A 72,089-nucleotide genomic window follows, 5' to 3' on the forward strand; every position below is an offset into this window, starting at 1 on the left:
TTGCTGTCATTTTCAAAAGATGAACTGATCGCACAAATCGTTTTTCTCTCTGTCTCATATAAAAAACCTACGAGTGTGTGTAAGTTTACCCATGCTTTTGCCAAATCAACCACGTTGTCTTCGTACTACAAGAGCAGACAACAAGAACAAGTTATGTTCCGATTCAGACCATAATTGAATTGAATATTAAAAACAATAGTAGAGCTGTATCAGGCTATAGACCGATTCAGATCATATTTTACACGTATATTGAAAGTCATGGGAGAAGCCGTGAAACAAATTTTCAGCCAAATCGGGTAATAATTGCGCCCTCTAGAGGCTCAAGAAGTCAAGAACCCCGATCGGTTTATATGGCAGCTATAACAGGTTATGGACCGATTAGAACCATATTTGGCAAAGATGTTGGAAGTCATAACAAAACACATCGTGCAAAATTTCAGCCTAATCGGATTGGAATCGCACTCTCTAGAGGCTCAAGATGTCAAGGCCCCAGATCTGCTCATATAACAGCCATATCAGGTTATGAACCGATTTCAACCATACTTAGCAAATTTATTGGAAATTACAACAAAACACTTCATGCAAAATTTTAGCCAAATCGGATAGGAATTGCGCCCTCTAGTGACTCAAGAAGTCAAGATTCCAGATCGGTTTATATGACATCTATATCAGGTTATGGACTGATTATAACTATACTTAACACAGTTATTGGAAGTCATGCTAAATTTAACAAATCGGATGGGAATTGCGACTTCTAGAAGCTTAAGAAATCATGACCGCAGATCGGTTTATATGGCAGCTATATCAGGTTATAGACCGATTTAGTATGGTGTTCATTCATGTCAGCAGAAGCTTAGCTGCGAGCTACCGGGTGCGTCCACAAGATTGCTCCATACGGAGTAGCTGCAACGGCAGTCACAGACAATCAGCGGTATCGAGCTGAGAGTCTCAGTGAGTCCTTATGCTGAGTTGGCAGTCATTGGGAATACGTTCTTCTTGTCAGATCTCCTTCTGCCTTGTCAGAATGAGGACTAGTTTTTCAGACCGCTTTCTGTTATATACGACTAACTGAGGAATAAGGCTCATCAGTAGCTCAGTTGGTAATGCTTCAGCTCCTGTTGCCTTGTTAATATTAAGCTAGGTTATCCTCATTTTGACTAGGCGGTATACATTCTATACCGTCATCCATGTTCTGTTACTAGCAGATTTCCTTCTATGTCTCCTCAGGAGATGTGTCTGTACCTTAGCCACCGATTTGATGGAAAAGTCTTTGTTAGAATTTCCAATCTTCCTTGGGACTTCTGAACATCTTGATTCGCTTAAACTAATGTCTTCCTTTTCTCTCTGCAGAATTGGTGTTTTTCGTTTGGCTATGGACCCTAGGGTTGCTGTGTTCCGTGTTTTTGGCTTCAGTAGCATTTTGACACATCTAGTTGTAGCATGGGTTCCTTGGGAGAGGCATTTGTTACCCAATGACGGATTCCATGCAGTGGGCCATGATTTGTCGGATCGTACATCTCTCGCTACAGTTAGACGAGAACCATCTCACCAACTAGGTTATAATACAAATCACCAATTACGAATTGCCAAAGCCATCGATTTGTTGTTTAATTCTTTGGTAGAGTCTCTGGACATTATTCTGACTCATGAATATCTCAATTCGTTCAATCTCTCGAATTTCCATCTCTTCTTCTTGCGAAAAATATGTGCTTTTCTCTTTCCTTCTCTTCGCTTGGCTCGTTACTTCTGACTGCAGGGTTGCTGTGTATATTGGCTTCAGTAGCGTTTAAGTACCTCTGAAAGTAGCAAGGGTTCCACTTTTGCTACTCATACACCGATTTCCATAGGGAGGACAATGATTAGACAGATCGTTCATTCGACAATGATTAGTCGGATTGTACATTCCTCGATTGGCCTATATGGAGGCCACCGTAGCGCGGAGGTTAGCATGTCCGCCTATGACGCTGAACGACTGGGTTCGAATCCTGGCGAGACCATCAGAAATAATTTTCAGCGGTGGTTTTCCCCTCTTAATGCTGGCAACCTTTTTGAGGTACTATGCCATGTAAAACTTCTCACCAAAGAGGTGTCGCACTGCAGCACGCCGCTCGGACTCGGCTATAAAAAGGAGGCCCCTTGTCATTGAGCTTAAACTTGAATCGGACTGCACTCATTGATATGTGAGAATTTTGCCCCTGTTCCTTAGTGGAATGTTCATGGGCAAAATTTGCAATTTGCTATATGGGTGAGAACCTTCTCTGGAACAAGTTTTTGATGAGAATCATTGTTAGACCAGACGATCTTACGTTTAACACGCTGTCCATATGTAACAACGTCATGAATCTGGTTCCACTTTGTATGTTGCAATAGACAGACAAATAAGTAGCCCTGTGAATACAAAGATATTGAAATCTGGTGCTGCAGACTACCATGTTTTTCAGCGGCCAAGTATTCGCTTCAATTCACAACTGGACTTTATTTCGTGGAGACAAAATTTTCAGAGCGTTCGACCAAACATATTCTCCCTTCCTATCTTGGCCGCAAAATCTCCTAATAGAATAAAATCCTTTGATCTGCTCACAGCTATACCGTGCTGTCTGTCTGTCTTTTAAACAGACTCCTTTAGACTACTTAAGTCCATTGTGGTACCACTGTAGCGATAGACCAGGCCCCTGATGGGAATCGAACCCCCAAACTCCGCACTGGTAATCCGGGCACGCTACCAACTCGGCTACCAGGGCGACCATCCAACGAAGAAGATCTAGCCAAAGTCATAACCCTTATCATGAAATCTATAGCACAATACATCTCCATTCGGTGTTGCTGTACCGCCTCTCCCAATCATCACAAGGTGGGCCTTATACTTTTCCTATCAATCTGCCAGTAGTTATAGCGCAATTTGCCTGTACAGAGTTTGAATATTCTAGGTGCGGATGTGTAAATCATGGTCCATAATTTGCGCGGTCGTCAATATTAAGGGAGTCCCTTTTTTAGTAGCGGGATGCATACTGTGTCCATTAAAATAAATATAACCCCCATATAAACCGATTCCACGGATTCTACGGATTAAATAGATGAACCCTTAGAATCTTAAATTTGTCCCACGCACACCGTCCATACGGGTCGGGATGGAGGTCTCTACATTTTCTGAATATTTATATGATGATAACCCCCTGCAAACACCCCTTTTTGTCAATGTTGTCTTAAAGTCTAAATATTCCAAAAATCTGCTGCAATACCGTATTATGCAGTTAAGTAGTTACCCAAAAAGCCGCTGCAGTCTGACAAAAGTCAGCATATTGCCCTTGATCGCATTGTTTTTATTCAAAAACAAAAACCTTGTTAAACTTGATATCAATTTAACAATTTTGAAGTTAAGGTTAAAATGTTGCGCTGAGCATTTTGCAGATGATGATGCAAGCTAAACTTCATTTTTGCAAACAACAAAAAAAGGATAAAGGAAACAAAACGAAATGCAACACATATGTTCATTGGTCAATTTCAACGAAATATTTCCATTTAAACCTAATTTTTGTTGAGGCGTAATAATGATTACCCAGTGCTGGCTGAGAGTTTTTCGCAGGCACCTGAGTTGATGTGCGAATTAGTGTTGGACTACGTGTATTTCGTTGCAGCAAGCTTGGCTGGTTTTCTTGTTTAGGTTTCTTTTTTTCTGCGATTTATTTCCTTTGCATTGACTTGAAATGCCAGGAAACCCTTGTCCACCATGGTCATGTGAGCTTATACACACTTCGACATATCTATATGATGAGGGCAATTTTTCTTTGACTCAATGGTGGTACTGTAATATGGCTGTATATTATCCAAAATGGATTATTAAGTGATTAATCAGCGCCAACAGTAATTTGGATCTTCAGACATACATTTCCACATATTTAGTAGAGGTTCATGTATGCGAGCAGGAAATTTAAGTTATTTTTTTAGCGATTAAGCCAAGGTTAACAAACTTTAATTTTTCCAAAAAACGACACAAAATAACAGAGAGATGTGATAAGTAAGCCAGAGTTATAAATTTTGATGTTGTTTAATATGGGAAGCAACTACGTGAAAACTTTCGCACTGTGATTCTCCGTGACCGGAGGCATTACCTACCCATTATGTAACTGACTTTTCCGAGGTTGTATATCGACCATGATAGTAACAGGTATAGTTTTAATAAATGACCTTCAGAAAGGTCAGGTACCAAGCTAGAGCCCGTCGTGTCGTTGTTTTCCAGTGTACTTTGGTAAGCCGTAGTCACTTTGAGAGAAAATTAAGTTAATTAAGGATTTCTTGACAATTTGCCATCAGAATCACTTAGAAAATTTAGTCGATTAAGGTGCCACAGAAACAGGAAGATGCCTTCCATTCGTTACCGCTGAATGAGCCAATTCACTTTTAAAAGTCCAATAACTTTCGATTTTTCGCATCCGATAATTTATACATGTACTCACAAAATTAAGAACTTCTTCTTGCCCGAGCTGGAAAGCCACACCTCAAACGTGCTACTGTTTAGTCTTCCTTGACTTCCACACAGTATATACGGAAATGAAACCGTTACTTGTAATCTTTATTCTATCGGCATGTTGTCCAATCAGACAACCGAACACAATAGGAGAGAATTAATGGCTATGCCACTATAGGTGAGAATGATGTTCAAGCTAACGAAAGCAAATTGTTAGACCTCTTCGAATTTTCAATAGGGTCATATATTCTTTGAGCGTTCACTGCCATACTATATTTGGATATAGCTGTCATATAGACCGATCTCCGGATAAAGGGTCCGAAGCCCATAAAAGCTTTACTTATTACCCGATTTCGCCGATATTTAAAAAAATTAGTTATTTTAAGCCTCCCGACATCTGACGTAAATATGGTTCAGATCGGACTATATTTAGATATAGCTGTCTAGACCGATCTCCCGATAAAAGGTCCGAAGCCCATAAAAGCTGGGTTATTTAAGCTTCCCGACATCTGATGTAAATATGGTTCAGATCGGACTATATTTAGATATAGCTGTCATATAGACCGATCTCCCGATAAAGGGTCCGAAGCCCATAAAAGCTGGGTTATTTAAGCCTCCCGACATCTGACGTAAATATGGTTCAGATCGGACTATATTTAGATATAGCTGCCATATAGACCGATCTCCCGATAAAGGGTCTGAAGGCCATTAAAGTTTTTTTTTGCCAAATTAGCTGAAATTTTAAACACTGGGTTATTTTAAGACTCCCAACATCTGACGCAAATGTGGTTTAGATCGGATTATATTTAGATATAGCTGTCCTAAAGACCGATCTCCCGATAAAGGGTCTTAAGGCCATAAAAGCTTTATTTCTTATCCGAATACGCTGAAATTTGGAATAGTGCGCAGTTTTAAGCCTCCCAACATCCGACCCAACCATGTTACAGATCGGACTATTTTAAGATATAGCTGCAGACCGATCTGCCGATGAGGGGACTGAAGCCCATAAAAGCTTTATTTATTACCTGATTTCGCTTAAATTTGAAACAGTGCGTTATTTTTAGCCTCCTGACACCCGACCTAAATATGGTTCAGATCGGACTATAGTTAGATATAGCTACCATATAGACCGATCTTCCGTTAAGGGGTCTGAAGCCAATAAAAGCTTAATTTATTACCAGATTTCGCTGAAATTTGAAGCAGTGAGTAGGTTAAGACCTCATAAAATCAGACCCAATTATGTTACAGATCGGACTATATTTAGATATAGCTGCGGACCGATCTGCCGATAACGGTACTGAACCCCATAAAGCTTTATTTCTTATTCGAATTCGCTGAAATTTGGAATAGTGTGCAGTTTTAAGACTCCCAACATCCGACTTAAATATGTTACAGATCGGACTATATTTAGATATTGCTGCCATATAGACCGATCTGCCGATAAGGGGACTGAATCCCATAAAGTTTTATTTATTACCTGATTTCGCTAAAATTTTAAACAGTGAAACACGATATCCGACCTTAATATGGTGCAGATCGGTTTATATTATACATATCTGCCAAAAAGACCAATATTTTGTTCTACAAAATTAAATAGTGACATATTAGACCACTCAAGGTCCGTCCCGAATTTGGGCGCTTAAGTTATCCAATTTTCACCCAATTGAGACGAAATGGGGTTTACATATATAGTCGATGTCGTGGGTATCAAAAGTTCAGCCCGGCCGAACTTAATGCCTTTTTTACTTGTTTTCCCTTATTCACGACCTGAGATGCCATCCACGACCTGAGATGCCAGTATCCTGCGAAATGCTTTTTTGCCATGAACATTACACTAAGGAACTGTTGAAAACTTCTAACACATCAATTTTAAGCTCAATGATATAAGTTCTCCTTTTTATACCCTCCACCATAAGATGGGGGGTATACTAATTTCGTCATTCTGTTTGTAACTACTCGAAATATTCGTCTGAGACCCCATAAAGTATATATATTCTTGATCGTCGTGACATTTTATGTCGATCTAGCCATGTCCGTCCGTCTGTCCGTCCGTCCATCCGTCCGTCCGTCTGTCTGTCGAAAGCACGCTAACTTCCGAAGGAGTAAAGCTAGCCGCTTGAAATTTTGCACAAATACTTCTTATTAGTGTAGGTCGGTTGGTATTGTAAATGGGCCATATCGGTCCATGTTTTGATATAGCTGCCATATAAACCGATCTTGGGTCTTGACTTCTTGAGCCTGTAGAGTGCGCAATTCTTATCCGATTGGAACGATTGGAATTTTGCATGACGTGTTTTGCTATGATATCCAACAACTGTGCCAAGTATGGTTCAAATCGGTCCATAACCTGATATAGCTGCCATATAAACCGATCTTGGGTCTTGACTTCTTGAGCCTCTAGCGTGCGCAATTCTTATCCGATCAGAATGAAATTTTGCACAACGTGTTTTGTTATGATATCCAACAACTGTGCCAAGTATGGTTCGAATCGGTCCATAACCTGATATAGCTGCCATATAAACCGATCTTGGGTCTTGACTTCTTGAGCCTCTAGAGTGCGCAATTCTTATCCGATTGAAATGAAATTTTGCACGACGTGTTTTCTTATTATATCCAACAACTGTGCCAAGTATGGTTCAAATCGGTCCATAACCTGATATAGCTACCATATAAACCGATCTTGGGTCTTGACTTCTTGAGCCTCTAGAGTGCGCAATTCTTATCCGATTGGAATGGAATTTCGCACGACGTGTTTTGTTATGATACCCAACAACTGTGCCAAGTATGGTTCTAATCGGTCCATAACCTGATATAGCTACCATATAAACCGATCTTGGGTCTTGACTTCTTGACCCTCTAGAGGGCACAATTCTTATCCGATTTGAATGAATTTTTGCACGAAGTATTTCGTTATGATATCCAACAACTGTGCCAAGTATGGTTCACATCGGTTCATAAACTGATATAGCTGTCATATAAACAGATCTGGGGATTTGATTTCTTGAGCTTCTAGAGGGCGCAATTTCTATCCGATTTGGCTGAAATTTTGCATGACGTATTTTATTTTTACTTTCAACAACTGGATCAAATAAGGTTCAAATCGGTTCATAACCTGATATAGCTGCCATATAAACCGATCTGGGATCTTGACTTCTTGACCCCTAGAGGTCGCAATTATTATCCGATATGCCTGAAATTTTGTACGATGGATCCTCTCATGACCATCAACAAACGTGTTTATTATGGTCTGAATCGGTCTATAGCCCGATACAGATCCCATATAAATCGTTCTCTCTATTTTACTTCGGGAGCCCCAATGGGCGCAATTCGTAACGCAACATATAATTTAATTTTGGTCCGAACCGGACCATATCTTGATATCGTTTTAATAGCAGAGTAACTCTTTTCTTATATCCTTTTTTGCCTAGAAGAGATGCCGGGAAAAGAACTTGACAAATGCGATCCATGGTGGAGGGTATATAAGATTCGGCCCGGCCGAACTTAGCACGCTTTTACTTGTTATAGCTGAGAAGTTTTTACTTTAGGATTTGAACCAAGGCTTTCAGCGTCATAGGCGGAAATTCTAACCACTGTGGTACGGTGGTTGTTATGACTACCTAATTTACATTGACAATCTTTGAAATTAAAATATTTATCACGTATATAATAATAATGTTACAGTGAAATTTCCTAGGGTCATTAATGCCATAATATGCTTTAACTTAACCTACTTAATAAAACTGTATATGTACATCCCTAGAATGAATCATGGGTAGAAAGTTCATGCATCTATGGTACTTAACCACTTCAGATCTATGACAAAGTCAATAAACTCGATAATTGACATCATCAATAATGCGATTAACCACAATATACGTGTAATATCCCCAACATTCAAGCCAAACTGCCAACCTACTTACATATATACAATAGAACTCTCACATTAATACATATCCAGTTTTAAACCGATTGCCTAGCAAGTCAACATTGCATTTAAGTAAAACTTTAAATTCTAAGTTTTAAATAAGACTGAGAATGGAAGAATGGTCGGATTAAAACGATTTAACATTTACCGGGGATCTAGAGTATATAAATATACTTTATAGGATATTGTACCTACATTTCAAGGAGTAGAATTACATACGGACAAACAAAATTGGTGTGCCCCCATCTTATGGCAGTGGGTGCTAAATCCAAAATAATTTCGCCAAAGTAATTACATTAGTCTGTTACCTAAACAGTTGCCACATCCATGTGAAATGCAATTAAAACTTTTTATATTGTAGTATGACATTTAATCTTGTTATGTAACCAAAACAAATGGAACTTTTTTAAACGTTTTTCTTTGCCTGAAGAGAGTCTTTGTTAAGGGCTTTAATTAAAGTTTAAAATAAATATATGACCTATTAAAGCGATTTTCTCTTTGATTGCATTCGCTAAGGACCATTGTTCTCACTATTTATAAAACTAGGTCAGATGCTTGACTACAACCATGTTCGTTGGTAAAGCAAAGCCTTTAGAGCCAGCATCAGCTAACTATCAGCAAAAGTTCTGCCGCAAACATTTTATATGCATACGAGTATATGCTTTTACATAAGCCCTCAAACATGCATATGAATTTAATACATGCAAATACAAGGATACCTTTTGGTAACTGTGTGTGTGCGTGTGTGTGAGTAAATATGCATATGTGAGCGTGGTTACAGGATTTTATTGCAATTATTATTGAATATGGCTTCAGTCTTGGCAGTTGCTATGACAGCATCATCCATAGCTCCGTTGCCGTTGTTTCTGTATATGTGGTTATTACATATTGAAACATCGGATGCATGTGTAGCCTTCGTTGCAAGTTACATCCGCTTTGCGTCAGCTTTAGCTCACAAAAAGTGCCAGAGCCACACAAAAATGAAAAAAAAAATCAGATTTTTGTTGCTTTACTTGCGTCGTTTCCAAATCAAAAGAAATAAGTAAAAAGGAATTATGTTCGGCCGGGTCGAACTTTGGATACCCACCACCTAGTATATATACTTTTACCATATTTCGTTAAAATTTCATTAGAAACGCAAGATTTATGAACCCACGAAGTGCGAGAAATGGAAGCATTTCATTTACACACATTTTGTTCCTTTTGCTGAAAATTGGATACGAACGAGTTGTTAAAAAACAGACACAGGTCAACAATGAGTCGCCACCATACCACACAGCCTTCAAGGGGTGATTAAGATTATATTCTGTGAGCCCCACACATTGAGCTTCGACTTGTGTGGTGTTCATCATTATCGCGTGAAACCTAGCTGAAAGTTACAAGGCGCGTCTACAGGTTGCGGATAGAGGAAAGCTTCGTATTTATGTGGAGTAGCTGTAATGAGAGGAGAGAATTTTCCATTTACAGAAAGGGGAAAATACCTGGGTATTTTGCTGGACAGGAAATTAAGCTTAAAATCCAACATTTTGGAAAGGCCAAGAAAGGCAACTCTTGCCCTATACACCTACAAGAGAGCCATTGGCAAAAGTTGGGGGTTCAGCCCGCGCGTCATGCATTGGGTATATACTGCAGTTGTCAGACCTATAATACTATATGGTGTTTTGGATTGGTGGACAGCGCTTCAATAGTCCACCTACTATTAAATAGTCAACCGGATCTAAAAATTGGCTTGTTTGTGCATCACAGCCGCACTGAGGACGACACCATCTAATGCACTGAATTTAATGCTACATCCAAAGCCTCTGGATATCGTTACTAGACAAATTGCTGCTACCACTGCCGTGAGGCTAAGGGAGCTTTGTCTTTGGTCATGTGATGGCTACAGACGCTGTGTTATCCTTGATACAATATCCGATGTTCCAGGCAGTATGGATTGCAGCCTACACGAGCCGCTTTTTGATAAAAAGTACTGTACCACTATTCCTGATAGAACCGAGTGGAACTAAGATATCCCTGGTAATAGAAGTTACATGTATGGTTCCAAACTAGATGACCAGGTGTGCTTTGGGGTGTGCTCTAGAGATCTAGAACTGGTCATATCGATATGGTAACCCGACCACTGCAGTGTGTATCAGACGGATATCTTTGCAATTAAGGAAGTGGTGGAATGGCAAATATATAATTTCATAACGACGGTTGGCATAAATATCTTTTCAGACAACCGAGCAGCCATTAAATCCCTGGAAAACGTATTTCGGAACACAAAAACCGCCCTCGACTGTCTTAGATCTCTCAACGAGATGGACGAACAGTTCAAAATTCATCTGTTCTGGATGCCGGGCCACAGAGATATCCCAGGGAGTTGTAAAGCGGACGAGCTTGCGAGACTAGGAGTTATACACATCCACGGAAACTGGAATCTGTGGGTATGCCTCTGGCGACATGTAAGCTAAGTTTTCAGGACCAGGCCCGAAGGACAACGAATGATATATGGTCACAAAGAGGGGGCTGTGAGCATTCCAAAACTATGTGGCCTAATCTAGGCTCGAAGAGGTCTACCGCTTTGCTGTCATTGGCTAGAACAGATGTCTCAGTCATTGTACCCGTCATGACAGGTCACTGTCTAATCGAAAAATATGCTGACAGACTGAAGGCTGCCAGCAACAACTTTTGCAGAAGCTGTGAGGACATCGAAGAAGAAAAGACTATAAAACACCTTGTGTGTGGAATTTCACTTTAGGTTCTCATTTCTTTAAGAATCTATCTGAATTAGCGGATGTGAACGTTCGCAAGATATTTGGCTTTTTAAAGCGATCTGGATGGTTCAACGGTAGGATCTAGAAGGCATATTCCTTCTCTTGTTCCTGTGGTATCAAAATGGACGAAAACGTCTAAGTGAATCTGATGGCAGACTGCCACTTAAACCGCGAGCAGTCAGTTTTAAGAGGAGACTCGCTGAGAGGGGTCATATGGCTATGACTCTTGCTTAAACTCTAAGTGCCAATGATACTCAAAATGACAATGCGAGTTATTGATGCCTTCAAATAACCAATGGCCAACATCAGCGCTTGATGTCTGGTTTGGGGCGGCCGGAGACGAGCGTCGGATCTTGAAGCCAGCGGTTCCCAACATCGAAAGATACATTTTCGATCTCACATAACCCAGGCGACTGGAGCGCTGAAGCAGCAACCCGCGCCAGAAAAACTATCAGGATTATTCTGAGAAACAAAAGAATAGTAAAAACAGACCCCTCCCCAAAACAGTATCGACCCACGCAAACTAAAAAGGTCCAAGAATGTCCGGACTCTTTATAGAGAAGGTGCAGTATACGCACGCATACGCATGGAGATCACCGTAGCGCAGAGGTTAGAATGCCTGCCTATGACGCTCAAAGCCTGAGTTCGAATTCTGGCGAGAACATCTGGAAAATTTTTCAGCGGTGATTATCCCCTCCTAAAGCTGGCGATATTTGGGAGGTTTTGCAACCTTGTAAAAACTTCTCCACAGAAAATTGACGAACAGCTGCACGCCGTTCGGCTATAAAACAGAGACCCTTTGTCATTGAGCTTAAACTTGAATCGGACGGCTCTCACTAATATGTAAAAAGTTTGGTCCTATTTCTAAATGTAATGTGCATGGGTAAATTTGCAATGTTGCAGTATACGCACTGGCGCTTTTACAGGAAAAGTACGAGACAGATTTATGCGCCTTACAGAAAGTGCGATGGTTCGGGAAAAGCGTCACAGCAACACCAAATGGTGATAGACTATACATAACTGCCATGACAGGAGGCATGAATTTAGCTGTGGAATTAAGGTTAGTCGGAGAATGAAACACCATGTCTCCAGGCTTTAGTAGATGACAATCCGCCTAAAGGCCAAATTCTTGAACATCTCCTTATTTAAGTCCCTGCCCCGACGGAAGACAAGGATGAACAAACCAAATATATTTTCTACGAGCGTATAGAGATGAATACGACCACTGGCCCGCCCATGATATTAAAATCTTTCTGGGAGATTTTAATACGAAGAGAGAGAGAGAGAGGAAGCAAAATATCTTTGGTCCAAATGTCGGAAAATTTAGCCTCCACAAGATAACGTCCGATAATGGATTGAGGCCAATAGTTTTCGTCGCGACAAAAAACATGGAACCAAATTGATGACATTGTAATAGATGAATGGCATTCATCCAGCGTGTTAGATATACCATCGATACCAGAACCGAACATAGATTCGGATCACTGCGAAAGCTGGGCAATGGCATAGGACAACTTCCAATGTGTCATCATCTTCCCCACATGCCACGCTTGCCGCACCGATTTTGCATAAGTGAGCTCGCAGTCCTATATGTTCTGTTATGATACCGAAAGCTATAATGACCTCCTTCTTCGTTTGAAAGCTGAGCCCAAACGGCGTACCATAGTGCGACATCTCTTTGGGGAGAAGTATTTACATGACATAGTTCCTCACAAGTGCCGACAGCATCAGGAGGGGATAAACACCGCTGAACATTTTTCTTAATGCTAATCTCTGCGCTATGGTAGCCTCTGCGAGCCGAGTTGAGAAACCCCCCGACACTTAGGGTGTAATTTTTATGCCAAGTTCGTACTCTACTCTTAAGTACCTTTTATTTAATACCCATATTGTGTCAATCGATAAACATGTCCGTTCGGGTGGGTTTTGGCATTGGGCGTCCCCCCAAGTTATTTGACCCCAAATTGTTATACCGATTTCGTGTTTTTGGGGTACCATAAGGCGCCATAAAAAAGTTTGCTTTAATCGGAGCACCCATGTTCGAGATCTGGCGTATTTGAAAATGGGGGCAAGGGGGAGGGTCCGACCCCCGTTCGGATATCAAAAAAAGTATTACCCTATTATCACCGGGGACTCAAACTCTACCATCTGTGAAAATTTCATGAAAATCGGTTCAGCCATTTGCGAGTCTATACGGAGCAGACAAACAAACTAACAAACAAACAAAACGCAACAACTTCATTTTTATACCCTCTACCATAAGATGTGGATATACTTATTTCGAAATATGCGTTTAAGACCCCATGATCGTCATGACATTTTGAGTCGATCTAGCCAAGTCCACCAGTCTGTCTGTGGAAAGCACGCTAACATTCAAAGGAATAAAGCTAGGCGCTTGAAGTTTTACACAAATACTTCTTATTAGTGTTGCTCATTTGGGATTGTAAATCGGCCAAATTGGCAGTCCTCTGGCCTTCACCGCCAAATCGTCTGCCCTTTCATTTCCTCTTATTTCTGTATGGTCCGGCACCCAAACGATGCGGATTTTGCCATCCTCAGAAAAGGCACTAATCTCCTTCTTACACTGCAAGACTGTTCGTGATTTTACCGTCCTGGTTGTTATTGCCTTTATGGCAATTTTACTGTCGGTAAAGAAGTTCACACTTGACGTCCTCGCGTTGGCACCACACCACTTCACGCATTCCGTGATCGCCCGGATCTCCGCCTGCGGGACCGTATTATGGTCAGGCAGTCGAAAACAGATGTCAGTCCCTGGGTTCTCAATGTAAACCCCCAGACCCACTCTATCCCCTAGCTTTGCCATCTTCCAGATGGCAATACTAGGGTTTCGCCAATCCAAGACTGTGTCGATGGCAGCAATGCCTCGCACTGGACTTCAAGGTTCATCTCAGGTATCCGATCGGAAACCTCTCCCCTTCCTTCTAGGCTTGCTATCGTCGCCTCGATTATACCGCGATGGTATGAGCTGCTCCCATCCTCAATCCATTCTCCCATCGCCTTAAGTCTCATAGTCGCAGTGGCTGCCTCACACTTAATCTGTATGTAAATGGGTCGGATATCTAGAATAGTCCCCAATTTCCGCCTATGCCAAGACAATATGTTTTCTGTACCTGTTGTATGGTCCTTATGTTGCACTTTTTCTCCATAGCAGTCCACCAAACTACTGAGGCGTAAGTAAGTATTGGTCTAATCACGCTACTGTAGAGCCAGTAGACTATCCTAGGATTTAGGCTCCATTTCGAGCCTACGGCCCGCCTTCTTAGTGCCCAACATCTGTGAGCCTTCTCAGATGTTGGGCACTAAGAAGGCGCTCCTGAATGTGACACTTCCAATTCAGTTTCCTGTTCAAGATCACACCTAAGTATTTGACCTTGTCAGATATCGAAATCGTCTTATTGAGGAATCGTTAAATTAAGCGTTAAATTCGCCCACCTTCGTCTTCCTCGTGAACAGGCATATTTCAGTCTTCTCGGGGTTAACATTGAGACCTCTGCATATGGCATATAGCCCAGTCATATGCCATATGCAAGACCCTTTCGGCCCTTCTGCATAGCTCGTTCGGATCCTTACCCCAATGAAGTATTATAACATCGCCTGAGTAGCAGACGGGTTCAAATCCCTCCTCAGTCAGCATCCGTAATAGGTCATTTATGGTGGTCAGCCATGGGAGTGGCAACAAAGTGGCCCTCCTGTGGCGTGCCCAGTGCCACTTTCTCCCTTATATTTATGCCATTGGACACACAATTTATCCACCTGTTTCGTTAGCATATGGTTTATCCAGTCTCTAAGGACCGGGTCCACCCGGTACTGGTCTAAGGATTGGATCTATGTGTCGGTCCGCACATTGTTAAAGCCCCCTCGATGTCAATGCACACCGCCAGTGTGTACGTTTTGGCATTGAAGGATTCTTCTATTTTATGCACAACCTCGCAGGACAGTCTCCACCGACCTTCCCTTAACATAGGCATGCTGTTTGTATTTGAGCAGTTCGCTGGATGTCATACTCTTTATCATGATGTCCACAGTACGTTACATGGTTTTGAGTAGAAAGGACGTAAGGTTTATGGGTCTGTAGGGTCCGATATGCCAATTTGACATCCATATCCACTGGAGGGCGCAATTTTTATTTGATTTGCTTGAAATTTTAAAGGTGGTATTTTTCTTTGACTTCTAACAGCCACGACAAGTACGATCCATATCGGTCAATAACTTAATGAAGCTCATATACATATTGAAAAAGTCATTCAAAGAACTTGACAAATGCAATCCATGGAGGATGGATTTAAGCCTCGGCCCGGCCGTACTTAGCACGCTTTATATAATACAAAAAGTAAGCTAAGTCTTTATATTGCGAAGTTTAACAAATTATTTCAACAATAATTTGTTAGCTTGTAACAAACCCGCTAACAATTTCATAATGCTGCCCATTCTATATGGTATGGCTTCAAACATAAATACAGTGAATGTAACAACATGTAAACATTGTTCGTTTTGAAAAAAAAGGACGAATATTGATAGGATTCAGATCGAATGAAAATGAACCGCTTTCAAGCGGGCCATTGGACTAGCAGCGAAAATTCAAACCTATAAAAATTGTAATTTAATTTCGCTTAATATCATCCTGAATGAGTTTGATTCACACAGATTTCCGTTGCTATTAAGGCCTGTTGGCAATTCCAATCCATGGCGTTTTTTGTTTTTCATACCACATCGATATCACAGTTTGCATTTATGCAGATGTGGAATTTGCATGTGTCCCCCATGCTCCAACGCGTTTCGAACTGCGAATGTGTAAACCATGTTTTTTATTGCGGGTTTACAAATTAAATTGGCTCTTAGAGTTGACACCTTTTTTTGGTTCGACACTTTGCAGCTCGGCCCGCGCAATCTGTTTCACTTTGGCATAGTGTGAAATTTTTGCCGCTTTGTTGTTAATGAAGGCGATACAGTATTGCCAGTGCCACAAAAAGGACATTGCTTGCCATCTCACCGAAGGTTTATTGAAGGCTATGCTTTCAGGAATAAAAAAAAGAAATATTGACCATTTAGATTTAACAAAAGGAGAGCAGATGTGTTTACATTGAATGGACATGTTATTATAGTTTTCACACATTGCCACTTACAAACGGAAGTTTAATTAACGAAGTTATATATTTTTACGCCATTTTGCCCGAGGTACAACAGCATTAAATGTCACCTGTTAACTTTTTATTTGCAAATATGTTGCTCATAATAGCGAAGGTTGTTAAAAGGATTGGTGGCAATTTATAAAGATTTTTGACAAAGGTGTAGATATAAAAATGAGGATTACAATAAGAAATATAATCGTTGCGAAAAACATATTCAATATTTTTTTAAGAAGCAAATAATTGGGCCTATATTTCCAAAGACTCGAGTGTTATCAAAATGTTCCAATATGGATCAATTCGGAGATATCCTAGCATATGGAGAATGATATTTGAATTATGTTACTTTACATTCGATAGAACTTTTAATAAAGTATGTGTTATCGAATACAGGTAAAATGGAATATAACTTTGGAAACCTACTACCATAAATTTATTTTATTCAATTTCATGGAATTATTTCAATGAAAACAAATAAAATGGTAGCATTTCTTGACATTGAAGGTGCTTTCAATAATGTAAAACCGACGTGAATCATGAAGGAGTTGGAGTTTCTAGGCATCAACTCTACCGTAAGAAAGTTTATTAATAACTTACTTACTAAAAGATGCATTACGGCAGGCTTGGGATCTGTGGATCTAAAAAGTTGGGTCAGCAGAGGAACACCTCATGGAGGTGTACTGTCTCCTCTACTTTGGAATATAGCCATTAACAATATATTATTGTCTCTGGAAGAAAAAGTCTTAAAAGTTGTCGCGTATGCTGATGACGTGGCAATTGCGGTTAGGGGAAAGTTTCCCAGCACTTTAAGAGATATACTTCAGGAAGCTCTACGTGCAACAGCAAAGGGGGCTACCGAAAGTGGTCTGGGTATAAATCCGTGCAAGACAGAAGTAGTTCTTTTCAGCAGGAGACACAACAGATGCCTACAGTGGAACCTGTCTCCTTGGGTGAAGAGAATGTTCCAATTACAGAAGGCGCAAAATACCTGGGTGTTTTGCTGGACAAGAAACTGTACTTCAAATCTAACATTTTGGAAAGGCTACTCTGCCCTAAACACCTGAAAGGCAGCCATTGGCAAAAGTTGGGGATTTAGACCGCGTGTCATGCATTGGGTCATGCAGGAGGCCACCGTAGCGCAGAGGTTAGCATATCCGCCTATGACGCTGAACGCCTGGGTCGAATCTTGGCGAGACCATCAGAAAAAATTTTCAACGGTGGTTTTCCCCTCCTAATGCTGGCAACATTTGTGAGGTACTATGCCATGTGAAACTTCTCTCCAAAGAGGTGTCGCACTGCGGCATGCCGTTCGGACTCGGCTGTAAAAAGGAGGCCCCTTATCATTGAGCTTAAAACTTGAATCGGACTGCACTCATTGATATGAGAGAAGTTTGCCCCTGTTCCTTAGTGGAATGTTCATGGGCAAAATTTCATTATCAATATCCCGCACAACATTTTAAGGACAAGGATCTGCGAATCTGCATTTTATAACTAACTTGTTGGTTCGGCCCGCATATTTTATTTCTGCGGTACCCGTCACATCTGATGAGCTTTCCCCAATCCACCGCCGGGGGAGGCGTCAGATGGGAGAAGCATCAGGGAGCTAAAATGGTGTACTCTTCACTATTGAAATGTTGTTGCAATAAACTGCGTTTCAGCACATTAACACCAAATTTTTTCTTTATCTATTAAAATAAATTAAAGTCATTATCCCTAATTAAAGTTAATTTGACAAGGCCATCTTTTTTAACCTGCGGCATATCTTATAATTTTGCCCTACTTTTGCCAATACCAAGGATATGCATTGGTGGAACAAATTCTTGCCAAACAATTCCTAGAAAACTTTTAGCATTGTTGTAATTTTCCGTGTCATTGTTCATGCCCGATATAATCCATTAGTCTTTTCTAGTATGCACTCTCCACCATGCACTTCCATTTTCAACGAAACCCATAAAGGAATAAAGAAGGAATTCATTTTTTAATTAGTTCTATTGTCTTGTACGGCATTTCAAAGACACGAAGAAGTTTTATATGGCTGTGTTTTGCCTCAAATGCAAATTATGTGGGAAAGTAGGAGAGACGACAGACTAACATGCAAAATTAAAATGTTAAGACAACGAATGAAGGATATACTTTTAAGGAACAAGTAATGGCTTAAATATGACAACTAATTAAAACTGAATGAGGTTGGTTTTTCAAAGGCAACGAGTTGGGATATTGAGTTTAATGCAGAAAGTAAAATTGCCTGCAACTATTATAGAACAAAAACAAGTACAAAACTTATTAAGTTTGGAATAGGAATTCTCCCAAAATACAGCCATAACACGGAGTTTCATATAAAGGATGTATATGGGAGCTATATCTAAATCCGATTCAATTTCGATGAAATATTGCACAGCCTTTGCGATATCCAAAGTAACGTTACATGCCTACTTTTGTGAAGATTGGAGAACAAGTGTGGCTGTAGTGCATGACAGATGAAAGATATGTATATGTAAATATACTTTAATTGGCTATGACAGAATATTTGACCCATTAGCTGAGCCCGATTTTCTCGCTCCTTGTAAAACCTCTGACACCGAGTTTCGAGATGTCTTTCACCACTTGATCTTTCCATCGGGTTTTGGTCGTCCCGGTTTGAGTGGACCATCGTGATCGCCCTCAAAAGGCTTCTACGCCAGAGATTCTTCCTTCATTCTGGCAAAATGACCTAGCCAATGCAACCGTTGCATTTTGAAACGTTTAACTATGCTCTAACCTCTACATGCTACTCATCAGTTCTTGGTTCATACGACTTCGTTGCTCTCCATCAATGCAATCTGGATCAAAAATGTACGAAGAATCCTTCTCTCAAACACTCCAAGCATTGCCTTGTCTGCTTTCACAAGTATCCATGCCTCGGAACCATATAACAGAACAGAGATAGCCTCAGTGCCTTGTATAGTGTAATCTTCGTCTGTCAAAATGTGGTTATTTTTTCTAAATTAGTTGCTTAATCCAAAGTAGCAATTGTGTGCCAGTATTATTCTTAGCTTTATTTCAAACTAGTGTAATTCGTTTCGCTTAAGGTGATGGCGAGGTAAGTAAAGTTGATGACTATCTTAAAGTTGGGTTTTCAACATTTTATTTATCTGCTCGGATGTACAAGACGTTGTGGGTTGACACCATCCATCTGATCTTATATCCATTTACTGCCGGACCCACTTTCACTGCTCTTCTTGCGATTCTGGCAAAGGCTGCCTTTATTACTACCGGTGACCGACCCATGATATCCATGTCGCCGGCAGATCGCTTTAAAAAGTCACATCTTGCTTATGTTCATAACCGCTAAATCAGACAGGTTCTTAAAGAAATGAGAACCTAAAGTGGAACTCCTTTTGACTGCTAGTGCGGGATATACACGCAGAAAGTGTTCTAAAGACTCTTCTTCTTCAATGTCCTCACAGCTTCTGCAAAAGTCGTTACTTGCAACCTTCAGCATGTTTTTCGGTTAGACAGTGACCTGGCATGACTGACACAACGACTGAGACGTCTTTTCTAGCCAGTGACACCAAAGCGGTAGACCTCTTCAAGTCTAAATTAGACCACATAGTTTTAGAATGCCCACAGCCCCTCTTTGTGACCAACTATCATTCGTTGTCCTTCGGGCCTGGTTCTGAAAATATAGCTTACATATCGCTAGAAGCATACCCACAGATTCCAGTATTCCTGGAATGTGTAGGGTAGTTCCTAGTCTCGCAAACTCGTCCGCTTTACAATCCCCTGGGATATCTCTGTGGCCCGGCACTCAGAACAGTTGAATTTTAAACTGTTCTGCCATTTCGTTGAGAGAACTGCGACAGTCGAGGGCGGTGATTGTTTTGGGAAATATGTTCTCCAGGGATTTAATGGCTGCCTGGCTGTCAGAAATAATATTTATGCCAACGTCGTAATGACATTATATCTTAGCCATTCCACCACTTTCCTAATTGCAAGGATCTCCGCTTGATACACACTACAGTGATCTGGCAACCTCTTCGATATGACCAGTTCTGGATCTTTAGAGTACAACCCAAAGCCCACCTGGTCGTTTATTTCGGATACATCCGTATAGAAGTCTATTTAACTTCTTTTACCAGGTATATCGTTGTTCCAATCGGTTCTGTCAGGAATAGTGGTACAGTACTTTTTATCAAAAAGCGGCTCAGGTAGGGTGTAATCCACATTGCCTGGAACATCGGATATTGTATCAAGCATAACACAGTGTCCATAGCCGCCATCTGACCTATGAGAAAGTTCCCTTAACCTCACGGCAGTGGTCGCTGCAATTTATCTATCCACAATGTCCAGTGGCATTAGATATAGCATTAAATTCAGTGCATTAGATGGTGTCATCCTCAGCGCGGCTGTGATGCACAAACAAGTAATCCTTTGGATCCGGTTGACTATTGAACAGTAGGAGGACTTTTGAAGCGCCGTCCACCAGACTACAACACCATATAGCATTATAGGTCTGACAACTGCAGTATATTCCCAATGTATGACACGCGGTCTAACTTTAGGTAACCACCTGCTGAAAAGAACTACTTCTGTCTTGCACGGATTTACGCCAAGACCACTTTCGGTAGCCCATACTTTTAAAATTTTTGGAAGTGAGATTTCTGGAACCCATTTAAGTGACTTGTTGCATTTAATGGTTTCTATAAAAATATATAAACTTATGGCGAAAAGCCTACTTCTTAAGTGCGTCAAAGTCACTAAATTCCTTTTTTTCTAAATGGTTATAAAATATTAAGAAAATAATTAGTTTTCTTTTGTTGTAAAGACATAGTGGCTTCGGAAATGGATTTTTTATACCCTCCACCATAGGATGGGGATATACTAATATCGTCATTCTGTTTGTAACACCTCGAAATATGCGTCTAAGACCCCATTAAGTATATATATTCTTGATCGTCATGTCATTTTAAGTCGATCTAGCCATGTCCGTCCGTCTGTCTGTCGAAAGCACACTAACTTTCGAAGGAGTAAAGCTAGCCGCATGAAATTTTGCACAAATCTTGGGTCTTGATTTCTTGAGCCAATAGAGCGCCCAATTCTCATCCGATTTGGCTGAAATTTTGCATGAGGTGTTTTGTTAAGACTGTGCAAAGTATGGCGTAGATAGGAACATAACCTAATATAGCTGCCATATAAACCGATCTGGGATCTTGACTTCTTGAACCTCTAGAGGGCGCAATTCTCATCCGATTCGGCAGAAATTTTGTACAACGGCTTCTCTCATGAACTTCAACATATGTGTCTAATATGGTCTGAATCGATCAATACAGCTACCATATAAACCTATCTCCCGATTTTGCTTCTTGAGCTCCTACAAGGCGCAATTCTTATCCGAATGAACTGAGATATTACACAATGACTTATACAATGTTCAGCATACATTTATGGTCGGAATTGGACTATGGTCGGAATCGGACTATAGCTTGATATAGCTCCAATAGCATAACAGTTCTTATTTAATATTCAATGCATAAAACTCGACAAATGCGATCAATGGTGGAGGGTATATAAGATTCGGCCCGGCCGAACTTAGCACGCTTTTACTTGTTTTTTTCAAAAATATTTAAAAATTAAAAAACTACCACGTCAATATTAATGCTCTATATAAGGAATATATGAAATCGGACAAGGCAATAGATGGTCAAGCCTTTATGAACTAGTGGCGTCACAATTTTTCCTAAAAATAAATATCCTTTATCCAGAATTTCACTCATTTCAAACAGTTAACCAGTGGATTGAACACGTGCCAACTTACAAAACAACATTATATCTCATCACAAATTGCCGTAAAAATCTATTGCTTTTTTGGCATTTAACACATGTCTTTCACACATATCTCTTTCCTATGTGACAAATTTCTGTTCCCATATTTTTTCAAATTCCACAACTAATTTTTTCCCCACAAAAATCGGTACAATTCAAAATGTTGTCTCTTTTGTTTTTCCATAAGGATAGAAAAATCCTTTGGGAAATATGTATAAAAATTTATGAATGGGCCGAGTGACATTGTCTCATTGGGAAAATAGTTAAGCCATTTTAAGGGCACATGATTTGGCTATGTCCTCCCACTTATGGGCTCACAAAGGCAATGCCCTGTTATTGACTATCGACTATTGTGCAGGCACTCGTGCCCTAGTTGCTCAACATGCCGCATACTGAATTCAGTGCAAATGTGCAGCATAGAAATCCTTTGGCTTGATTTAGAGCTATTGGCAAACATTTTTTTCATATTTTTTTGGCATTGTTCCTGAATGTTTGATTCTGGCTTTAGTGGGCGTTATTTTTTCCCAAACTAGCAAAAGAGAATAAACATAAAACCATTTTAGCAATATGTAGGTGTGACTAATTCAATTACGCCCAACTCAATGTATGTTCATTATTTTATATACCCATGCAGCCATGTACACACACACACACACATTGCCATGCACAAATCCCTGATTTGAACCATTGTTGTATAAGTTGGAGGAAAACCAAAAAACATGAAATGGTAATTTTACAATATGTTCTGCCAAGTCGATTGGCATATACCCTACGCAATTGATCTCTGAGGGTGGGTGACGATGGATGTCCCGAGGATTGGCTTTTATAGAGGTAATTCTTTTAGACGAGCCCTCAAAAACAGAAAGAATCTAAAGCGGAAGTTATTTTGTTTCGCAGTGCGAAACACACACAATAGATGATTGTTATTTGCAATGTTTGTCTACCAGCACCCAAAGAAGCGGAGACAGTATACCTGCCCTGTTAGACACTGTGGACGAATCTTCCTGAGATGCTTCCCCTGCTACTGCAGTCGAAGTAGTTTCAAAAACAGCTTCCTTTTCCGTTTGCGCAGACCTTGAGCCTATTTTAACCGAATGACGTATTCAGACAATGCTCGTTGGGTCCAGTTTCGGATCTCGAGGACCTCAAAAAGTCCTCAAGCCGGGGTTTAGTACAAACACACATGTCTCCGATTGCCCTCAGCCTCGTCCAATCTTCAAATTAACAGATTTGGGTTGTAGCACCTAAGTATGAATTCGCGATTTCAAAATGTAAATTTGTCCATGAACATTCCGTTCAAGAACAGGGCAAACTTCTCACACATCGATTGGTACTGTCCGATTCAAGTTTTAAGCTGAATTGTAAGGCTTCCTTTTTATAGCCGAGTTCGGACGGCGTGCCGCAGTGCAACACTTCTTCGGGCAGAAGTTTTTACATGGTATAGTACCTAAAAAATGTCGCCAGCATTAGGAGTGGATAAAAAACGCTGAATATATTTCTGATGTTATCGTCAGGATTTGAACCCAGGCGCTCATCGTCATAGTCGGACATGCTAATCTCTGCGCTACAGTGGACTCGTGATTTCACCAAACTTTTTTGGGACGCAACTTTAAGTGTTGGTTAAACGCTGATCCCTACAAGCTGTTAGTTTCGATCGGCACCCATATACACCCTAAATTTTAATCTGGACAAGATAGTGGGACCTCCGTAAAAACGTCGGATTATACCGTTGACAGTTCATCGACTACAACACTCCAAATATTCATAGGAATGCAGCCTTTCTCTCTCTTGTTAATTACCACCCGCTAAGGAGGCATATGCTGAGGTTCTTGGTCACCAATACACACTTTAAGTTAAAAATGCGTGGCCAAAAGTTCTCGTCGCCAGAAAATGCTGTTGAAGCGTTCAATAACCGTGTGTTGAAAGTGTCTCAAAGTAAGCGAAAGCAAAAGTAAGCGAAAGCAGGGAGTGTCCCACTTGTACGCATACGAATATGAACTCGATGGGTCCGTGCAATAGGGTCGGCATCGGATGAGCCAAAAGAAATGAGCAACGGCGGCGATCACAGATTTTCAGAAGATTTACCATCAAGAATGTCTGGCCTAGAGGGTCGCTGGCAGCCCCAGAACCAGGTACCGCTGCAGTGACCCCATCATCCATCAAAAAAAAAATTACGATTACTGAAAAATCAACCAAAAATAATGGAACTGACAACCCCCCGATGACGACCTACGGATTCAGAACACATGGAATGTCAGAACTCTCTCACATTCATCGAAACTTTAACAATTCTAGAACGAGATGTCAAACTACAACCTAGACATGCTCGGTTTAAGTGAAGTACGGTGGCCGAAATCCGGAACCATGGATTTTCAAGGTAGCTACCATTTAATTTTTTTTTAGGCAATGAAACCCTTGGTGGGTTTTATAAACGGGGTGGATATTTTGCTGTCGTCGAAAGCAAAGCGAGCTCTTCTATCATACAATGTCATATCCGAACGCATCATGACGGCAAGATTTAATTCAAAATACAGCAAAATATCTTTGGGACGACGAAAGAAAGGGTCAATTATATTACCAACTCGACTCAGTTTCATGCCCTCTACAAAAATGGGACATTAATCTTGTTATGGGGGATTTCGATATCCAAGTAGGCAATAACAACAATAATCTACAATCGATCATGGGAATACAAGGACTTGGCGATACCAGGAATGACAATGGAGACAGTTTTGTTGACTTCTGCACAAGAAACCGTTTCTTTATTTGTAACTGAGAAGCTACAAAATATCACCCAGACTTGGGCCGCCATAACAACAGGATGTACGGAAACGGCCGCATCTATCATAGGCACTGTGTGATGTTCGCACTGGTCTATCTAGTTTTCTGATTCACCTGATCTAAACAAACTTCGAAACAAGGCACCTTTTACTCTTTTCTATAAAATCTTATAAAAACAATTTGTATTTGTTTGTTTGTTTGGTTGTCTGTTCCGTATAGACTCGCCATCTGTGAAATTTTCACAAATGGTGCATAATGATCCCGTGGTGAAAATAGGGTACTAAATTTTTTGATATCTGAAGGGTGGCGGAACCTCCCCCTTACCATATACCATAATTTTCAGAAACGCCAGATCTCGGAGATTAGTGATGCGATTTAAGCGAAATTTTATGTGGTTTCTTATAGCAACCTAAAACCAAGTAAAGGCGTCTAAGTTCAGCCGGGCCGAATCTTGGGAACCCACCACCATAGATTTTGCTAAAATATGGGAGCTATATCTGGTTATAGACCAATTTGGAACGAACTTGGAACAGTTGTTGAGACGCATAACATAAAATTTCAGCCGAATGGGATAAAAAAGAAAAAAAGATCTGGGCTTGTAGGGCTTAAGAAGTCAAATCGGGCGATCGGTTTATATGGGAGCTTTGTCAGGTTATAGACCGATTTGGACTGCACTTAACACAGCCATTGAAAATCATAACAGAACACTATGTGCAAAATTTCAGCCAAATCGGATGAAAATTGAGGCTCCTAGGGACTCAAGAAGTCTAATCGGGAGATCGGTTTATATGGGAGCTGTATCAGGCTATAGACCGATTTAAACTCTACTTGCCACAGTAGTTGGAAGTTATAACAGAAGACTATGAGCAAAATTTTAGCCAAATCGGACAAAAATTGCGGCTTCCAAGGGCTCAAGCAGTCAAATCGTGCGATCAGTTTATATGGAAGCTATATCCAAATCTGAACCGATATGACTCATTTGCAATCCCCAACGACCTACATCGATATTAAGTATCTGTGCAAAATGTCAAGCGGCTAGCTTTACGCTTTCGACCGTTATCGTGATTTCGACAGACGGACATGGCTAGTTCGACTCAGAATGTCGAGACGATCAAGAATATATATACTCTATGGGGTCCTATATCAATATATCGAGGTGTTACCCATGGAATGACCGGGTTAGTATACCCCCATCCTATGGTAATGGGTATAACAAAAATTTTTTATCCAAATTTCGGATGGGATAGCTATGGGGACCGCCCTACCTCAAAACCTACCAAATCTTTATGTAGACCAATTACGATAATATGGGACTTAAATGAAAGGTATTTAAGATTAGAAAACGTACCTGATATCCAATTGTCGGACTAAGTGTTTGGGGGACCACCCCAACCCACAAAACAACCGGACATATTTACCGACCATGGCAATATGGAACGCAAGTGAGTAGAATATGAATTTCCAATTTCGAGGCCAATGCCAATGTGGGATTTAAATAAATGATATTTGAGAGTAGAGCACGATGCCGATATTTTTTCTGGACTAAGTGTTTGGGGGACCACCCCTATGGTGTAGCTAGGGGGACCGCCCTACTCCCAAAACCTACCAAATCTACATATAGACCAAACACGATAATATGGGACTCAAATGAAAGGTATTTTAGATTAGAAAACGTATCTGATATCCAAGTGGGAGCAAGTGTTTGGGAGACCACCCCAACCCACAAAACACTCCTAAATCGGACATATTTACCGACCATGGCAATATGGGACTCAAATGAACTTATTTGTGAGTAGAATATGAATCTGATGTCCAATTTCGAGGCCAATGGCAATATGGGGTTCAAATAAATGATATTTGGAAGTAGAGCACGATGCCGATTATTTTTCAGGGCTAAGTGTTTGGTAGACCTAGGATGGGGTAGCTAGGAGGACCGCCCTACTCCCAAAGCCTACCAAATCTATATATAGACTAATCACGATAATATGGGACTCAAATAAAAGATATTTAAGATTAGAAAACGTATCTGATATCCAAGTGGGACCAAGTGTTTGGGGGACCACCCCAATCCACAAAACCACCCGTAAATCGGACATATTTACCGACCATGGCAATATGGGACTTAAATGAAAGGTATTTGCGAGTAGAATATGAAACTGATATCGCATTTCGAGGCCAATTACAATATGGGGTTCAAATAAATGATATTTGAGAGTAGAGTACGATATTTTTCAGGGCTAAGTGTTTGGGGGACCACCCCTATGGGGTAGCTAGGGGGACCGCCCTACTCCCAAAACCTACCAAGGCTATATATAGACCAAACACGATAATATGAGACTCAAATGAAAGGTATTTAAGACTAGAAAACGTATCTGATATCCAAGTGGGACCAAGTGTTTGGGGGACCACCCCAACCTACAAAACACCCCTAAATAGGACATATTTACCGACCATGGCAATATGGGACTCAAATGAAAGGTATTTTCGAGTAGAATATGAAACTGATAACCAATTTCGAGGCCAATGGCAATATTGGGGTCAAATAATATTTGAAAGTAGAGCACGATGCCGATATTTTTTCAGGGCTAAGTGTTTGGGCGACCACCCCTCTCCCAAAAACACCCCTAAATCGGGCATATTTACCGACCATGTCAATGTGGGGCTCAACTAATAGATATTGGTGAGTAGAGCACAAAATTGATACCCATTCTCGGGACCAATTTTCTGGAGGTCCACCTCTTTTCCAAAATACCTCGTTCGAAGATAAAAATTTTTATGCATATTTCTGTAAAGACAAAATTTCTATGGACATATGTCAAAAGAAATATTTTTTCTGCAGACAAAGTTCTATGCAATTTTCTCTAAAGAAACATTTTCTTTAAAACACAATATTATGACAATTCCTCAAAAGAGAGAATTTCTATGCAGTTTGCTCAATGATCGGAGATGCAAATGGAAAATGAAAGCCAAGATAGCAGCAAATACCAACCACTAAGGGACGCGTTTCGTCTTTGGTTAGAAGACTTTTCAACCATATTAGGTGTGATGGCTTCAAGGGCCGCGCGTTGGTATGTTGTATTTGAATTGTATTAATAGGGAAAACGCATCTATGATACAATTACCACATTAACCACACTCGACAACTCTGTCTATAAGCTGCACTTTTTCTAATGCATGTATTTTTGTGTAATGACAGACATTGTTTCTGTGACAAATTACACTTCATCCGTACTACATATGATTTTGTGCATCTGTTGGAAGTTGTATTGATGGTTTCGAACGCTAAGACAACGGTAATGGCTCTCGCTGTTGCTCCGTGTGCCCTGGTTCGAATCCTGGCAGGGTTCTGCCGAATTTTTTATTTTTCAAGTTTTTTGCCTGTTAGGGCGAGTTCAATAAATTTTGCAATTTTTGTTTGTTTCTCTTTCGAGACAAGCTCAATGATCGGAGATGCAATTGGAAATGGAAAGCCAAAGATAGCAACATACACCAACCACTATTGGACCCGTTTCGTCTTTGGTTAGTTTTGCTTTAATGCTAAATTTATTTAAAATTTTCTGTAAAAGCTAAATTTTTTTTAATTTTTCTCCAAAAACAAAATTCTACTAAACTTTCTCTATAGACACAAACTTTTCTCAAAAGGAGTTGTTTTGCTATATTTTCCAACTTTTCACATCATCTTTGCTACGTGTAACAAACGAGTTGCCGAAGTTAGTATACCCTCTCCATTATATTTTGGCCACTGTTAAAAAGCCAAATCGTTGTATGAGTTATGTAAACAGGCATATCGAATTCTTAACAATCCATACCATTCCCCACTCGCCATTGCTCTCTCTCTCTATGTTGATCGTCCTTTGTGTGTAGATAGAATCTGTAGTCAGCGTTTGACAATTTTCACGGTTACTACAAAGCGAAAACAGAATATAGAACATCCATCCAGTTAGCGTACACTATGTTCTTTGTTGTGGCAGTAAATTAAATAATTGTCATGTTTTACATGATGCTCGGATTTAGATAGAGTGCTTTGAGTGGTTGTTAGCCAAAAGCTATTTTGTTACTGGGCTTGAGTTAGTTGTTCGATTAAAATCCCTGTGAAATTTAAATTCCACTATGGGTGAATGTAAGTAAAGCCCACCAAAGGGACAAAGGATATTTAAACCAAAAAGTCCTTTAAGTAGTAGGACATTGAGGTTCGGAATTAAATTTGGGGAAAGACAGCATAAAAACAGTGGTTTTAGTAGATTGCATCGTTATTGCAGCGCAAGTGTGGGGAATCAATTTTTATTAGGGGTTGCTTTGGTCAATTTGTCATCCGTCTGTTAAAAGGTTAAATTTGTATCCCATTTTACAGACCAGTAGTATTTGCCTTCAGATTTTGGCAAAGTACCTATATATGGTTTCAAATTATAGATTTACTTAAATTGCATATTTCGTCCAGTTTCCATAAAGTGTTCATTGGTGAGGTAAATAATTTCCCACATTTTTGAACACTTTTCCAAAATTAATCCCACAAATTGTCTTTGGAAAAATTTTTATAGTTTTAAAAATCCCTATAACTGCGTTTCATATGCAATTAGACTCTTCGTTTTCAATTTCTTTCATTTTAACTTTCATTGAAATGCCGAAATAAGGTATTTCCAGTTGTTCACTTAGGCACAGTTTTTCGGGTCATCATTTAAGGCTTTACTGTACTAACCCTTTCCCCTTTTACACTCTTTGGCGAAATTGTGTCACTTTTAGTTGGTTGGTTCGTTACAAACTCTGAGCTTTGGAGCACTTTACCCCATTATCCTAGTTGGCTTTTGTTACAAAAGCCAGTAGATGAAAAAGCAAAACGACAAACACACAACCTTTAGGAATTTGTAATTTTAGAGCAACGAGCTGCAACCACTTCGTCCCATAGTTGTACTAAATTTCATTTGTCAGTGAGTGGGTCTGTGTAAAAGGAAAAACCAAACGAAAAAACACAGCCATAGGTTCACAGGAGTACAAGGATATATACCGGAATGCTTTCACACTGAGTAGAAAAGGTAATTTGAGTGTTGTAACATTTCCACCTAAATTGCAGTGTTTGCTTTTAAATGCTCTTTGGCATTCTGCTGCAGTGTCACTTTTTGTTTGGCCCATAAGCCAGCAAATAGTTTTCTGTTCAAAATGGATTACATTTGAAAATAAAATAATTAAATATTTAGTATTTAATGGCAATTTTAAGAGAATTTCTATTTACACATTTGATTAAAACGAAAATGGTTTATTGATATTGATTTTTAGTTACAATCTACATATCATAGACCGATATGGACAATGCCTACCAGGGCAAGTCCTAATAAAAACTCTGCAAAAAATCTATCAAATTGAATAAGAATTGCTCTCAATTTGAAAAAGATTTGGATAGGTTAGATAAGGTAAGCGAAAGATGATATAAAGACATTAGTCGTCTAGACATCCATGTTGGCCATATTAAGGCCCATTGTGGTTACCCATCTTCTCTCTTGTTCTTCCTATGAATTCATTTTACAAAGCTATCTGCCCCTATACGTAGTTTCTGTTCCTACCCGGATGAAAACGCATACGCCCTGAACTTGCATGGATTTATGCCTCTCAGTTCTTGTAGTGCCTTTAAGAAAACAAACAAAAGCGTGCTAAGTTCGGTCGGGCCGAATCTTGGGTACCCACCACCATAGACTTCGCGGAAAATGTAGTCTTATTAACTGTGTTTGTATTTGAATTATTATACCGTTCACCATAGAATAGGCGTATACTAATTTCGTCATTCCATTTGTAACAACTCGAAATATTGGTCTAAGACCCCACAAAGTACAAATATTTTTGATCGTCATGACATTTCAAGTCGATCTAGCCTGGTCCGTCCGTCCGTCTGTCTGTCTGTCAAAAGCACGCTAACTTTCGAAGGAGTAAATCTAGGAGCTTGAAATTTTGCACAAATACATTCTTAGAGTAGGTCGGTTGGGATTGCAAATGGGCCAAATCGGTCCATGTTTGGATATAGCTGCCATATAAAGCGATCTTGGGTCTTGACTTCTTAAGCCTCTAGAGGGCGCAATCCTTATCCTATTTGGCTTAAATTTTGCGTGAGGTGTTTTGTTATGACTTCCAACAACTGTGCTAAGTAAGGTCTAAATTAGCCCATTACCTGATATAACTGCCATATAAACCGATCTCCCGATTAGAATTCTTGAGCTTATAGAGGCCGCAATTGTTATACAATTGGGTTGACATTTTTCACATGTCGTTTTTGTATGACTTTCAACAAGTGTGCCAAGTGTGGTTTAAATATGTCTGTAACCTGATATAGCCGCCATATAAACAGATCTCTCTATTAGACTTCTGGAGCTTCTAGAGGGCGCAATTCTTACCTGATTTGGCTGAAATTTTGCATGAGGTGTTTTGTTATGACTTTTAAAAACTTTGTCAAGTATGGTCTAATTCAGTCCATATCTTGATCTAACTGCCATATAAACCGCTCTGTTGATTTGACTTCTGTAGTCCTAGACGTCGCAAATTCTTATTTAATTTGGCTGAAAATATGCATATGTCGTTTTGGTATGACTTCCAACACCTGTGCCATATATGGTGAAAATCGGGTCATAATCTGATATAGCTGCCAAAAGTCAAATTGGGAGATCAATTTATCTCCCAATTTGATTTTTTGGGCCTCTTGAGGGCGCAATTATTACTCAAGTTCCCTGAAATTTTCGAGGTGATATTTTTTTACGACTTGTATAACAAGTACGGTCCATATCGGTCAATGACTTGATAAAGCTCATATATATGTGAAAAATTAATTCAAAGAACTTGAAAAATGCAATTCATGGTGGATGGTATATAAGATTCGGCCTGGTCGAACTTATAGCACTCTTTTACTTGTTATAGTTTCAAGATGTCATATCTGGATATCGGTACTTAGGGGCACCTATATCACCAATCCCATGGCAGCAGATTGACCCGATGGAGTTTTTCATCGGCAAGGGCTGCCGCTTCAGTGTAAAACACACTGCTATAACAACAACAACCATATTGAACGATTCGGACGATTTGGAACTGATGTCGTTAGTCATAAGATAGAGTTTTCGGCTAAATTTCAGCCAAATCAAGTGAAAATTTAGGCTTCTAAAGGCTGAAGAAGTCAAATCCGGGGATAGCCTTATATGAGGGCTATATCTGCTTACAGACCGTATCCTACTTGCCATGGATATTGAAAGTCATAACACAAGTCTTTTTTCCAAATTGGTGCCAAATCGGATGAAAATTAAGGCTGCTAAGGGCTGAAGAAGTCAAATCCGAGGATCGGTTTATATGGGGGCTACATCTGTTTATAGACCGATTCGGATCTTACTTGGCATGGCTGTTGAAAGTCATAACACAATCCTTTGTTTCGAATTGCAGTCAAATCAGTTGAAAATTGAGGCTTCTAACGGCTCAAGAATTCGAATCCGGGAATCGTTTATATGGGGGCTATATCTGTTTATAGACCGATTCAATTCATAATTGGCATGGATATTGGAAGTCCTTGTTTCAAGTTTCCTCAAGTCCTTGTTCCAAATTTTAGCCAAATCGGATGAAAAATGAGGCTCCTAGGAGCTCAATAAGTCAGATTAGGGGATCGGTTTATATGGGGGTTATGTCTTTTTGTAGACCGTTTCGAATCATACTTGGCGCGGGCACTGGAAGTCATAACTCAAGTCTTTGTTAAAAATTTTGAGGCTTCGAGGGGATCAATAAATCAAATTGGGGGATCAGTTTATATGGGGCCTATATCTAAATCTGCACCGATATAACCCAATTGCAATCCCCAATGACCTACATTAATAAGATGTATCAGTGCCAAATCTAAAGCGGGTAGCTTTACAATTTCGACCGCTGTCGTGATTTCGACCGACGGACTGGCATTACTAGATAGACTCAAAATGTCGAGGCGTTTTATAAATATATAAACTCTATGGGGTCGCATATCAATATTTCGAGGTGTTCCAAACGGAATGACTAGATTAGTATACCCCCATTCTATGGTAAAAAAATCCAGTACCCTTTTTCTACTGTGAAACAAAGTAGGGCATTGACAAAGGAAGTGAAAGCTGACCCCCGAGGCGTAGATCTCATGACACCACCAGTAGATGTCATCATTCGTAATGCCAATACGAGACATATTTTTAGTTTGCTTATTATGACCTCTAATTATTCCGATAACCATACTCAGATGTACCTTCTCCATGGACAACAGTTTATCTATGTTGGATTTCGAGCGTTCGTCCCACGAAAGCTTTGTTTGTTCACATCCGGCTGTTGTGTATTACGTATCCTTACTTCTGTATTATGTATCCCCAGTATCAGATTGCTCTATATTTTTATATAGCTGCCATATTGTCCAAAATTCTGCTTTAACAACAGTGAATTTTTGTTTATTAGACCACTCGACTTACGTGCTGAGTTTGGTCCAAATCGTCCAAATTTTTCTTCGGATTATGACGAATGGTGGTTAACATATATACTCGAGGTAGTGGGTATCCAAAGTGCACCATGGCCGAACTTAGTGCACCATATCCGAACTAAGGTTAGGTTAATTTAGGTAGAAAAGAGGGTGCAGAAATTAATCTGTCCCATGCCACTATAGACATACACCAAAGTCATTAATCGGCTTGTTGTGAGTATTAAAAACTAAAAAGTAATCTCGAAAAAGAAAATTTTTAGTTAGGAATACCGTGCTACTTACAAATTCCTTAGTTGTTTTCCATACCACTCCCCTAAGTTGAATCGTGTCGCCACCTAAGTACCTGTGTATGTAAGCCACGAAAGCCGGGTAATGACATAGAAAATGCTCCAACGTCTCATCATCTTCCCCACATGCCCCACACATGCCATCACTTGCAGCACCGATTTTCCATACGTGAGCTCATAGTCCTATATGTCCCGTTATGACACCAAAACCTGTACTGACCTCCTTCTTTCTTCCTTTCAGTAATAGCCTCGTCCACTCACGATCCGGATCACCTCATATGATTTTTGCGGTCCTACTGACTGTTTCGCGCACAATGTGAATTGCGCGTTTGTCGCCCACGCTCTTAAATCGGACAGCGTCGACCCGAAAGGCTTCGGGTTAACCAAGTTCATCGACGGCAGTTATCTGGCCTTCACTGCCAAATCGTCTGCCCTTTCATTGCCCCTTACTCCGTTATGGACCGGCACCCAAACGATGCGGATTGTACCATTCTCAGAGAAGACGTTAATATCCTTCATACACTCCAAGACTGTTCCGGCCGAACTTTAAGCCTTTGTACTTGTTCTTTTTCGGACTACTGACTGGACAAGCAGATGTTATTTCGGTCTCTAGGGCCTGAACCTGGAGATCTATATCATCCACGCCTAGAATCCCAATAGCAATATCCAGCACCTTTTTACCAACTGACAAACGGAACTTTCCTCATTGCGTCTTCCCGCGTTGTTAATGTTGTACCCACATTTGGATGTAGATGTAGCGATCCTCCTCAAGCTCCAAGGTGAGCAAGCCAGTTCAGGTCCATGTGACCTATTGCCGCGGGAATGCCATGGCCATTGGTTATTAAGAGGCGTCAATAACTCGCCTTGTCATATCGAGTATTTTAAGCACTCAGCGTTTAGTCATGAGCCGATGCCGCCCGACTTCTTACTGAAACTCTCCTCCCGATATCGCTGATTGTAGTTCCCAGCTGAGCTTCTTGTTATAACGATGAACACCACACAAATCATAGCGCACAGTTCCAACCAGGGCTGCGACGTCGACCGGAGTCGAGTTTTTGAGACCCGAGTGGAAGTTGAAGACTGACTATGAAGCTGGATTCGGACTTTGGTTCGAGCACGCTTGCCCGACTCCGAACCGCTCTCCGACCCTGGGTTAATACTCCGACTCCGACTTAGACTCTGACCTAGGATCAGAGACGAGAGCTAGACTCCGCAGACTTATTTTCAACCCGTGTATTTCTCATAGCCATCCCGGGCCATCTCTGTGTCTTCAATGTAAATGTTAATACAATTTCTGCCTTGATCCATCCATATAGCATAACTTTTTTACAAACATATACTAACATTTTTTGATTTTGAAACCATTTTTGCCCGAAAGGGGTATTTTGGCGATTTTTGTAAAAAAAAAAATTCAAACGAAATTTATTTTTGGTTTTTTAAGGACACTTTTATCTGCAAATGCAGAAAAAATTATTGAGATATCTCTATTCGTTTTTTGTTTCTAAGAATATGAAGCAGGTCGCGATCGAAATTGCCAAAAAGGAATTAAAAGTCGAATATCCCCGAAACGAGTGGAAATATTGTAAACCTCAAGCGGACTATTTTTTAGGGATTTTTGTGCACTAGCCAACAAAAAAAAAATGAAAATCGGGCGAAAGTTTGGCAGCCTCAACAATATTGAGGTGACCAACTTTAAGGGCCTAAAAAAAGGCACCAGGACAACCTAGTTTTGCACACGATCTCGCTAGCACCTCAGCTTTAACCATTCCAAATTTCAAGAGATATCTCTACCCTTTCTAACACGGCATATTTTTCATAAGTTATTTTCGAATTTCTCCCAATGTGTGACGTGATTATATGCTCTATCCACTCCCATCGCCTTCAGTCTCATAGCTGCTGTGGCGGTATATCTATGGGTCGGACTTTAATATTTTTTCAGTGCCCTAGTAAGTGTGGTTCTAATCGCGTTACCTAGGTCAACACGCATCGTTCTCTAAACCTGTTGTAATGTCTTAATGTTGTGCTTCATTTTCATCGCCATCCCCCAAACTACCGAGGCGTTAGTCTAATTGCGCTTCTGTAAAGTCAGTGGTCTGTCCCCGGATTTATGCCCTTTCGAGCCTTGATTTGGCTTGCCCAAGGACTTTAACATAGGTTCTCCACAAAATTTTTATGTAGACAGTCGTTCATGAAAGTCGGGCGATATCCTTTTTTATACCAAGGTTATCTGCGCCATTGCTAAAAGTAGTCATATTACCTAACTGTCTATCGTGGCATGGGCTGATTAATAACCGCCCCCTCTTTTCAACCTAACCTACCCGCCGCATCTTGAAATAATTCGTTGCATTCAAATGTCCCCTTTATACTTTAAGTAGCGTCAGCCAGAACTTCCTTAAGTATATCATCGTGTAATACATCAGGCAGTTAAAACCTAAATCTCCCATTACAGTACGATTCGTAGTAAAATTCTAGCAAAATGCCTTCTTATTATTCTGAATGTATGATATTTTCATCTTAAACTTCCCCGGTCAATATTTGTCATGAGAGTTTCTAAGTTTCTCAAAAGCTTCATCGATTGGTTTACTTACCTTTTATTTCCTAATTGTGGTTGCTAGATACAAAACACACCATTCAAATGAGATATTCGAGCCATATAAACTTGAAGGCAATGTGAAGAAAAATTTAAGCAAAAGCAAACAGATAAAATAAAAAACAATTTACATAAAGTAGGAGCACCATTCTTGTGGAAAGGAAATTTGAATTTCCGAAAAGGTACTTGAGGCCTTTCTTGAGCGGTAGGAAAGAAGCCCGCAATAGTTCTGCTGAAAATGCATTGACTTCTCCCAACACCATACACATTTTCTCGTGCTGCCCATAAAAGTCCACAAGTCCATGGCAGCGAACATTAAACGCAGAAAACCTTAAAGCAATGACTAAGCAATTTCCAGGTTTAATATGGCCCAAAACCAGCGGCTGCAAAAAAACAGTACTCAAAACCAAGCGTATAACAAGAAGGCCATAAAGAAGAAAACTGCATACTTAACAATATGCCGAAAATATGCTCGAAATGAAACGAGTAACAAAACAACGAAAAGTGATGAAAAACTTTCTTCATTCAAACCGCCGGCATGGCAAAGTCCAGAGAGAAGAGCTATGCAAAACAACGACCACACTTATCTACAGAATACGTCCGTCTGTAGGTATGCGAATAGGTAGGATAGAACATTGGTTTTTGGCCATTATAACACCATCCATCTATTCACCAGTCAGCGCATCTTTTGCATAGTTTTGCAAAAAATTTTGTGAATTCGATTTAAGCTACCTAACCCAAGGACTCTTGAAGTCGCCACAGCAGTGTAGCCAAAGATAGAAAAGTTGAAATGGTATGAAAAGCATTTGGTTTAGCTTGGTCTGCCTGCAAGGCGACTTCATGTGTTTCTAGGGCTGTGTGTGCTTTGTGCTATGATTGTGTTTTGAACACAATTGAAATAATTTCCGTTCTTGTATTTAATTTGGTTACAACCTGTTTTATTTTGGCCATAACTCAGAAAAAAATGTTGCCAAGTACTTTTAACGAAGTAAATGAAATCTTGGTCGATTGAGTAACGAGCTTTGGCAGTGGAAAGTCAGTCTGAGCTGGACTTAGGTGTCTGAACTCAGAAAAGACCTAAATCTGCCTATACACGAGGATGAATAAGGTGGACCTATTCAAGGCCCCACGTTTCCTTGACAGAGCGATTTCAACATCCAACAAGTTCAAATATTTGGGGGCGATCTTGCATAGAAAACTGAACTACTAAATTTCCCATTAACATTCCATAAAGTAAAAGGGGATACTTTTCTCATATCAATGAATGCAGTCGGATTAAAGTTTAAGGTCAATGATAAGGACCTCCTTTTTTATGCCGAGTCCAAACGGTGTGCCGCTTAGCGGCACCACTTGGTAAAGAAGTTTTAAAATGGCAGGTTACCTTACAAATGTAGCCAGCATTAGTAAGGAGATAACCAACGCTGAAAATGTTGTTGATATTCATGCCGAGATTTGAACTCAGGCGCCATAGGCGGACATGCTAACCTATGTGCCACGGTGGCCTCTAGAAAACTGCACTGTAAGTGTTAAATCTAGGAATGTACTGAAAAGGCTCTCAGATGTTGGGCACCAGTTCGAGTATAGTCCGCGGTTTGGTGGATGGCTGCAGAGAAGTAGTGCAAAATAAGGACATTACGGCAGGTTCAGAAAACAACATGTCAATATGCCTGGCATGGGTGGGACGAAGAGAACACCTCTTAGTAGGGCATTGGAGACTTACTATACGTCAGATCTATAAACATGCAAATTAAGTAAAGGGTGATTTTTTTAGCTATTATCTTTTTGTCCGAACTGGTTTAAATAGCTCTCACACTTTTTGTTTCACTGTCAAACATCTTCAATTTGGTCTATAATTTAACCATGAATCGTCTTACAAACGAACAACGCTTGCAAATTATTGAATTTTTTTGTCAAAATGCGTGCGGGCTTCTTCCATTGAGCGACGAAGCTCATTTTTAGCTCAATGTGTAAGTAAATAAGCAGCATTGTCGATTTTAGAGTGGAGATCAGTCAGAAGAATTGCGAGAGCTTCCAATGCATCCAGAAAAAGTTACAGTTTGGTACGGTTTATGGGCTGGTGGCATCATTGGACCGTACTTCTTCAAAGATGATGCCAATCGTAATGTAACTTTGAATGGTGAGCGCTATCGTGGGATGATATCCTACTTTTTTTTGCCCAAAATGCAAGAGCTTGACTTGCATGACATGTGGTTTCAAGAAGACGGTGCCACATGCCATACAGCACGCATAACAATGGACTTTTTGAGAGGCGAGTTCGGTGAACATTTTATTTCATATTGGGGACCGGTCAATTGGCGGCCTAGATTGTGCAATTTAACGTCTTTAGATTACGACCGAAGCTTAAGGCCATCTTGTAGTGCACGCTGCACGGATAGACCAAAGCTGGAGGACAGACCTGGGTGTCTTTATTGAAGGCCAAGAGACTGAGCTCTGTTTCCGAGTGGGAGACCATAAAACTGCGATTCAAGCTAAATCCGGGACCATAATTGAATTGAATGTTGGAGACCATAGTAGGAGTCAATGTTTACAATTTCAACCAAATTAAAGAAAATCAGGAAGTAAAACAGGGAAATCGGTTTATAGGGGAGCTGTGTCAGGCTATAGACCGATTCAGACCAAATTCAGATCGAGGGTAAATATCTTAACGGATAGCAAGTCAATGATTAGGTTAGGTTATGTTGAAGGGCACGGGACTACCCAACTCGCTTACAGCCGCTTCACTTGGAGACCATAGCTCCATTGGATGGAGAAAGATGGAGAACAAATAGATATAAATACACCACAGAACGATACGATAGCAAGTAAAAGGTGCTTAGTTCGGCCGGGACGTATCTTACATACCCTCCACCATCGGTCGCATTTGTCGAGTTTTTTGCCGGTATCTATCTTTAGGCAAATAAAGGATAAAAAAAAGAATTACTATGTTATTGGAGCTATATCAATTTATGGTCCGATTCGGACCATTGTACAAAATATCAGCCAAATCGGATACTAATTGCGCCCCCTAGAGGCTCAAGAAGTCAAGATCCTAGATCGGTTTGTATGGCAGCTATATCAAGCTATGGACCGATTTGAACCATATTTGGCACAGTTGTTGCAAGTCATAACGAAACATGTCGTGCAAAATTTCAGCTAAGGTGGATAGGAATTGCGCCCTCTAGGGACTCAAGAAGTCAAGACCCCAGATCGGTTTGTATGACAGCTATATCAGGTTAAAGACCGATTTTAACCATACTTAGTCATAATAAAACACCTCATACAAAATTTCAGTCAAATCGGATAAAAATTGCACCATCTAGAGGCTCAAGAATTCAAGACCCAAGATCGGTTTTTATGGCAGCTACAATATATCAAAACATGGGCCGACTTACCCCATTTGCAATCCCAACCGACCTACCACCGAAAGTTAGCGTGCTTTCGTGAGACAGACAGACGGACTGAAGGACATGGCTAGATCGACTAAAAATGTCAGGACGATCCAGAATATATATACTTTATGGGGTCTAGGACACATATTTCGAGGTGTTGCAAGCAGAAAGACGAAATTAGTATACCTTTATGCTATGGTGAACGGTATTAAAAACTCACTGTCGAGAGTATGGTCTAGTCAGCCCATGCATTTCTCTTCAGAACTCAAGAATGGCAAGAGAGCTTAGAGCCTGTACAGGATCTAGACACGGAAAGAGGTGTTCACATATTATCCTGTTTCTTCTCCTCGCCATAGGGCACTGATACAACAGGTGCTTCATCGTCTCTAACTCTTTCTAATCATCGCCAAAAGTCTGCCTATCCCTGCACCCAGCGCGACGTCAAAGACCAGACGTTGCAATGACCTGTCAGGACCCCAGTTAGCAGTCCTTAGAATAACCGACGTCTTTTTTCGCGAAATATTCGACCCCAAGGCCTTTGACCCCCTACAATCTACAGCACCAGCCCACGTATTACTCGCGCAGTCATCGTAGAAGGTGTACACCCCTACCAAGAAATTGTCACATTGGAGGTCTCACTGATTCCAAGATCTGCGACAATCAGCCATCCATTCCTGCCCACCTAGTCTGCCGCTTCGTTCCACGCCACACCTTGATGGCCTTAGACCCAGCAGAGCTTAACAGCTCTTCCCATGTTTCAAAGGAGCTCTTTGCATCTTCTAACCAGTTTTGACCTCACGCGCCCCGCCGACAGAGCTTTCAGCGCTGCCTGACTGTTCACGTATATCGTGACAGTCTGATGGGGCCGCCGCTCTCGCATTAACGTCGTCTCCAATGCCTTCAAGATCACGAAGACCTCCGGCTGAAGGAAGCTGCACCCGTCCAGAAGTCTATAAGATTCCCTGATTCCAAGGAATTCAATGAAGACTCTTGTTCCAGTTAATGCATCCAATTAAGACCGAAACGTGTATACAGAGGGTAAGGGGAGGGTAAGTTGGACTACAACCACTAGAATGGTAAAATCATGGTCGGTTTTGCCGACCATGGCTCTATATTGCCCTTTGGTTGCCGGGCCATAGCGGAGTATTAAGGATAACGAGTTAGCTGCTAAGGATACCGAACTGCCATCAATAAACCTGATAAATGTGAAGCCTTTCAGGGTGACGCATTACGAGGTAAGGGCGTGGTTGACCAGCGTGCATATAGACCAATGGAACATTGAAAAGATCGAAAGGCTGACAAAAATCCTATGAGGGATCCGGATGGTGAGATTATGCGGCTATTATTGAGAGGAAGTAAGAAAAATGCCAGTATGACTTTCGATATCATTACAGAGCACATAGGACTAAGGGCGCACTTATTCTGAATAGATGTGACAGAGTGTGCAGGGTATGTGAGGAATATGGGAAGACGTTGAAACATTTCCTATGCCAATGCACGGCTTTCGTGGCTAGCAGACTCCGGCACTTAGGGTGGATACGAAATCAGAAACGATCCAATTTAAATTTAAACCGACTGGTTTGTATAAACACTTCAAAAATAGGTCCGCTCTGAATCACTGCTTGGAAACCTATCGCATATCGAAATGTTATACCCTCCACCATAGGATGGAGGTACACATAGTTGGCAATTCGTTTGTAGCACTACGAAATATTGGTCAAACAACATCCTTTGGTTACCGCGCCATAGCGGAGTATGAGGAATAACAGGAATATGAGGGCAGACGACTTGACTGTAAAGGGCACCGGACTGTCATCAATAAACCTGATGAATGTGAAGCCATCCAGGGCGACACAGTCCGAGTTAAGGGTGTGGGCAACTAGAGCGCAAACAAACCAGTGAAACAGTCAAAAGGCCGACGAAAATCCAATGGGGGATTCAGATCGTCATATGGAGGGGCTATTAATGAGAAGAAGTAGAAAGAAATCACTGTCTGGAAACTTATCGCCTGCAGAATGGATAGAAATGGATTCCCCATAATATGTTTTTTAAACCTCCAGTACAGGATTGGGATGCTCTTAGCTTGTCAGTTCGTTTGTGGCACTTCGAAATATTGGTCTAACACCCTGTGTTGCAAATTTGCCCATGAACTTTCCATTGAAGAAGAGGGGCAAATTTCTCACATATCAATAAGTGCTTTCCGATTCAATTTAAGCTCAATGATAACGGGCTTCCTTTTTAGGCTGAGCTCGAACGGTGTGCCGAAGTGCGACACCTCTTGGGACAGAAGTTTTTACATGACATAGTACCTCACAAATGTCGCCAGCATTTGGAGGGGTTAGCCACCGCTGAACATTTTTTCTGATGCCAGCCGTTAAGCGTCATAGGCGGACAGGACATAGGACAGTCTGCCTGTCGAAAGCATACAAACATGTAAAACTAGCTGCTCCAAACTTTGTACCAAAGTATGATCTGAGTATCGAACGGCATGCCGCTGTGCGACACCTCTTTGGGCATAAGTTTTTACAAGGCATATTACAAATCTCGCCAGTTTTTTTTTTCAAATGTTCACTCCAGAATTCGAACCCAGGGGTTCAGCGTCATAGGCGGACATAGTGTAACACCCTATATAGTGTAAATATTGCGGAATTACCAAAAAGTAATTGCGGATTTTTTAAAAGAATGTAAATGCATTTTTAATAAAACTTAGAATGAACTTTAATCAAATATACTTTTTTACACTTTTTTCTAAAGCAAGCTAAAAGTAACAGCTGATAACTGACAGAAGAAAGAATGCAATTACAGAGTCATAAGCAGTGAAAAAATTTGTCAACGCCGACTATATGAAAAATCCGTAGGTACTTTTTGGGCAACCCAAATAGTATTGATGGGAAAATAGTATTTTGGGCAATAGTATTGATGGTTATGACATTCTAAGTCGCTCTGACCGCCTGTCGAAAGCACACAAACATTTAAAACTAGCTGCTCGAAATTTTGTTCCCATGTATAATCCGAATTTCTCATCCCATTTAAAGCTATCAACTGATTTTACTTTGTGAGCCTATAAGGAGATTCATATATATTCCCAACTTAAAATAATACCTTGCAACATAGTGATGAAGTAGTGCATCGAAATAGTCGTCATTATTCCCTTTTTTTGTAACAAACCGTCATCAAAATGTTTCGTCGTCTTTGGACCATCCATCTTGTGCATTTTGTCTGTCTGGCTTCTTATTTTCCATACATAAAGTCGCATGGCTTAGACTTGAAGTGTGCACTCCACTGCCAATCATATTTGCATTTTTGGCAATTGTGAAGAACTACTGGAAATTCTTTATTTGGTAAGACTTTTTGACTATCATTCGTTTTGTTTTGTTTTCTTTTTTTTTGTGGCGTGGTGTATTTTAATTTAATTTTATATTTTAGAACTTAAATTATTTATTATGTCGTTTGCATAACAAATTGCGGAAATTTATAAAGGAATGCTGAATGCTGCTAACTTTTTGTTGAGTTTGGAAAAGTCTATGTTTGGGGGGGGTTCAAAGAAAATATTTCCATAAGATGTCCGCAGCAAAGAAATTCTTTAAGCAAATTTCAATTTTATTGTTTTTTTCTCTATCGAGACGAGCTTAATGCTCGAAGATTTTAAGCAATGGAAAAGGTAAGCAGAGGTAATCCCACACCAACCACTGTGGGACCACAGGCTGTGGAAAATAACAGCTAGTGTAAAAGGTGTCAAATTTGGTTAGGTGTCGTGCTTACATCGTAAATACGTTTTCGCGATATATTTGATACTAGCTGAACGGGACCGGCTCCGCAGCACTTTTTATCACTCTCGTATTTTATCTGAGCCCCTATACTGGCACGGTCAGGAGATAAGTCCTGATTGGGGGTGCTGGCACGGCAAATCAGATATTTCGCCTTAATGTGGATATCATATTGGTGCTCTACTCCGAAATACTCCCATTTGAGTTTTATATTGCTGTGGTCGATAAAAATGTCCGGTATGGGGGTATGTTTTGGGGTGAGGCGGACTCTCATATATCAGATTCCGGCTCTGGTCTCAAATACCTTTCATTTGAACCCCATATTGCCATTATTGGTTTATATTTCCGGCGGCCCCCTAGATATCCCACCCCAAATAAGGATACCAAATTTCTGTTTTTGAGTTATTATAAACAAACCAAATTTCACTAAATCGCCCCAACATTCTCCAAGATCTGTCGTTTTTGAAAATAGGGTAAGCGGAGGGTCCGCCCATTAAAGTTTGGATGTTAAATCTACTTCTACTACGAAAGTGCATATCAAATCCATACTCTATTCTCAAAAACCACATTTGAGCTACATATTGCTATAGTCTGTACATACGTGTGGTTTAGGGAGAGTTTAGGCATCCTGAAACGCTTGGCCATATCAGATTCGAGCCCCATTTTGCCATGCAAATGCAAATTTTGCCCATGAACATTCCACTAAGGAACAGGGGCAAACTTCTCCGATACAAGTTAAAGCTCAATGATAAGGGGCCTCCTTTTTATAGCCGAGTGCGACACCTCTTTGGAGAGAAGTTTTACATGGCATAGTACCTCACAAATGTTGCCAGCATTAGGAGGGGAAAACCACCGCTGAAACTTTTTTTTTGATGGTCTCGCCAGGATTCGAACACAGACGTTCAGCGTCATAGGCGGACATGCTAACCTCTGCGCTACGGTTGCCTCTTTTTGCCATAGTTCATAAATACATCCAGTTTGAGGGGTACGTAAGGTGAAAGAGCCCGGAAAAATATCACCATCGTGCTCTACTCTTAAATACCTTTTATTTGGGCCTCAAATTCCAATGTCTAGGGAGAGTTTTTGGGGTCAGACGACCTCCAAAACACTTGGCCTCAAAGTCGGATATCAAATTCATTTGCTAATATATCAAATACCTATTATTTGAACCCCATATTTCTATAGCAGGCAAACATGGCCGGTTTGAAGGGAGTTTAGGGGGTGGGCCCTAAAATCATGGCACGATTTTGATTGAGCTCCATAATGTCAAATTTTTAGAAGGTAGCGATCAAGGTTTCGTTCAGATCCAAACTAATTAATTTTTTTTGTGTTGGTTATCAACTTTCAAAATCATATTTCACAGCTACCACTTGGGATGCGACATTTTAAAAGATCCGCAGGTTCTCCTGTGTCTATCCCAACTTGAGGGCAAAAAGTATACTCTACTACCAAAGTTATTTCTATTCTTTTAATATACCCACCACCATAGGATGGGGGTATACTAATCTAGTCATTCCGATACATTCGTCAAAGACCCTATAAAGTACATATATTCCTGATAGTCTTGAAATTCTGAGTCGACCTAGCCATGTCCGTCCGTCCGTCTGTCGAAATCACGATATCTGCCGAACGCGTAAAGCTAGCCGCTTGAAATTTTACACAGATACCATATCAGTTCAGGTTTAGATATAGCTCCCATACCAAACGATCTCCCCATTTGACTTCTTGAGCCCCTGGAAGGCACAATTTTTGCACACAGTATGATGTTATGACTTAAAACAACTGTGCCAAGTACTGTCCGAATCGGTCTATAACCTGATATATCTCCAATACCAACCGATCTCCCGATTTGACTTCTTGAGCCCATACAAGTCGTAATTTTTGTCCGATTTGGATGTTTTGACTTCCAACAACTGTAGTAAGTACGGTGCAAATTGGTCTATAACTGAATATAGCTCCCATATTCCCTGATCTTCCGATTTGACTTCTTGGTTCCTTACAAAACGCAATTTTTGTCCGATTTGGCTGAAATTTTGCATGTAGTGTTTTGTTATTACTTTCAACAACTCTGCAAAGTATGGTCCAAATCGGTCTATAACCTGATATAGCTTGCATATAAACCGATCTCCCAATTTCACTTTTTTAATCCTTACAAGCCGAAAATGTTGTCCGCTTTGGCCGAAATTTAGCATGCAGAGTTCTGTTCCAATAACTGTGCCATATACGGTCCAAATCAGTCTATAACCTGATATAGCTCTCATGTAAACCGATCTCTCGATCTCGATCAAGGTTTGACAGAAGTTTGGTATGTAGAATAAAACTATGCCCTACTACTAAATTTATATAAAATTTTAAGCAGAATCTATGGTGGTGGGTTGCCATGATTCAGCTCAGCCGAACTTAGCACGATTTAACTTGTTTTTTGGTAGGATGGAGGAAGAGGGATTCCCCCTTGACACGTTCTTTTATTTGAGTATAACATATTCTCGGTCGTCCTGCATGACCCCCAGACGCTAAGACCCAAAAGACAATTTATGTGAGTACTTTATAGTCGCGACATACATGTCCTGCTGAATACGTGTCCTGCCAGGACGTGACCCAGATATTTGAATCCTTATATCAACATTGGATTCGAACTCTACTTACATAGAACTTTCTTTTAATTCCCATATTATCCCAATCGACCTGCACGTCCTATTGAAAGGTATTTAGTGGATGGGTCAGTACCAGACCCTGTCCCAGATTCTGTCTCAAATGTGTACCCGATTCGTAGTCAACTCCCAAAGACCTTTCACCCCTGACACCCATTTTGTGACGTTGGACATTCATGCCCGTTTTGAGGGTTTATGGTTTGGGGAGCTACGGTGCCTCCCTGGGACCTGGGACCAAATTCTTAAAACAGATGTGCAATCAACTTCCAAACCACATTTATTTGAGACCCATATTGTCCTAATCGGTAAATATGTCTTTTTGAGGGGTTTTGGGGGGGTGGAGAGGCGCCTTAGACACCAACAAATACATTTTTATATCAGCTTTTTACTATACTTTTAAATACCTATCATTTGATATCCATATTGTCCCAGTCAGTAGACATGTCCGTTCGTGTGGGTTTTCGGATGGGGCGTCCCCCCAGGATATTAGACCCCAACATTTTATACCAATTACGGGTTTTTGTGGTACCATATGAAGGCATGCAAAATTTCCCTAAAATTGTGCACACACCTCCGAGATCTAAAGTTTTTAAAAATTTGGCTCAAGAATTCAAGACCCAAGATCGGTTTATATGGCGGCTATACCAGGTTATGGACCGATTTGAACCATACTTGCCACAGTTGTTAGAAGTCATAGCAAAACACGTCGTACAAAATTTCATCCCAATCGGATAAGAATTGCGCACTCTAGAGGCTCAAGAAGTCAAGACCCAAAATCGGTTTATATGGTAGCTGTATCAAAACATGGACCGATATGGCCCATTTACAATACCAACCGACCTACCCTTATAAGAAGTATTTGTGCAAAATTTTAGGCGGCTAGCTGTACTCCTTCGGAAGTTAGCGTACTTTTGACAGACAGACAGACGGACAGACGGAAGGACAGACGGATGGACAGACGGACGGACAGACGGACGAACAGACGGACGGACAGACGGACGGACAGACGGACGGACAGACGGACGGACAGACGGACGGACAGACGGACGGAAGGACAGACGGACGGACAGACGGACGGACGGACAGACGGACGGACGGACAGACGGACGGACGGACAGACGGACGGACAGACGGACGGACGGACAGACGGACGGACAGACGGACGGACGGACGCATGTGGCTAGATCGACATAAAATGTCGCGACCATCAAGAATATATTTACTTTATGGGGTCTCAGACGAATATTTCGAGTAGTTACAAACAGAATGACGATATTAGTATACCCCCCATCCTATGGTGGAGGGTATAAAAATACCTTATTTTTACCGGGGGCTCAAACTCTAACATCTGTGAAAATTTCATGAAGATCGGTTCAGTCATTTTTGAGTCTATACGGAACAGACAAACATACTAACAAGCAAACAAACAAACTGAGCGCAACAATTTCACTTTTATATAAAAGTACATCTTACCTGAATAAATCCCCCAACCCAGGACGAGACGTGTCTCACAGTGGTTGGCGTGTGGTGATCTCAGGCTTTACTATTTCATTGCGAAAACTCTTCGACCATTAAGCTTGTATGGAAAGAGAAACAAACAAAAAATTATAAAATAAATGAACGTCACCCTAACAGGCAAAACACATGAGAATAAAAATTTTTCTTAAGATCACTTTTTAATAATATATTCTCAAAACAAAAATTTTTTATTTAAATTTAATTTAATCCTAAAAATGTTCTTCAATATGCCACCAATAAAAATAAAACGATCCACTTTACTGTTCTCCATCTGTATTGCAACTATATTTCATTTATGCGCACGTACATGGAAATCTGTATTGATTTTGGTGTGCGATGACGATTTCGTTGCCATTAGCAAAATCTTCAGCGTATCCATAAATTCCCTATAGGGATGTATGACCGATATCATCAACAATAACAACAACAATATCAAGACTCGTACACATCAGATGTTGATGGGATCCTAAATTACACAACTCCCCCTTACTACACGTCGCAATGGTTGCAGACAATAGAACCCAATAGATAAAGTACCCTTAACTGTGATTTCAGCAAGGGTGGGAGATCTGTGGCTCCGCGCACATTAACCGCTTATAAGGTGTAGATAAATCCATTTCAATCTGACTGCTGTTCATGATGTGTTCGTGTTGTGGCCATGGACAACAATAGATACGTGCAGTTGCATTGTGCATATGTAGGTATCTAACCTCCAAGAAGGTGGGCGGACAAGCAAATGTGTGATAGACAAACTGACCATGGTCAAAGCAAGGCCACAACAATGGATGCCGTCTGTACTTATGGCTGGTAATAATTCTTTACGTCTCGTTTTCACTATAAATGCAAGGAAAGTTGTCTGCGATATTAAAGTTGCAGTAATAATGGTTTCACGGACTTTCTAGAGAAACAATGGCGAACCACTATCACTTCCACTTAAATTATGGGCATTTTTTAAAATCAAGATGACAAGAGGGAAAAATTGTCACAATCAAAGCATATTTTCAAGATATAGCAATTTCAGGTTTTCGACCTGAAAATCGAAAATTTCTACCAAAATTTTTAATTTTTGGAAGTGATCACGAATTAACCTTCCATTTGCTCTACAAGGCTTAGTTAAGGAGATATGGCCATTTTAAGTTTTTCTAGGAAAAATTAATTTTTTGGCCGATTTTCATTAATTTTTCGAATTTTTGGAAGTGATCACGAATTAACCTTCCTTTTGCTCTGCGGGGCTTAATTAAGAAGATATGGCCATTTTAAGTTTTTCTAGCGAAAAATTTATTTTTGGCGGATTTTCATAAATTTTTCGAATTTTTGCTGGTGATCACAAATTAACCTTCCTTTTGCTCTACAAGGCTTAGTTAATTAGACATGGCCATTTTAAGTTGATATTTTAGCCGATGTTCATCAATTTTTCAAATTTTTAGAAGTTATCAAAAACTAACCTTCCTTTTGCTCTACGAGGCTTAGTTAAGGAGATAATGCCATTTTAAGTTTTTCTAGGGAAAAATTGATATTTTGACAGTTTTTCATCAATTTTTCGAATTTTTAGAAGTGATCACGAATTAACCTTCCTTTTGCTCTACGAGGCTAAGTTAAGGAGATATGGCCATTTTAAGTTGATATTGATATTTTGGCCGATTTTCAACAATTTTTCGAATTTTTAGACGTTATCACAAATTAACCTTCCTTTTGCTCTACGAGGCTTAGTTAATTAGATATGGCCATTTTAAGTTGATATTTTAGCCGATGTTCATCAATTTTTCAAATTTTTAGAAGTTATCAAAAACTAACCTTCCTTTTGCTCTACGAGGCTTAGTAAAGGAGATATGGCCATTATAAGTTTTTCTAGAGAAAAATTGATATTTTGGCCGAATATCATCAATTTTTCGAATTTTTAGAAGTGATCACGAATTAACCTTCCTTTTGCTCTACGAGGCTTAGTTAAGGAGATATGGTCATTTTAAGTTTTTCTAGGAAAAATTAATTTTTTGACAGATTTTCATCAATTTTTTTGGAATTTTTGGAAGTGATCACGAATTAACCTTCCTTTTGCTCTACGAGGCTTAGTTAAGGAGACATGACCATTTTAAGTTTTTCTAGGGAAAAATTAATTTTTTGGCCGATTTTCATAAATTTTTCGAATATTTGGAAGTGATCACGAATTAACCTTCCTTTTTCTCTACGAGGCTTAGTTAAGGAGACATGACCATTTCAAGTTTTTCTAGGGAAAAATTAATTTTTTGGCCGATCTTCATTAATTTTTCGAATTTTTGGAAGTGATCACGAATTAACCTCCCTTTTGCTCTACGAGGCTTAGTTAAGGAGATATGGTAATTTTAAGTTTATCTAGAGAAAAATTAATTTTTTTGGCGATTTTGATAAATTTTTCAAATTTTTAGAAGTTGTCAAAAACTAACCTTCCTTTTGCTCTACGAGGCTTAGTAAAGGAGATATGGCCATTTTAAGTTTTTCTAGAGAAAAATTGATATTTTGGCCGAATATCATCAATTTTTCGAATTTTTAGAAGTGATCACGAATTAACCTTCCTTTTGCTCTACGAGGCTTAGTTAAGGAGATATGGCCATTTTAAGCTTTTCTATGAAAAAATTGATATTAACGAGGCTTAGTTAAGGAGATATGGCCATTTTAAGTTTTTCTAGGGAAAAAATAATTTTTTGGCCGATTTTCATCAATTTTTGGAATTTTTGGAAGTGATCACAAATTAACCTTCCTTTTGCTCTACGAGGTTTAGTTAAGGAGATATGGCCATTTTAAGTTTTTCTACGGAAAAATTAATTTTTTTGCCGATTTTCATCAATTTTTTTGAAGTTTTGGAAGTGATCCTTTTGCTCTACGAGGCTTAGTTAAGGAGATATGGCCATTTTAAGTTTTTGTAGGGAAAAATTAATTTTTTGGCCGATTTTCATCAATTTTTCGAATTTTTGGAAGTGATCACGAACTAAACTTCCTTTTGCTCTACGAGGCTTATTTAAGGAGATATGGCCATTTAAAGTATTTCTAGAGAAAAATTGATATTTTGGCCGATTTTCATCAATTTTTGGAAGTGATCACGAATTAACCTTCCTTTTGCTCTACGAGGTTTAGTTAAGGAGATATGGCCATTTTAGGTTTTTCTAGGGAAAAATTGGTATTTTGGCCGATTTTCATCAATTTTTCGAATTTTTAGAAGTGATCACGAATTAACCTTCCTTTTGCTCTACGAGGCTTAGTTAAGGAGATATGGCCATTTTAAGTTTTTCTAGGAAAAATTAATTTTTTGGCCGATTTTCATTAATTTTTCGAATTTTTGGAAGTGATCACGAATTAACCTTCCTTTTGCTCTACGAGGCTTAGTTAAGGAGATATGGCCATTTTAAATTTTTCTAGGGAAAAATTGATATTTTGGCCGATTTGCATCAAGTTTTCGAATTTTTGGAAGTGATCACGAATTAACCTTCCTTTTGCTCTACGAGGCTAAGTTAAGGAGATATGGCCATTTTAAGTTGATATTGATATTTTGGCCGATTTGCATCAATTTTTGGAAGTGATCACGAATTAACCTTCCTTTTGCTCTACGAGGTTTAGTTAAGGAGATATGGCCATTTTAGGTTTTTCTAGGGAAAAATTGGTATTTTGGCCGATTTTCATCAATTTTTCGAATTTTTAGAAGTGATCACGAATTAACCTTCCTTTTGCTCTACGAGGCTTAGTTAAGGAGATATGGCCATTTTAAGTTTTTCTAGGAAAAATTAATTTTTTGGCCGATTTTCATTAATTTTTCGAATTTTTGGAAGTGATCACGAATTAACCTTCCTTTTGCTCTACGAGGCTTAGTTAAGGAGATATGGCCATTTTAAATTTTTCTAGGGAAAAATTGATATTTTGGCCGATTTGCATCAAGTTTTCGAATTTTTGGAAGTGATCACGAATTAACCTTCCTTTTGCTCTACGAGGCTTAGTTAAGGAGATATGGCCATTTTAAGTTTTTGTGTGGAAAAATAAATTTTTTGGCCGATTTTCTTCAATTTTCCGAATTTTTGGAAGTGATCACGAATGAAACTTCCTTTTGCTCTACGAGGCTTAGTTAAGGAGATATGGCCAGTTAAGGAGATATGAATTTTTTTTGCCGATTTCATCAATTTTTCGAATTTTTGGAAGTGATCACGAATGAACCTTCCTTTTGCTCTACAAGGCTTAGTAAATGAGATATGGTCATTTTAAGTTTTCCTAGGGAAAAATTGATATTTTGGCCGATTTTCATCAATTTTTCGAATTTTTGGAAGTGATCACGAATTAATCTTCCTTTTGCTCTACGAGGCTTAGTTAAGGAGATATGGCCATTTTAAGTTTTTCTGGGGAAAAATTAATTTTTTGTGCGATTTTCATACATTTTTCGAAATTTTGGAAGTGATCACGAATTAACCTTCGTTTTGCTCTACGAGGCTTAGTTAAGGAGATATGGCCATTTTAAGTTTTCCTAGGGAAAAATTGATATTTTGGCCGATTTTCATCAATTTTTCGAATTTTTGGAAGTGATCATGAATGAACCTTCCTTTTGCTCTACGAGGCTTAGTTAAGGAGATATGGCCATTTTAAGTTTTTGTAGGGAAAAATAATTTTTTGGCCGATTTTCATCAATTCTTCGAATTTTTGGAAGTGATCACGAATTAACCTTCTTTTTGCTCTACGAGGCTTAGTTAAGAAGATATGGCCATTTTAAATTTTTCTAGGGAAAAATTAATTTTTTGGGCGATTTTCATCAATTTTTCGAATTTTTGGAAGTGATCACGAATTAACCTTCCTTTTGCTCTACGAGGCTTAGTTAAGGAGATATGGCCATTTTAAGTTTTTCTAGGGAAAAATTGATATTTTGGCCGACTTTCATAAATTTTTCGAATTTTTGGAAGTGATCACGAATTAACCTTCCGTTTGCTCTACGAGGCTTAGTTAAGGAAATATGGCCATTTTAAGTTTATCTAGAAAAAAATTCCTTTTTTTGGCCGCGTTTCATATATTTTTCGCATTTGTGGAAGTGATCACGAATTAACCTTCCTTTTGCTCTACGAGACTTAGTTAAGGAGATATGGCCATTTTAAGTTTTTGTAGGGAAAAATTGATATTTTGGCCGAATATCATCAATTTTTCGAATTTTTGAAAGTGATCACGAATTAACCTTCGTTTTGCTCTACGAGGCTTAGTTAAGGAGATATGGCTATTTTTAGTTTTCCTGGTGAAGAATTCCTTTTTTGGCCGATTTTCATATATTTTTCGAAGTTTTGGAAGTGATCACGAATTAACCTTCCTTTTGCTCTACGAGACTTAGTTAAGGAGATATGGCAATTTTAAGTTTTTCTAGGAAAAAATTGATATTTTGGCCGATTTGCATTAATTTTTTTTGAATTTGTGGAAGTGACCACGAATTAACCTTCCTTTTGCTCTACGAGGCTTAGTAAAGGAAATATGGCCATTTTTAGTTTTCCTAGGAAAAAAATCTTTATTTGGCTGATTTTCATAAATTTTTCGAATTTTTGGATCACGAATTAACCTTCTCTTTGCTCTACGAAGCAAAGTTAAGGAGAAAGGGCCATTTTAAGTTTTTCTAGGGAATTATTAATTTTTTGGCCGATTTTCATAAATTTTCAGAATTTTTGGAGGTGATCACGAATTTCCTTTCCGTTTGCTCTAGGAGGCCTAATTAAGGAGATATGGCCATTTCAAGTTTTTCTAAGCAAAATTTTTTTTTCGCATTTTTGCAAAGGATCACAAATTAACCTTCCTTTTGCTCTACGAGGCTTAGTTAAGGAGATATGGCCACTTTAAGTTTTTCTAGGAGAAAATTAATTTTTGTGCCGATTTTAATCAACTTTTCGAATTTTTGGAAGTGATCACGAATTAACCTTCCTTTTGCTGTAGTAGGATTAGTTAAGGAGAAAAGAAGGTTTTTTAAAGCGACCATAACGAAATACGCAATAGGGGAAGATCAAAACTCCGACGGAGTGACCAAATCGTGAGCGATATCTCGAAACTGAATGTCGGAGAGAAGCGCCTAAGCTCAAGGCGCTTGGATATCTAATATACTTTCGGCTAGAGGATTAAATCTTCTGTAATGGCCCATTAGAGCATAAATTCAAATTGCTGAAAAATGTATGCTAGTTTTCAATTTTAGCAGTGATTTTTTCTAATTTTTAGCAGATTGTCTGTTGTTATAGCAAAATTTTGTTGTTGTTTTTACTTACAAATTTCTCTGAGCCTATGCGGCTTTATATCCCGCACCAGTACCTAACAAGGAAGCTTCAGAACATACCTCTAAGAAACACCTGGAAATTATCTCTAAAGCTAAGTAAAGCATTTCCTCTTTTCAATATTTTCTTACACTATGTAGTTGGCACAAATGCATTTAAATTGTAATTCATTTCTTCTTCCTTTTACATTCTTAAATTTGCAATAAAATGTATGTCCTTAGTGCTTTACTTGTTCCAGTATTTCATGGCAGGTTGGTACCTTAAGCTTAAGGATGGAGGAAAGTGAAGTGCCGCGTCAGCCATCGACTGCTGTGGGTAGTCTTATAATGTTAAGTGGGTAGAAAGTAATCTCATTATAATAATGGGAACAATTGATTTCTATTTATTTGCTTGCAAATAGGTTCTTCAGTACAACTAAGGATAACAGCGTAATGCTATAGACTCTATGGAGAGCAATGAACCCAGCAAACATTGGGGTTAGTTGTTAATAGAAAAACTCTTAATTTGAAGTAGTTTAAGAAAATAGGATTAAGAGCTTAGTTTAAGCAAGTTATGCTAGCTTTTAAGGATTAAAGATTTAGAAAGTGGTGTGATTAGCAAGCTGGATCCTATCAATATTAAATATTGTAAAGTTTGTTGGGATTTATGCAGAAGTGCTCTAGTTTCGCTAGTCTATTTTCATATTCTCTGCCTTCCACTCATTTTGAATTTCTTTTTCATGTTTTCTCTTTTTTTTTGTTATGCAACTTGCTGTTTTTTTGTTTGCCTACATCTTGTATTCATTCCCTTTTCCATGGCGGCTGCCATGCTGATGATGACGATAAAATTATAATCAGAGGAGTTAGTCTATAGTAATTTTATACACCAGGTAACATTTTCCTCGGAGCAATTCACTTACCTGTACTGTCCTTAGCGGTTTTTTCCACCATCATACTTTATTGAATCTTGTCTTGATTGTCGTCTATCTATGTGTATTCAATATTCCAGTCACCATTGTGGCTGAAATCCTTGGAGAGTTTATGTGACGTGGGCATATGACGACAAGCATGGGCAGAAGAGCACACAAAGGCAGTTGCTGCGGCCGAAGGGGCCGAAGTTGAGCTGGAAAATAATAATACTTTGTTATAGCAAATAATCTTTATGTAAATGCCATGATAATCTAGTAAATGATTGTGTAATGAAAGAAGAAGGGAGAGAGAGAAAGTGTTTCTCTTGGACTTTAAGGATATTTCTTCCAATGCCATAATAGCTCACTGGGTCACATAACTTAAATTTTCATTTAAGGAATTTTTTTAATATTGAAAATATTTAAGAATTGAAATTTCCTCAAAGATTTTGTAAATTCAAATTATCATTTGAGTGCTTTTACTTAACCTAGGTTAGGTTAGATTGAAAAGAGGGTGCAGATATTAATCCGCCCCATGCCACTATGGACATACACCTAAGCCAGTCATCAGCTTGTAGTGCGCTCTAAAAAGTATAAAGTAACCTCTAAAAAGAAAATTTTAAGTTAGGAATTCTTAATTGTTTTTAGTACCACTCCCCTAAGTTGGCTCATGTCTGGTATTATGTCTGGCACCGGTAAGTGCCGGTATCTGTTAGACACGTAAGCTGGGCAATGACAAAGGAAATGCTCCAACGTCTCATCATTTTCCCCGCATGCCCTAAACATGCTATGACTTGCCGCACCGATTTTATATAAGTGAGCTCGTAGTCCTATGGGTCCCATTATGATACCAATAGCTATACTGACCTCCTTCTTGCTTCCTTTTAGTAATAGCCTCGTCTTCTATTGATCTGGATCCCCCATAGGATTTTCGCCGTCATACCGACAGTTTCGCTATTCCACAATGTTGCATACGCATTAATCGGCCACGCCCTTAATTCGGACTGCGTCGACTCGAAAGGCTTCGGATTAACCAATTTTATTGACGGCAGTCCTCTGGCCTTCACCGCCAAATCGTCTGCCCTTTCATTTCCTCTTACTCCGTTATGGCCCGGCACCCAAACGATGAGGATTTTGCCATCCTCAGAGAAGGCGTTAATCTCCTTCCTACACTGCAAGACTGTTTGTGACCTTACCGTCCTGGTTGTTATTGCCCTTATGGCAATTTTACTGTCGTTAAAGATGTTCACACTCGACATCCTCGCGTTAGCACCAGACCACTTTACGCATTCCGTGACCGCCCGGATCTCCGCTTGCAGGACCGTGTTATGGTCAGGCTGTCTAAAACAGATCTCAGTCCCTGGGTTCTCAATGTAAACACCCAGGCCCACTCTGTCCTCTAGCCTTGATCCATCAGTGTAACATGATCTTCCAGATGGCTAGGGTTCCGTCAATCCAAGACTGATGGCATCAGTGCCTCGCACTCGACTTCAAGGTTCATCCCAGGTATCCGATCGGAAACCTATTCCCTTCCTCCTAGGACTGTGTTATGGTCAGGCAGTCTAAAACAGATCTCAGTCCCTGGGTTCTAAATGTAAACCCCCAGGCCCACTCAGTCCTCTAGCCCTGATCCATTCGTGTAACATGATCTTCCAGATGGCAATACTAGGGTTCCGTCAATCCAAGACTGGCAGCAGTGCCTCGCACTCGACTTTAAGGTTAATCTCAGGTATCCGATCGGAAATCGTCGCCTCGATTATACCGCAATGGTATGAGCTGCTGCTATCCTCAATCCATTCTCCCATCGCCTTAAGTCTCAAAGCCGCAGTGGCTGCCTCACACTTAATCTATAAGTCAATGGGTCGAATATCTAGAATGGTGGTCCTTATCGCTCCGCCTATGCTAAGACAACATGTTCTCTGAACCTGTTGTATGGTCCTTATATTGTATTTTCTCTCCATAGCAGTCCACCAAACTACTGAGGCGTAAGTTAGCATTGGTCTAATCACGCTCCTGTAGCGCCAGTGGACTATCCTCGGATTCAGGCCCCATTTTGAGCCTACGGCCCGTCTACATAGTGTCCATCATCTGTGAGTCTTCTTCCACTGACACTTCCAATTCAGTTTTCTGTCCAAGATCACAACTAAGTATTTGACTTTGTCAGATATCAAAATCGTCTTATTGAGAAACGAGGTGCGTTAAATTGGCCCACCTTCGTCTCCTCGTGAACAGGCATATTTCAGTCTTCTCTGGATTAACATTGAGACCTCTGGGTCCAATCCAGTCATATACCATATGTAAGACCTTTTCGGCCCTCTTGCATAGCTGGTTCGAATCCCTATCCCTTAGAAGTGTTATAACATCGTCTGCGTAGAAGACGGGTTCAAATCCCTATTCAGTCAGCATCCGTAATAGGTCATTTATGGTGGTCACCCCTTTCGACCCATCTGCATAGCTCGTTCGGGTCTTTGTCCCTTAGAAGCATTATAATATCGCCTGCATAGCAGACGGGTTCAAATCCCTACTCAGTCAGCATTAGTCATTTAGGGTGATATATTAGACCATAAGTTATTAGATCGTTAGTATTCACGAACTCTGCCAGGGCTTGGCCCCGCTTATTAGTATTGGTACTACCCCACGAAATGTGGTGGGAGTTCGCATCGCACCCTATTAGTACCTCGTCTCCTGTCTGTTTTGCTTCGCCCACCAGCCGTTGCAGCTCCAACGTGGGTGGCGGTGTCGGAGAGTCGAAAGGCAGATAAAGTGATGCCAGGTATGCTCCACCGTCTCCCTGTCTCACCACTGTTGCAACCGACGTTGACAACTCTGGGGAAAATATATATCTCAAATTTTTATGACAAATAACGCAGGTCCTCGACCGAGTACCAGTGTTTGCATAGAATAATTGGTAGTTGATATGGTTTAGTCCACAGGCTTTGTTCCGGGTCGTCCCTGGTTCCTGAATTAGGGCAATATGAATCTTGCCCTTGCTGATTTTCTCCATCTGAGCGTGTGTAGCAGTCTCGCTCCGGTGGAGGTTTATCTGGATTGCCTCAATCATTGGTGCTCCAGTAAATGGGCATCTTAGGAGTAGGTGATGATCTCATCGTCTGCTCCCTGTTCTTTAGACAGCATTGACTTTCCTGTCACTGCACTGCCTGATGTTTTAGGTTTTAGGTTCATTGCCTAAAGTCGGTAATTGTTCCATCGTCGGGTCCCTATTCGTTAATCTGTAGTGGGTTTCCATTCCCTGTTCTGCCTGGTGTTTCAATACTAGGATCCTTGCCTGTCTTAGCCTTCCAAATCTTAAGTAAATGGGCTCCTTGGGAGTAGGTGATGGTACCATCATCGGCTCCCTGTTCGTTTAGTTGCATTGAGTCTCCTGTAGCTGCGCTGCCTAATGTTTCTACATTAGGATCTTTACCTATCCCAGTATTCCGAATCTTTAAGTCGGTGATCGGTCCGTCGTCGGGTTCCTGTTGATTAGAATGTTTTAGGTCTCTCGCCACTGCACTGCCTGATATTTTAGTATTAAGAACATTGCTTCTCCTAGTCTTTCCAATATTGAGAGATGCCACGATTGTCTCATTGTCGGCCCCCTGTTTGTTGGGCGGTGTTGAGTCACCTGCCACTGCACGGCCTGGTGTCGCAGAATGAAAATTTCTGCCTATCCTGGTCTTCCCAATCTTGAAAAGACAGATTTGCTCCCGTAGTGAGCCATGTTTTTAGTCCTAGCCAAACTTGTCACGGAGATTTGATCAATGCCAACCTCAAAGAGAGTTCTTGCTCCTCCTTCTCCTCCTTTCTCCTTCTCCTCCTTCCTCCTTCTCCTCCCTGTGGAAGACCTCCCACTTCACTGCGACGAAACCTTGGTTTTGCTTGCCCAAGAATCCCAACATGCGTTCCGTTGCAAATTTACTGCCCCATCCCTTGATAAAGACCGTAGCCTTTGTGAGCTGGGGGATATCCACCTTTCCCACAAGGTCGAGCTTTGCGCCCTCCCAGGGTGCGTGAATACCTCTGACGAGCTGTTTGACGGTATCAATACATTCCGCCGACGCCAAATGCAGCATAAAAATGTCCCCTCTAAACTCGCAGCTCATCATTTGTATGGGTATGGGACCCTCTACAGAGTTCTACATATGTTCAAAAATCCGATCGTTAACCAGATCTTCCACATGGGACCGATGGTCTGGTGGAATCCTACCGAATGCAGAGCCGATATTGATGACTGCATAAGTCAGCTCATCTCTGTTCCGCTTCCTTGCCACTCTGACGTAAGAGGGCGGCTCCTTGCCATTCTCAGCAACCATCTTCCCCTTCCGTGATGGCTGTGGCCTCCTTTGGAACATATACTACTTATACAATTCTGAACTGGAATCTTGTCGCATAAGTGCATGATATTACGGTCTGTCATAGCATGATGGTATCATCCAATTACCACCAGAATGGTTGTATCCATCCAGCATCCCCATTAGTGTCTTTAATGTCTACAAAAGCTATGTTGGCCATCATCAACCAGTAGATGACAAGCAACAAAAGCAAAAACCACAATTACTGTGTTACAATACAATCTGCATAAAATCGATATTCTGAAATGATGCCTTCTTCTTGGCATCACATTGAAAGTGACATAAATTTGATAGCATCTATATCAACCCTGGACATATCAGCACAAAATGACCATGATGGTCTACCACCAAGAATATGAATACAGTTTAATAAATTTATTTTAAAATTGGATCTTTTTTTTTTTAAATTGAATAAGATCATAAAAAGTTTTAAAAAATTGTTTTAATAAATTATTTTAAAGGCCTGGCTTTTTTTTGGCATTGTGAAGAAGTTGTTGAATGCCTAACCAATAATGGAGCACATGCATATATTGACATTTATTGTCTCTTAATGGACTTTTAAGTTTTTATGGCTGTATTAATATTTCCATTCTACCACCTCTGCCATAAAACTCATCGTCGAAAAGTGATTTTTTCCAGTCACTCATCATGCATTGTTTCACTTGGATTCCTTTTAAGAGCAGGAAAGCGAACTACAATGAAAATGGTCAAAATTACTATATTTTTTTGTTTAAACCGATAAACAGTTTTCAATTTTATACTTTTGGCCTATTGTCATGGCATCAATTAACGAGAATCTGGAATTTTTCATGCCTTGAATTTTTTCACTCTTATCAGATAAGTAGTAAACCACCATTTGTAACACCTTCCATCACTGTTTGGCTATATGGCTGCATTATTGTTGTCACGATCTAGAGGGGGAAATTCATACGTCAATTAGAAATCAATTTCATTTCTGATGATGTTTTTTTTTGTCTTTGAAATGGCATCACTTTCTTCGAAAAATATTTTGTGTCTGTCTGTGTAAGATAAGGAAATTGACCTATGATTGAAATTGAAAGTTTTCTTTTGTTGTCCATCCAATGCCATCTCATGGCAGAGGCTTGGTCTTTGTTTAGAAACCAAAAAGTATCAATCATGCATTTAAATTAAGGTCGTTACTTCAGGTAATATAACGTTTTCATTTTCATTGTGTTTCGTATTCATATTCAGCTCTATAAGGGTTTGCCTTTAAATTAGCATGTAGCCCAAGCTGCGACTTCTGTTGCCATATATAAAATCAAATGATGGTGTTTTTTTGGGAAAATTTGTTTTAAGATAAAATGTAGAAATTTATATGATAGAAAAAAGTTGGTCTTTCAAGAAAATTTCATAGAAATTTTGTCTTAAAAGAAACAAGTATAAGCGTGCTAAGTTCGGCCGGGCCGAATCTTATATACCCTCCACCATGGATCGCATTTGTCGAGTTCTTTACCCGGCATCTCTTCTTAGGCAAAAAAAGGATATGAGAAAAGATTTGCTCTGCTATTAGAGCGATATCAAGATATGGTCCGGTTTGGACCACAATTAAATTATATGTTGGAGACCTGTGTAAAATGTCAGCCAATTCGAATAAGGATTGCGCCCTTTGGGGGCTCAAGAAGTAAAATAGAGAGATCGATTTATATGGGAGCTGTATCGGGCTATAGACCGATTCAGACCATAATAAACACGTATGTTGATGGTCATGAGAGAATCCGTCGTACAAAATTTCGGGCAAATCGGACAATAATTGCGACTGCAAGAGGCTTAAGAAGTCAAGATCCCAGATCGGTTTTTATGGCAGCTATATCAGGTTATGAGCCGATTTGAACCTTATTTGACATAGTTGTTGAAAGTAACAATAAAAAACTTGCAAAATTGTATCCCAATCGGATAAGAATTGCGCCCTCTAGAAGCTCAAGAAGTCAAGTCCCCAGATCTGTTTATATGACAGCTGTATCAGGTTATGAACCGATATGAACCATACTTGGCACAGTTGTTGGATATCATAACAAAATACCACGTGCAAAATTTCATTCCAATCGGATAATTATTATTATAATTATGCATTGAAATGTTGTTGTTGTAGCCACATTATCATGTGGAGGTGGCGATCCTCGTCAAGCTTCTGTAGATGAACCGCCGCTGAAACATGGTGGCCATTGTTTATTTAAAGGCGCCAATAACTTGCCTTTTCATATCGAGCATTATAGGCACGCAGTATTTATGCAAGATCTGGTGCCGCCTGGCCTTTCACTGAGACTTTCCGCTCGATACCGCTGATTGTCCGCGACTGCCGTTGCAGCTACTCCGTATGGAGTAATCCACTATCCACCACCTGTAGACGTGCCCGGTAGCTCCCAGCTAAGCTTATTGTGGCAGCAATGAACATCACACAGATTGGACCTCAATGTTCCAGCCTATGTGGTGCTCACAGCTATCCCGTGCCTACCTCAATATTAAGTGTCTGTTCCAAATTTTAAGCGGTTAGCTTTAACCATTCGGGGTCTTCATGGGGTCTTAGACGAATAGATTAGTATACCCCCATACTATGGTGGTGGGTATGAAAGTTAGGAGCGAGCACATGAAGGCTAATATCAAATCTTTAATCCAATCCTGCAGCTCCGTGGAAGACATATACTGGGAAATGGGTAATATTATATATTATATAGAAATGGGTAATATCCTAAAGCGAGTGATACATTCAGAAGTCAGAAAATATAAAAGAATGTCTAGTTAGAAAACACAAGAACTACTGTGGTTGCATATTTCCCGGAAAAGTCTCTAAAGAATAGCGTTGTTGTTGTTGCAGCAGTGTGTTCCACACTGAGGCGACAGCCCTTGTCGATGAAGGACTTCATCGGGTCAATCCGGTACGTACAACCGGCTGCCATGGGATTGAAAGAATAGGGTATAATCGCACAGTGGGATAAAATCAAAAAATCAGATGATGTGGAAAATTTACCAGGCCCTAGGTGGTCCTGGCGCATCTTGCCAAGCGCTTTATTGGTCACCTCGGCATTTTATAAAAATTGTTCGGGCTGTCAAATCTTTGGATACAATATCTCAAAAGATTTCGGGGAGATTCGGCTTTATTTTTTATTTCTTGAAATTTTGGTAGAGATCGGCTTAGTATTTTGCGATTGACCACAAGTGCCTTTGTAGTTCGATAACCATAACCATTTTGAATTTCTAAGGGTTATCTCTATCCGTTCTCAAATGTTACATTGTTATACCCTCCACGATAGGATGGGGGTGTATAAATTTCGTCATTCCGTTTGTAGCACCTCGAAATATTCATATAAGACCCCATAAGGTATATATATATTCTTGATTGATTTTTGATTTCGATTTTGAAAATGTTGGAGAAGGCCTTCTTTGAAATCCAAATGCCGGGGACATTTTTAAAGTACCCAACTATGTTACAACTTCTTTATCTAGAGGTGTCACCAAGCGGCACGGCGTTCGGACTCCGCATAAAAAAGGGAGGCTCACCCCATAGCATTGAGCAAAAATTTCAGTATGGGAGAAGTATCCCCTGCTTGTTAATGGAATAATCATGGGAAAATATTTTTGAGGAAAATGGCAACATTTGTGTAGGTGTACTGAAGTTGTCTGACTTATAATGCTGTATGATGTTGTAGTCTAGTGGACGGCGCTCAAAAAATCCACCAAGTAATCAACAGTCAGACGGATCCCAAGTATTACTTTTCTAAGCATCACAGCCGCTCTAAGGACGATACCATTTATAGCGCTGGATAAGCCATATATCTAACATAACTTTATTCTTTTTGTTTTAATTATATCTACGCCTACAATAACTTATTCATTGCGTCGTGCATGCCTTCAATTAATTGTAAATGTCGCGACCCATCACTTTCAATCAGCCAATATCATGGTCATGCTATACTTCGTTGCCTGACAAGTACAACATGGATCTCTGTCCTTTGTTTCCCGCAAAGAAAAGTGTCAAGTTGAACACGCATTTTGGATTTTAACTGTTTGCAAATGTTTCATTTATTTGTTTGCTGTTAACTTCGAATATGTTTTGTTTACCGCAAAATACTGCAAACATGTATCGCTCGTTGTAAATGACTTATAGTTCAAAATACCATTTAATTAAAACTCGTACCAACAACTATTTTAACTAATTTTAACCTAAATTTTGAGAATTCGTTTCTTCATGCAGTCCTCTATAAAGGTAGAAATAAAGCTTGTCGTAGTTCACAGCTACAAAAAAGGATAGACAATACGCCACATTGTTGAATTGACACATGGTGGAGTTAACGAAGTGAGACAAAAAAGTGGAGTAGAAAACGCACTGTGGTATAAAAAGAGGAAAATAGGTGGATTATTGTTTGCTTAGAATATCAGGTTATATTTTGGAAGAGGTTCCACAAGGAAAAAGTTGAGACGTGCTAAATGCCGCCGGGCCAAATCTTAAGAGCCCACCACCATGCAAATTGCAAATTTTGCCCATTCCACTAAGGAACAGAGGCAAACTCCTCACATACCAATGAGTGCAGTCCGATTCAAGTTTGAGCTCAATGATAAGAGGCCTCCCTTTTATAGCCGAGTCCGAACGGTGTGCCGCAGTACGACACCTCTTTGGAGAGAAGTTTTACATGGCATAGTACCTCACAAACGTTGCCACTATTATAGGGGAAAACCACCGCTGAAAATTTTTTTCTGATGGTCTCGCCAGTATTCGAACCCAGGTGTTCAGCATCAAGGCGGACATGCTAACCTATGCGCTACAGTGGACTCCAACCACCATGGCTTCTGCCAAAATAAAAATAAGTTGAAGGGGATAGTTGTGCTTTACGTACCAAATTTTTTTCAAACCAGGTTATAGACCTTAACAAAATTCTATGTGCAAAATATCAGCCAAATCGGTTAACAATTCCGGCTTTCAGTGGCTCGAGGCTTAAAATTGGGAGACCGGTTAATTTGAGAGCTGTATCAGTTTATAGACCTATTTGGACCATACATGGCACGATTGTTGAAACCAGAACAATACATGCATCCCAGAACACTACATGCACAAATTCAGCTCAATCCGACAATAATTTTGGCTTCTAGGGGCTCAAGAAGTCTTGTCGAAGGACCATTTAATACGAAAGCTATATCCAAATCTGAACTGATATGGCCTTTTGCATTCCTTAACTTAATCACACTACAGCCTTTAAATATCGAGATATTGAGCTGAAATTTTGTCCATATCGGACAATATTTCTCTATATCTGCCATTTAGACCCATCTGCGGATTCTGGGACTTAAGCCCATAGAAGCCGCTGAAGTTTGAAATTGTGACATGCAGTTAGACAACCGATAACCGAACCTAGGATGGTCCAAATCAGACCATATTTAGATATAGCTGCCATATATGCCGATCTGCCGCCTTATGTTCTTAGGCGCATAAAAGACGTATTTATTTTCCGATTTTGCTGAAATTTGAAACAGTGAGTTGGATTGGGCCTCCTAATATCCAAACTAAGTATGGTCCACATCAGACTACATTTAGATATAGATGCCATATAGACCGACCTGCAAATTCATGGTTTCAATTATATACAAGGCGCTTTTAGTACCCGATTTGATTGAAATTTGGAATAGTGAGTTGCAGTGAGACACCGATATCCAAACGAAATATGGGCCAGATCGGAGCATATTCGGATATTGCTGCCATATAAACTGATCTGCGGATTCAGGGACTTAAGCCCATAACAGCTGCATATATCACCCGATTTCGTTGAAATTTGGAACAGTGTGTTGTAGTAGGACGCCCGATAATCGAACCGAGTATTGTCCAAATCAGACCAAATATGGATATGGCTGCCATAACGATTTGCTGACTTAGTGTCTTAGGTACGCACCTAAGACAAAAGGTGTATATTTTACCCGATTCGACTGAACTTTGGAACAGCTTGTTGCGATAAGACACCAGTATTGTCGAAATCAGACCATATATGGATATGGCTGCCATGCCGATCTGCTGACTTAAAGTGTTTTAGGCGCGTAAAAGGTGTATGTATTACCTGATTCGACTGAACTCCTCAGAGAAGGCGTTAATCTCCTTCTTATACGGCCAGATTATTCGTGACCTTACCGTCCGGGTTGTTATTGCCCTTTTGACCATTTAACTGTCCGTAGAGATGTTCAAACTCGACGTCTTCGCGTTAGCACCACACAACCCCACGCATTCCGTGATCGCCCGGATCTCTGCCTGCAGGACCGTATTATGGTCAGGCAGTCTAAACCAGATCTCAGTACCTGGGTTCTCAATGTAGACTCCAAGGCTCACTCTGTCGTCTAGCTTTGATTCATCCATGTAACATGATCTTCCAGATGGCAATACTAGGGTTCCGTCAATCCAAGACTGTGCCGATGGCAGCAGTATCTCGCTCCCGAACTCAAGTGTCGTCTGAGGTATCCGATCGGAAACCTCTTCACTTCTTTCCAGGTTTTCTATCGTCGCCTCGATTATACCGCGATGGTATGGGCTGCGCTCATCTTTAATCCATTCTACTATCGCCTTAAGTTTCATAGCCGCAGTGGCTGCGTAGCACTTAATCTGTATGTCAATGAGTTGGATATCTAGAACAGTCACCCTAGTATGTGTGATCCTCATCGCTCCACCTATGCCATGACAACATGTTCTCTGAATTTGTTGTATGGTGCTAACGTTTCACTTTTTCTCCATTGCAGTGTACCAAACTACTGAGGCTTAAGTAAGTATTGGTCTAATCATGCTCCTGTAGAGCCAGTGGATAGTCTACTGGATTCAGGCCCTATTTCGAGCCTACATAGTGCCCAACATCTGTCAGCCTTATATGTACGATGCTGAATGTGACACTTCCAATTAAGTTTCCTCTCCAAGCTCACTCCTTAGTATTTGACCTTGTCAGATATCGACATCGTTTTATTGAGGAAACGTGGTGCGTCAAATTGGCCAATCTTCGTCTTTCTCGTGAACTGGCTTATTTCAGTCTTCTCAAGGTTAAGATTGAGACCTGTAGGTCTAATCCAGTCATATGCCATACTAAGACCTTTTCGACCCTTCTGAATACATGGTTCGTATCCTTCCCCTAAAAAGTATTATAACATCGTCTGCATAACTAACGGGTTCAAATCCCTGCTCAGTCACCATCCGTAATAGGTCATTAATGGTGGTCACCCGAAGGAGTGGTTATAAAATGCCTCCCTGTGGGGTGCCATGTGCCACTTTATCCCTTATATTTATGTCATGAGACCCACAAATTATCCACCTGTTCCTTAGCAAAGACCGCGTACACCTGGTACTGGTCTGAGGATTGGATCAATGTGTCGGTCAGCACATTGTTAAAAGCCCCCTCGATGTCAATGCATACCGCCATGGTGTACGTCTTGGCATCGAATGACTCTTCTATTTTATGCACAACTTCTTGCAAGGCAGTCCCTACAGACCTTCCTTTGACATAGGCATGATGTTTGTATATGAGCAGTTTGATGGATGTCCTACTCCTTATCATGGTATTCACAATGTGTTCCATGGTTTTGAGAAGAATGGACGTAAGGCTTAAGGCCTTTGGTGTCGCATAACTTGCCTTGTTTGGGTATGTACACCACCTTTGCCTCCTGCCAGGCTTTCGGAGTAGGACACGCATATCCTAGCTATGATGTGAAAAAGTGGCAACATGAGCATCCAGGTAGTTGGCCTGCTTTTGTAGTAATTCCGGAAATATTTCAACAGGTCCGGGTGATTTTAATAGTTTGAAGCTTCTCAAGGTTTCCTTGGCCATAAATTTTGTTATGATAAGCCTTCGATCAACCTCATTATTCCAAGATTCCGGTGTCTCCGTGAGTATTGTGTGGCTAATGCGTTTTCATCAAAAGACTCAACATGTCCTCCGTTGTCTCTGCTCTCACTCCCATGTCGTCTGCTGGGGTTCAGTTTGATGGAATAAGATAATCAATTTTTGTGAGGTACTATGCAATGAAGAAACTCCCAAAGAGGTGTCGCACTGCGGCATGCCGTTTGGACTTAGCTATAAAAAGAAGGCCCGTTATCGTTGAGCTTAAACTTGTATCGTACTATACTCATTGCTATGTGAAAGGCTTGCCCCTGCTCCTTAATGGAATCTTTATGGGCAAATTTCCATTGTTGTTATTAATGATGATGGTAGGTATCCAAAGTTCAGCATGTTTTTGTTACATGTTTACATGTTTTTGTTAAAATTGGAAAATGTATAGTAAATGTAATTATGGTTAAAAGTGTGGGTTCGGTTGCCCTTATAGGACTCAACGATTTGGTTTTTTTAATTGATTATAGTGAACTCATATTTTCTAGACCTAGATTATTGTTACATTTCCTACTAGCCATTCCATAATTCGGTTAGTTCTGGTACCGTCATGTTATTCAAATCTGAACTGATCTATAGACAAAACTCCTAAACGCCTGAATGCTGCAATTTGTATTCTATACTATTCTCACAATAGAGTTTACAGTTAAATACAGCTTGTTTTTAACCACTCCCATACAAAAATCCCTCTAACCTTTGTAATATGTCAATATTTAACTTTAATATTTAATTTAAAAATAAATAAAATAAATGGGCTAAAAACCACTGTTTTTACTTTTTTATTGTGTTTTCTTTAAACTACCAAAAAATCCCTTATCTTAACTATCTCCATACATGTATACACAATTTCAAGTGGCGTTTTTGCCTAAACTTGTTATTTTTCGTCTTCCTATTGGCTTGGTGTAATTGCCTCCTTTTCGATGTGTTTGAGTTTTTTGTTAAGGTGGTTTTTGTTGTTGTTAATGTTATAAGCCAATGTTTTATGGGGTTTGATCTCCGGCACTTTTCATCTTGTCTGCATGTTTCCTTTTCCACCATGCGCCACCATTGAAATCAAGCAATTGCAGACATCGGCAGCAGTAACAATCATCAATTGCCACATTCAGTATTGTTGGTAAGTTGGCTACCAACAAGAAAGCAACAACAACAACAAAGAAAAGTACAAAATAGTTTCCACAGTAATTAGCAGCAACATGCAATATGGAGTAGAAATAACAATAACACTTTTATTTAAGTCAACAGCAAAAGTCTTTGCGAAAAGTCAAAGGTATTTAAGTTTCATGATATTTTGTTTTTTTCTTTTGTCGTATATTGTCGACAAAAGGGAAAAATGGTACAAATCCACTATTGCAGTTTATAGCCAAATTGGTTGCATAAGCAGCATCTCTATTACCAAAGAAAGCCGGATCAAGTAGAATCCATGATTTCATAGGAAACCACCATCAAAGATTCTACTTCAAATGTACACTTGATTTACTTTGAATTTCAATTTTCAAATTGGTTAATTGAGAGGCTTAAGAGGTCAAATCGACGAATCGGTTTTGATAAAGTCGAACATATATATGATTTGAGCAGTTGTGTTGTTTGTGATATTGAAAATCCTTAAAAAAATTGTAAAATTGGAAAAAAATGTATGCTAATAAAATAAACGACGCAGGAAACAAATTTACATCAATTATACCATACCCACACAATTTTACCATCAGAAAACAGCAGAAAATTTTTACTGTTACAGCAAAAAGATATACTGTTGTCCACTTTTTAGCAGGTTTTTTGCCATTTTTTACTAACAAATTTCTTTGGGTAGGTTCCCCCCAGTAGTCGAGTTTGTACCATGCTCGGGTAACCAGTGCGGGTGTGGTGGGTTCGATTCCCACCAGAGGAGAGGGCTGTCGCTACTGTGGCATCACAATAGACTAAGTGATTTTGTTAAAAAAAAATAGACTGTCACTGTAACCTAACCTAACCTGTTCAGACAAATCTGCAAAGAAATATAATCATTATGTGGACTTTCTTCTTGCCAGAGTAGAACAGCCACAGTGCAGATGTTCTTTAATTTTCTCTTCCTCAACGTGCTCACAACATTTACAGAAATCGGTTTGTCAACCTTAAGTTTATGCGTGTGCCCTGTTATGGCGGAAACGATGATTGATATGTTTGTTGTAGCCCTCCTCAAGTTTATATTGGGACATATAATCATAGACCTTTGGGACATATTTCCCCTGAAATTTGAAAGGTAGTTTGCAGTCTAGCAAGCAAGTCCATTCTACCACTCTATGGAATATCTCTGTGGCCGCGTAGGCCACCGCGTACCGCAGAAGTTAGCTTGTCCGCCCATCAAGCTGAACGCCTAGATTCGAATCATGGCGAAAAAAATGAAGGTAATCACCGAGAAACGACCAGAAATGCTTCCGAAAATCTATAACAGATGTATGTCAGAAGAAATATTCCCGGATGCATGGAAAGAACAAAGGTTGGTTTTGATCAGCAAGAGGAAAAGCAATTCGGGATCGCCATCATCTTACAGGACACAGTGTATGCTGGACACAGCAGGCAAGCTTTTAATGAATCCTAGACTCTCGATGGCAATCGCCGCCCGAGGCGGCAAAATGGCTTCCGGGAAGTCGACAATAAGCTCCCTAAAGGACGTAGTTGAGGTTGTGGAAGCAGATCAACGGCTGAAGTCTCGTCGCATATCACTATACTGGCAACGCTGATTGTAACAGCCTCTGGTGGGTGGACGTATTGCGGGCCATGACGATGAATTTAAAAAAGCCGGAGTACTCTTATCTGTTGAGGATTATGAGAAGTTATCTGAAAGACCGGGTGCTATGGGGAGGTATAACGTTAAGTCGAACGCTGTACAAAGTTCCATATGTGTGCTAGACCATTGAAACATCAACTATAACGGATTACTGAGGATGGAGATGCCAGTAAACACATTTCTGATAGACTACAACATTGTTGAGACTGAGCTTCTCCTGTTCACTACGAAAAACATTCCCAGAAGAACATAGTCTTACCCACTAGAAGGCACGTGAAACACTTAGGGGTACTACATTTACAGGCCAGACGTAGTACTCGGCAGCAAAAGTGGCAAAAATAACGACCTAATAAGGGCAATTACTGGCTAACGTCGGAGAACCTCTACTAGATATGCCTCTACTAGACATGCGCAAGCTAGTGATGGAGGCTTGCAATAGTATTCTTCAAAGTGAGAGCGAGATTTGTGGTAAATCCCTACAGACCAGATGCTGGGCTACGGCGCAGCTTTCGGTACAGAGTGACGGCCGCTCTAATAGTTACGTCGTCTTACGGAACTTTTTCTGACCCATAGTTCTCTTCATTGGCGGTATGGTGTCAAAACACTTATAGACCTTGGAGCGGATGAAGATATATGACACGAAACTGAACCCCCCAGATCGGTGAAATAAGAGCGGAAAACCTGATTACGAAGATTTGCAGCAGAGAGGATATTACGAAGATATTACGACTGGTATATGGAAATGGCACCAGGAACGCAGGAACACTGAGATGTATGGTGTAATTGCCTCAAGGGGATCTACCTCGAAGTTATGCGAGGGAGGCACCAAGGTGGTTTACATATACCGAGAGATAAGGTGGGGTTTTCAACCGGTAGAGATAAAGCCCGGTATACGGCGAAGGGCAAAGACCATTGTTAGAAGCTGAAAATTCTACTATAGTCTCCTGAATGCACCAAAATCCAGAACTTAGAAAATCGGAACATATATTTCAGAAATTAAGTCTTAGGTTGAATTAAACGCCTTCTATAGGCTTAAAAATTAAAATCAAGAAATTGGCGTATATGGGAGCTATATCAGTTTATATACAGTTTCGAACCATACTTGGAAGAGTTCTCGAGGAACATAGCAGAAGTCAATATGTGCTCAAGACATTAAATCGAGATTTTAGAGCTCTATGTAAACTCTAACTATTTTTGTCCACCGAATATTTGAAGGGGCAGTACTGTGCACCTTTCGGATCCGGCTATAAAAGATCCCTTACCATTGAGCTTAAAACTTCAATGGGATAGCACCCATTGATATGTGGGAAGTTTGCCCCAGATTCCTTAATGGAACATTTGCATTTGCATCACCAGCACCCAGAACATTTGAATTTTTTTTGATTTTGTTCGGCGGCCTTAAAATTCAGACAAACGTTCTCCTATTTGTCTGTCTAGAAGATATTTATGCCGAACATAGTTTATGCATTATATCTTCTTAAAACTCAGGATTTATGTGGATAATACGGCGGCGCTCAAGGCCCCAGGTTCGAGGATGGTGAAAGTGTGTAGCGGATTGTTTGGACCCGCTATGATGGAATTGCAGGAAATGAGGGGCAGATAAAGACGCCATGAGGGGTTCGTCTGTGCCGAGTGAACCAGCCGCAGGTCCTTTCAGTGCGAGGCTGGTGGAGAGATGGGACTCCGTGGATGGAATCCGCACCGCAAGGGCGTTAGGGCCTGCCATCAACTGCAGGAGGGTAAATGAATTACCCGCGTTCGATAAGAGATCACTGAGACCTTTGAAAGGGATCATAACTGGATACTGTACCAAATGCCGCAGTATCCAGTTATGATGGAAATACCGCACAATGACTTATGAAGGAGTTGCCTGGATGATAAGGTGGCTGTCGAGCACTTGCTCTGTTCATGTCCGGGTCTGCAGAAACGCAGACTCTCCTTTCTTGGAGGCGGTTTTTCTGCTATCTCGGTGATCTTGCGAACATACCTCTGGGAAGACCCTTGATATTCTTGGACGGAACGGAATGGTTTCGACGGGAGGTGCGATGGTATGGATCACGTGCTAACGTGAGGGATAAGCTTTCATCCCTCGCCCTAGTTCTCAATTCTTGCTGTTTCTTTTTACGTTTATAATCTCTGCGTATGGTCCGAGGTCTCACATCTTCTTCCCTTTTCTTTCTCTCTAGCGTATCACAATGGGCCAAACTTGGCTTCGAGTGAACTCACTTATGGTGGACTACCTATTCAACCTAACCTATCCTATAATGGGGTATTCTTCTCGATGACCACTGCCGCAGGTCTTCAGAGTACAGCTATATCAGGTGCAGTAATTTTTCGTAATAGCTGCTCAGCCAATGTGTAGTTGACACTGCCTGCCTGTTTAAAAGAACAATTGTTTGAAAAGTGATTTCCATACATTTTAAATTTTAATTTCCTATGAAAATCAAGCCAAAATG

The sequence above is a fragment of the Stomoxys calcitrans genome, chromosome 5 (genome assembly GCF_963082655.1).
Source record: "Stomoxys calcitrans chromosome 5, idStoCalc2.1, whole genome shotgun sequence".
Classification (NCBI taxonomy): Eukaryota; Metazoa; Arthropoda; class Insecta; order Diptera; family Muscidae; genus Stomoxys; species Stomoxys calcitrans.